The sequence below is a fragment of the Leucoraja erinacea genome, chromosome 6 (assembly GCF_028641065.1).
Source record: "Leucoraja erinacea ecotype New England chromosome 6, Leri_hhj_1, whole genome shotgun sequence".
Classification (NCBI taxonomy): Eukaryota; Metazoa; Chordata; class Chondrichthyes; order Rajiformes; family Rajidae; genus Leucoraja; species Leucoraja erinaceus.
In genome coordinates this window covers 16,948,859-17,020,947 of record NC_073382.1, presented here as the reverse complement: position 1 = coordinate 17,020,947, position 72,089 = coordinate 16,948,859, and positions in this window count along the sequence as shown.

Sequence of the window (72,089 nt, the reverse complement as noted above, 5' to 3'; positions counted from 1 at the left end):
AGAAAGCATTTGATGAGGTCCCACATAGGAGATTAGTGGGCAAAATTAGGGCACATGGTATTGGGGGTAGAGTGTTGACCTGGATAGAGAAGTGGTTGGCAGACAGGAAACAAAGAGTAGGGATTAACAGGTCCCTTTCAGAATGGCAGGCAGTGACTAGTGGGGTACCGCAAGGCTTGGTGCTGGGACCGCAGCTATTTACAATATACATCAATGATTTGGATGAAGGGATTCAAAGTAATATTAGCAAATTTGCAGATGACACAAAGCTGGGTGGCAGTGTGAACTGTGAGGAGGATGCTATGAGAATGTAGGGTGACTTGGACAGGTTGGGGGAGTGGGAAGATGCATGGCAGATGAAGTTCAATGTGGATAAATGTGAGGTTATCCACTTTGGTAGCAAAAACAGGAAGGCAGATTACTATCTAAATGGCGTCAAGTTGGGAAAAGGGGAAGTACAATGGGATCTGGGGTTCCTTGTACATCAGTCTATGAAAGTAAGCATGCAGGTACAGCAGGCAGTGACGAAAGCGAATGGCATGTTGGCCTTTATAACAAGAGGAATCGAATAAAGGAGCAAAGAGGTCCTTCTGCAGTCGTACAGACCTCTAGTGAGACCACACCTGGCGTGTTGTGTGCAGTTTTGGTCCCCTAATTTGAGGAAGAAAATTCTTGCTAATGAGGGAGTTAATTCCCGGGGTGGCGGGACTGTCATATGCTGAGACAATGGAGCAGCTGGGCTTGTACACTCTGGAGTTTAGAAGGATGAGAGGGTAACTCATTTAAACATATAAGATTGCTAAGGGTTTGGACATACTAGAGGCAGAAAACATGTTCCCGATGTTAGGGGAGTCCAGAACCAGGGGCCGCAGTTTAAGAATAAGAAGTAAGCCATTTAGAACGGAGACGAGGGGACACCTTTTCTCACAGAGAGTGGTGATTGTAGAATTCCCTGCCTCAGAGTGTGGTGGAGGCATGTTCTCTGGATGCTTCCAAGAGAGAGCTAGATAGGGCTCTTAAAAATAGCTGAGTCAGGTGATATGGGGAGAAGGCAGGAACGGGGTACTGATTGTGGATGATCAGCCATGATCACATTGAATGGCGGTGCTGGCTTGAAGGCCCAAATGGCCTACTCCTGCACCTATTGTCTATTGTCTATTGTCTAAAAGCATAATATCCCTTCACTCTGCCATGGCTGCTGACATTTACTCTCTGTCAAAATAGAAAGGCGAGTTATGTTCTGAATAACTGTTCCAATCTGGTTTGATGATAATCTAAACAGGAATGACATTGACATGGTTACAATCATAAAACATCTCTCACCTATACACATGTATTCTCTGATTGAAATGTACTTTAGACTGAGATTCACACCAATAGAATCTTTGCATTGTTTTATGTCTGAAACACTTACATTGATGCTTCATTGAATTTAAGTGGAACACAAATGTGTCCCCAAGGTAAAATAGAGTATATTTTCACTATTTCCTGGTATGTCAGGAAAGAAATAACATCTATCAATCCTAACGTCCAAGCCGGGAAAATGTTCATTGCTTTTTGAGGTTTCCATCTTTAATGATGTGCAACAGAACAAAGGAAGAATAATGATATCACAACTTTGTTTTTGACGATATTGTTTAAGAACATCAGTAACATCACAACAGTAGCACGGTTCCTGAACCATTTGTGAAATTTGATACTGAGCTAAAGAAAGTGATATTACGATTGATGCTTAGCTGAAGACTAAATGACAAGGACAGACTCGGATAGACGTGAGGTACAGGGAGGGAACATACAAAAAAGGTCTTCAGCAACTAAAGGGCCTTCACTGGAGAAATGAAGAACATTGGGAATAGGCCGAGGATTCTAGAACTGGGGGAGTGTAGAGGGGGTTGTAGGGATGCAGGCCATGAAATGATTTGAAAGCAAGGATGAGATATTTAAAATCAAAACATTGATTGATTGAAAGATACAGCATGTAAGCAGGTCCTTCAACCCACCAAGTTTGATGTTATTACACTTTCACATCCACTGTACATACTAGGGGCAAATTACAGATTCCAATAAAAATATAAACTAGCATGTCTTTTGGATGTGGGAGGATACCGGAACACCCGAAGGAAACCCTCGCGATCATAGGGAAAATGTGCAAACTACACACAGACAGCCCCTGAAGTCGGGATTGAACACGGGTCTCAGGTACTGTGAGGAAACAGCTCTATCAAATGCATTACAGTGCCACACGCAATGGGGCAAACGCAGGCAGGTTGGACTAGTATAGATGGGAGATAGACACAAAAAGCTTCAGTAACTCAGCGGGACAGGCAACATCTCTGGAGAGAAGGAATGGGTGACGTTTCGGGTCGAGAAGACCGGGAAAGAAATCAGAGCAATGATTGCTGGGATGATGGGTGAAAGGATATGGTTTGAGTTAGAATTCAGCCAGCTGAGTTGTGGATGGTCTAACATTACAAAGGATCGTATGTCAACCATAAACTCGACAAAATGTAATGAAAATATTTGTGTCAGCCTTTTTAAAAGGTATGGGGATCCTGTGGTGAAGATATTCTCTACAGTTGAGTTCAATTGTGTGTCCCAGGATTTAGACCCAGTAACGTTGAACCAACAGTAATATATTTCCATTAATTCACATATAGCTTTGAATGGTGTGTGAGATGAAAGATATGGCGTTGCCATGCTTATCCTTCCCGGTGGCAGTGTTGGTGGTGGTGAAAGGGTGTGGGGTGGTGGTGATGGTGGTTGGGAGGTGCTATATAGAAAGCTTGGTGTATTTGTATGAGGCATTCTTTAGGTTCTTTTCTAAAATCATCCCCACACCATGTTGCAATAGCATGCCAGTGACGAGGGGTGTGAATGCTCAGTAATGATGAATGGGGTGCCAATAGAAATGTTCCTTTGCCCTGGATGTTGCTAAGTTTCTCGAGTACTGTTCCAATTGTACACATCCAGACAAACGGCGATTAGCCCCCTAAAATGTATACATGCTCCTCAAGTACAGTTTTAGTAAAGATGCAGTGCACTTTCTTGGAATATTGCTTATAGCACAACCAACTTTGACACTGATGGAACTCTGCCTCTTTGATCATCTAGTTAGAATCACAAAGTCTTTGCAAGATAAAATGCAAAATGTCATGCATTTTTTTTAAACAGTGCCTTCAAAGCCAACTGGTTCAGAGAGAACATGAGTTTTATGCATTTTACACCACCATGGGGATTAATACTGAGCCTGCACATTAAAAAATCATTCGTTCCATTCAGGTCAAAAATTGGAGCTCTAGAGAGACAGATGATTTTATATAAGATCCTGAGGTCATAGCAGGAAATATATTGAGATGGTTCAACCAATGAAGTATCTCAAACAAGGGAATTTAGGTACAAGATTAGGGATGGGTCATTTGAAACCGAGGTGCATAGGATTAACTCTAGGAATGTGCTGAATTACTGCGATTCCCCACCCCAGAGGGATTATTGGGGGAGTTTTAAAGAGGAGGTAGATTTTTTTTTTTAAAAGCCCAGTAATTGAGGGCAATAGAGATTGGCAACAAAAACAGACGGTCTAGGCATATCAATTAAGGTGGGTATGAAAGTTGAATGGCTTCCTCCAAAGCCTATTTTGTAATGTTTTTGTATTCTTAAAAATGAAATTTTGATATTAAAAACATTTATTTTACTGGTACTATACAGAATGGGGACACATGAGCTCTGCATAAATGTACAGCATAGTCTTATCCTACAGTAGTGATGGAGAGTACCCTAACACAGAGAGTAACTGCCAGCTATAAGATGGTCTAAAGGAATATCCTGACTATTCCCCAACCTGTACCCAGTTCAATTCAGCCATCACATGTGTGTTGATATATAATAATAACAACCAACATCTTTTATAAACAGTCAACATACTAAGGCACTTTCAGCCCTTCACAGAGGACAAGACTCTTTTGTTCATCAGTGTCTAAACGTTAAAATGCTCACCCTTATTTTCACATTCTTCATTCAAACCTTGCAATTATTTTCGGATCTTTGGGCTCCCCTCATAGAAAATAGAAACATAGAAATTAGGTGCAGGAGTAGGCCATTCGGCCCTTCGATGCACCGCCATTTCACATCTGGCTGATTCTAATTGCTCTACCCTCTGATCCCCTTGGAGGGCCCTCTAACTCCCTCTTAAAGCATGAACTGGCCTCAACTACCCTCTGTGGAAGATTCACCACTCTCTGTGTGAAAAAAGTTCTCCTGTCATCTCGGTTTTTAACATCGGAAAATTCCTTCATGGCATGAGCCTTCCCTATGATGTGACCCCAGACTTCCCCACTGAACCTTCCTGCATCTCCTGTCCAACCCCCATTTCTATTCTTCAATCTCCTAAACAAGAGTATAAACCAAGTCTATCCAGTCTTTCTTCATCAAGAAACCAAAGATGGTGAACCATCTGCAACATGGCAATAATGGCATTGGAGTGAGCAATACTCCAGGTGTGGTCTCACCAAGACCCTATACAACTGGGAACCCCCAGCTATACTCAACTGCTATGAAAGCCAACATGCCACACTGCCTGCCACCAGTGACAATGACTGGTGTACCTCCCCATTCGCCATAATCGGCCACCGTTTAGATAATAATCTGCTTTCCCGTTTTTTTGGATACTCATCCTTCCATTTCACTCTCTTTCTAATTGTCATTGGTCAACGAATTAATTCCCTCAGTCTGATTCCTTTTTTTATCCCCTCAAAACCAAAGATGGGCATCTAACATGGGCATTGTGAGCAACTGGGGCCCCAGCACCAACTCCTGCGCCACCCCACCAGTGACAACCTCCCAATTCCATAAAGATCTGTTTATACTCAACTTCTGTTTTCTTGTCATTGTCAACGCTCAGTCTGATTCTTTTTTTATCCCCAAACCCGTGTGCTCTGATTTTGTTGAATTACCTCTTATGCACCTTGTTGAATGCCTCTGATAATCCAAGATATCTTTTCCAAGCAAAAAACAAACTGCTGGAGGCACTCTGTGGGTGAAGCAGCATCTGTGGAGTCAGAGAGATGGTCAACATTACAGGTCATGATCCTGTTTTAGGACCGAGAGTGTAGAGGAGAGATAGCCAGTATAAAGAAATGAGAGGGAGTGATGAGACAGGGGTTGGTAAGTGAACCCCTATATTAAACCAGGTGTAGTGGGGGATGATGGGCTAGGGGGGGGAGGGGGGTAGTTTAGAAACAAAGGCTGATGTGCCCTGTGGAAGACGAGGAGGGGGCTGACTAATTGTATTATTATTTTGCACAGTTAACTATATGAATATAAGGTTGTAGTGAGACCAGCCAGGTTGAGCGAAATATTCTTTATTAACAAAAACAAATGCTCGACACACCGTGTACTTAGTCTAGAAATAACTATTACAGCTCCTGTCGATTGGAGGAACGCTAATTACTGATTACTCTCAAAAGCCCGCGAACGAACCCCCCGCTCACGTGACAGTCCCGACCAATGACGAGGGTTCTGAATACAAAACCTCACGACAAGGTGATCCTTTGTACCTTGTGTTCATTTGATATTGTACATATTAATACTTTGGATACTTCAGCTCATAAACAACCACAATTTTTTTTTTAAGTTCTTAACCAAGAGGCTTGCTTGAATATTGATTCCTAATCTTTCCAATCTCTTAAACTGAATTTTGGCCAATTATTGTCCAACCTAACAAGGTTGACTTTTGGAGGTTACATTTGCAAAGTCAGAATTGTTTTCACAAAGTCCCAGAAATTGTTTTCCTTTAAATAATGTGAATGACTCGCCACTTTTAAAGTCCATTTTCAAACTAAGAACAATTGGCTGCACTTAGAGAATGCAAATTAATGTCATGGGAGTTGTTTTTGTGACTAGTCCAACAATGCTGACTTTGGTCTAACTAGTCAGATGTTACTGATCCAAGATCGGATATTCCATGCATAATCTAGCAGTTTGAACTAATGAAAGGGAATTTGAAAAGATAAGCCTAAAATGCTGTTAAGATTAGATGGTGTGTCATGCAAAAAGACCAGGGGGCATTGCAATAAAACCAGATTGAACTCAGTTGAAATTTGAAAAAATGCGACCACTTTATCAGCCTGAATCTAATTGAATCAGTGCCAAGATGATTTTTAATGAACATTTTAGGGCATTGATTGAAAGAGCAACCATGATAACGTTTGTTGGCGCCGTGCGTTCAATATATTCCAAATTATCAGTGAGATTGTAACCATCCAGATCCAGATCTTCTCTGCTTACCATGAAAGTTGAAAGCCAGAAGGGTTTGTACCAAAGATAGACACAAAATGCTAGAGTAACACAGTGGGTCAGGAAGCATCTCAGTAAAATATGGATAGGCGATGTTTTGGTTGGGGACCCTTCTTCAGGGTTTGCACCACAACTGCTAACTGAGAAGGTAGGCAAAATAACCTTGCCAATGGGAATTGGATAAAACCCATAACCCCTTATCCCCAAATACCCACTTCCTCCTCCACAAATAACGTTGATTTTACTTCGGAGTCACATGAGTGACTACGTAAAGAAGGCCGTCATCCCACTTGGTGCGTCATTACATTGACTCGCTTTGCGCAAACGAGCCGACTGGCGGCAGCATTCACGCTGTCCAGCGGTAAGTTTTAAACCAACAAGGTAAGTTTTTAAACTTACCTCTGGAATTGCTTTTGTTTTGCAGGAAACTCATTTTCAGAGTTTGCCTGCTGGATTGGGGCGAAGTCCGGACGGGCCGCGGGTAAACCTCTATGGACCGCGGGAAACCCGTCACGGAACAGAGGGAATCCCGGTCATGACCTCGGGGATACCCGGGAATGGAGCGGCACCACGGCACCCGCTACAGACCACGGCAGTCGCTACAGAGTAGGTATGTTGCAAAACCTACCTTAAGCGTCGCTGCAGATCTGTCCCAGCCCATGTGTGATTATGGCGCCGGTTAGAGGGGGGTGGGTTTAAAACACGATTTTCCCTAGGTTGGTCAAATCGAGCTTGTTCAGCCTCCCTCAGTTGCTGATGAAAAATCGTTTGAAGTTTCGCTCGCTGGAGCTATTTTTACATTTTACGGGTTTATTTAATTATTATAGTAAGTTAAAAATTAACCTCTAAACCCGCGACCGCCGACAATGGGTCGGATCTCATACAGGGGACAACGGAAGGTAGGTTGTTTATTTTTACATTAAAAAGCGCTTCTTAAGATCCCTTTATACAAAGTTTTATGTTGCGAGTAGGTAATTTGGGGCCCCATTAAATCCCGCAGTATTTTTCTGGGCATTTGGGGCACAAATCTACCGCAATGTGAACGTTCTAAACCAGCGCGTTCTATGGGATCCCACTCGAAAGCTGATTTAAATTACCATTAATTTACAGCAATTGAACGCTAAATTCCTTCCATTTGGCCTATAAATTAATGTAAATGAGATTTAAAAATCATGTTTTATTGTGAATTCTTTGTGAATGTTATTTGGACACTTAGGCTATTTAAAAATGTTAATCTTTTCTTAAGAAATGGATAGATGTTTAGATCTAGTAATTGAAGTTTGGAATTAGCTACAATTGGTTAACAAACTAATTATATGCTTTAATTTCAGGTCATCCAAGTAAGATTGCTTTATATTTGTTTCAGAATGCTTCAATCTATGATAACTGAAAATTTCATCCAGTTCTCTTAATTTTTAAGAATGTTATGGGCTTTTAACTGTCCATGATCACAGCTTTTTTGTTATGTCCATAGAAAATCAATAGGGAACAAGATGCTAATTTCCGAGTATGAAAATGGCCATAACCTTTTAAATACTTGAGATATGAAAGTGAATTAGGTGTCAAATTAAACTTCTTTGTATGCTTTATCTGATGGGATAAATTGCAGACTTGATTTTAAAAATCTCAAAATTTTGTAACATTGCTATACAGAGACCGCGGCAGCCACTAGAGACCGCGGGTCCCACTACAGAGACCGCGGGACTCGTTATAGAGACCGCGGCAGTGCGGGCGGTGGTCACGAATCGCTGGCAACTGAGCCAGCAGCGTCCGACAGATGCCACCTAGACAGCACCTAGACAGCCTTTAAAGGTTATCAAGAAAATTGTATCCCCCTCTCTGCGGAGGGGAGTGCAGGGAAGAGGCCCAAACATTTAAACATATGGGCCAGAAGTCCCTAGGCAAACCCATTTGGAGGGTTAGCCATTAAATTATATCTCCTCTCTGTGGAAAGGAATGCAGGGAAGAGGCCCAATCATTAAAACAAAACGGACCAGGAGTACCTAGGCAAACCCAATTGAAGGGTTAGCCACTATTTAATCTCTCGCTCTGAGGAAGGGAGCGCAAGGAGAAAGCCCGCAAACAAGTCGGGCCAGGAGGATTCTGGATGGAGAGGATAACTTCCTTCATGGGTAACGTGTTTAAACGTTCAAAACCCACATGGAGCACCTGATGGAGAGGTGCTCCACAATGATATACTCGAAAGGAAGGAGTTATCAGCCTGGGTATTATGGTGAACCTGCAGGCAGCGGCACCTGTTTCAGGGCTGCACAAATGTCTCCTGCTCTGAGGAGAGGAGCATCCATGGTCAGTTTCAGTCTGACCCAAAGCAAGAACCTCATTTAGGTCCGCTGGAGGGGCCATGTCAGCGCAGGTATCCTCAGGGGCCTGCGGCAGCACCTGTTTTCAGGGTTGCCTACAAATCTCACTCTCAGTGGAGGGGAGTGTGAGTGATCAGTAAGTAACTGATCTCGAATTTAAAGTATGAACATACTGAAGCACATGCATGTGGCCTCAAGAGCCAGCAGTTGGCAGAATACCCGCATGCTACAAGTGCCGGCAAGGGAACAACGCTATCAGGGTGACTTTGGAGAAACCAGCCGCAGAATCCTCTCTTCAGGTAAGACCAGGAAGCAAAAGCTGTCGGACCAATCAAGGTACCAACGACAAGCAAAACATCATCTGTAGGCGACAACACACCCCACACCTCCATAGGGGATAAGCGGTTCACTGAAGCCGGTGGTAGCTTGAAAGTTGGGCACGGAATTATGGCCAGAATTGTCTTACAAGACAGGCACAGTATGATGGGTTTTCAGACCAAGACCCAAGCAGAGGTCAGGAGAAACATGGAATCCACACTCCCTACCAGTCCTACTCCCAATCAAGGAGAGAAAAGGAACTCGCATCAGGAGCCTTTGGGCTTACCACAAGACCACCGGTAGCCATGGAGGTAGGTGGGTCTGGGTTTACCGAAACAAGAGATTGTGGACCAGTTACATGTTGGTAATTTTTACTCTTGTGTTTTTGTTCAAAATAACAATAACATGAGTTTCAGATCCGGTTTTAAAAAACAGATAATAACATGTGATTATTTTTACTGCACAACATACATAGGTTCCAAGCAGGCTTGGATTTCGGACCGGAGTTGTCTTTGAGGCAGGCCCAGTATTATGGGCAGGATTGACTTTCAGGACAGGTGACAGATGGAGGATGTCACTTCATCCAGGTTTAACTCATATGTGCAGTACAGACTTTCAGAATAGTAAATTTTTGTTACGGTCTAACAATTGTTTTATAGGAGCTATATGGCAAGCATCAATCTCAAAGATGCATGCTATGCAGTTTCAAATTCACTGGAATCGCCAGAGATATTTGAAATTTACCTGGATGGGGCTTTAATAACAGTTAAAGCATTGCAAAATAGGCTAACTACAATTCCCAGGTTTATCTACCAACTTTCCAAATGAAGCTTGGGCTGCTCAGAGCTCAAGAATATTAGTTATCATTTATCTGGAATATGTTAAATGCTAGGTTTTGCAAAAAAATTAACTGTTATAGGCTTAAACTATATTTGAAGAATCAGGGTCCCACCCATCCAGCTAAATTTAAGTTGATACCAATCAGAACCTGATTATTGGGACTAACATTTAACTATCAACTAACAAGGGATTCCGCCCTGGAGCAAGAGATGCAATTAACATGTAAAACCTTGTTGGTTATAAAGCAGCTTCTATTCATCAAGATATAGTTGACAATTTAGCAGCTGTGTATCAGCGGTACAAATTGGGTTTTGCATTACCTGAAGTTAAAACATGCAAAGAATAAACCTCTCTAGTACCATATAGGTCATTACAAATAAACCTATGTTATTCTCAGCTGAAGCTACCAAAATCATGATGGTGTCAGTATTCAGCATTGCTCCAGTATTTTTGATCGGGTATACTTAGTATTACAAATTAATACGTGCTCAAAGATGAGAAGTATGGTATGCCATCTCTAGTTATGGAGGCAGATGTGGGTTGCATAAATTACCAATTTTCAGTAATTGGTATCAACTACCTATAACTTGGTGCATTCTACGCGTTAAAGGTTATTGTAAGAATGTGCACAATCTGCATGCTCAACTCCAAGTCGATACACTATGGGGGTGGCATATATTAGTCATATGGGTACTATGAACTAATTTATTTTTAAACTACTATCTCATGTGAAATCTATGAAACACAGGATGGATGTTGGGCTACAAAGTATTTAATGTCATTTTGGCTCGATGGAACATTGAATATTGATATATTTACATACAGGCTTATTTACTAGCTGCAAAACATGTGGCATACAGTGGCAAAAGATACATTATCGCCACTTGGTGGAGGAATTATTGCATGTCTGTTTCTCCATTCTGCCTCATCAGTGGGGTTTTGCAATTTATCCAGCAAGACACCGCTTCAGGCCTCAATCTGCCTGACTGACATATGCAGCCAATATAAGGAATTATATAGAACCTATATGGGAATTCAAAGCATAAAACTTGCTGGTACAGTCTGTGACTCGGGAGACCAGCGTCTGCATGATACATCAAGTCATTGACTTGAAGACTCCGAGACGATTTCCTGCGCCGCGGGTTGTCAGACAAATTCGTGGAGTGCTCACTGCAGAATGCAGGATAGCACCAAAAAGAGGCAGGACATCTCCACTTCAGCAGGTGGGAAACAGTTCTAGCTGAATACACATGTTACATGCAATACAGCACAAATAACTGACGTCCTAGAGTTCATTTCTTACGAGTCTTTGACAATACTCAGTTTACAGTGCCATTAAACGGTGCAAACGTGCTTCTCATCATATTTGCTGCAGCAAGTGGAACCCACTCTGTCGGGCCTCACCCTCTGATATCCAGAATTATATGGGATATCTTAACACGAGTTCTCCCTGGCCCAGTCACATGGGAGTATGGGACAAAGAGTCATAGAGTGATACAGTGTGGAAACAGGCCCTTCGGCCCAACTTGCCCACACAATGTCCCAGCTCCACTAGTCCCATTTGCCTGCGCTTGGTCCATATCCCTCCAAACCTGTCCTATCCATGTACCTGTCTAACTGTTTCTTAAACAATGGGATTTGCCCAGCCTCAACAACCTCCTCTGGCCGCTTGTTCCATACACCCACCACCCTTTGTGTGAAAAAATTACCCCTTGGATTCCTATTAAATCTTTTCCCCCTCACGCTGAACCTATGTCCTCTGGTCCTCGATTGCCCTACTCTGAGCAAGACACTCTGTGCATCTACCCAATATATTCCTCTCGTGATTTTGTATATATGGTAGAGTGGTGGCACTGTGGTTACATTGCATGATCATTAATCTAGAATTAACACAAAAAATGTAATGTTAACATTACTTCAGCAGGGGGCTCAATATATATATATATATATTTCATAAGAAGTCGTTCTACCATCTTCAGGTGGTAAAACGGGAGTTTGGCGAATGGAGGAGTCAATACTAATATTTTAACACTCACTCCACCGGGGCTGCTACCACATCAGCTCATATGACTATGTACGTTGTTTTGGACCACATCCTAGCAACTGCAGGATGGTCAAATGAACATACTTTACCAATTTTTAATACAACCGTTGCCATATTGGGGGTATTTGCCAACTCCATTTTTTTACTTGTTAATAGTTTCCTCTGGATGTAAGGGATCGCTATTATTTTCATTGGATGATCAAGCATCAGCATAACAAACCAAGTAATGTCTGAATGCATGAATCTTTTTTCACTCATCCATGGTCACTTCAAGCAGTGTGTTACGCATGGATTCAATTCTGGCGTGAAATCACAGAGCTTTGAAATCTTCACTTAGTCACTCACGTGACTCCAAAGTAAAATAGTAAGATTAAACAAGAACTTACCAGTTTGAAGTTTGATCTTGATTTTATGAGGAGTTACGATGAGAGATTATGTGCCCACCGCTACCACCCTCATATTATCAAGGTCATATGGTAATTTCAGTTCTCAAAATCTTACTATGTTCATGGTCAACTACTTGTTTCTGTGATTCCACACCACTGCTTTGAAGTATGACGTGCCAAGTGGGATGACGGCCTTCTTCACGTAATCGCTCATCGTAACTCCTCATAAAATCAAGAAGAAACTTCAAACTGGTAAGTTCTCATTTAATCTTACTATTTCCCCCCATCCAGATTAGGCATTAAACCAGCTACCATCAACCACCCTGCACAATCCTAACCACACCCCACCTCTGCAGCACGTTACAGACTTTGTATTATAAAGCATGAAATACATACTTTAGCTTGCACTATTATAGTCTGGTTTACCTAGTATAACATGATTTATAACATCATTATTTGTTGTGTGGTTGCTCTTTAAGTGCCTGTAAAGCAGCAACAGGTTAAGAAGTTAATTGCTTGGTCCTGGTGCCTTTGATTATTAAATATGCTTGATAGTTGAGCTACCCTATCATAGGGACAAGGGGGAGTTATTCAGCCCCTCAAACCACTTCTGCTGTTAAATTAGGTCAACTGTAATCTAAATTCCATTGATCCACCACAGTTCTGTAACCTTTGCATGGGTTGAGTCCAGTCAACTCCTAACTGGTGATTCTTCAGGGAATGCCAGCTGTCTGTAGTTCTTGAATCAGCTCTTTCCAACTCCCATGTGTGGTCTCCAGAGCAGAAAATTGGAAACAACAGAAACACCAGCATATGTTGACCCCTGACCAGGCTTAGAGATTTGCCCAACAGCCGTGTACTGGAGAACTGGGAAAAGGGGCCAGATGGGCAATGTATCTGAAACTCATCCTCATGCCATTGGGTTCTGCCATAGAAGTCATGACCCCATTCCATCAGTGGTATGTTCAGATATGGGTTTGAATTTCAGTTCAGTTTAGTTTAGTTTAGTTTATAGATAGAGCAAGGAAACAGGCCCTTTGGCCCACCGAATTCGCTCTGACCAGTGATCCCTGCACACGAACACCATCCTACACACACTGGGGACAATTTACAATTTTACCAAGCCAATCAACTTACAAACCTGTATGTCTTTGGAGTGTGGGAGGAAATCGGAGCTCCCAGTTTCACTTTATTTTAATACTTTCAATAATTTTTTTAGACATTAGATTTTAGAGATACAGCAGAAAAAGCCCTTTTGTCCCACTGCACCCACCAGCGATCACCCCGTACACTAACACTATTCTACGCACAAGGGACAATTTTATAATTTGTTGTTAACCGAATCCCATTAATTTATAAACCTGTACATCTTTGGAGTGTAGGAGGAAACTAGTGCACCCGGAGAAAACCCATGCGGTCACAGGGAAAAAGTGCAAACTCTGCACAGACCGCACCCAGAGTCAAGATCAAACCCGGGTCTCTGGCAATGTAAGGCAGCAACTCTACCGCTGTGCCACTGTGCCATCCCTTTTATTTCAGTCATTTAAAAAATTTAATTGAATATCCTTGAATTATTTTTAAATGCCTCAATCAGAGACCCGTAAAATCGTTCAAAGAAGTTTAATATCAATTAACGATCAAAGGTCATTTGGTGCTTTGAGAGGACAGAGCCTCTACAATTCAGTACCTGAGGCCTATTTGCACTTGGTGTCCACTCTGCCACATGGGGTGCAGAAGGACAGCTCATCAAGTTTAAAAAGGGTAGATCCACTAGGATAGCAGTCATTGGCCATGATGGTTAGAGGGAGAAGGCAGGAGAATGGGGTTAAGAGGGGAAAAATGATCAGCCATCATTGAATGACTCGATGGGCTGAATGGCCTAATTAGAGTCTTAGAGTGATACAATGTGAAAACAGGCCATTCGGACCAACTTGCCCACACCGACCAACATGTCCCAGCTACACTAGTCCCACCTGCCTGCGTTTGGTTCATATCCCTCCAAACATGTCCTATCCATGTACCTATCTAACTGTTTCTTAAATGTTGGGATAGCCCCAGCCTCAACTACCTCCTCTGGCAACTTGTTCCATACGCCCACCACCCTTTGTGTGATGGGTTCTGGTTGTGTGATGGATTCTGCTCCTGGGTCTTATGGTCAGTGCTTGCTGAGCAGGTAGTGCTTGGTGCCTTGTAACCAATGACCCAGGTTCGGTCCTGACCTCCTGTGCTGGCCACACGATAGTTCTCCTTGTGTCTGCATGAGTGTTCTCCAGATGCCTTGGTTTCCTCCCACATCTCTAAGGTGCACTGGACGGTTAAGTGGCCATTGTAAATTGCCTCTAGGATAGGTGTGTGGTAGAAAGCAAGTGGGGTAATGAGACTGATAGGATAACTCCGATACCCTGCAAAGATCGATGTTATGAATGGCCGCTTTCTACCACCCCAGGAAATAGATCCAATAAAAATCTATCAATCACAACTTTGACCAAACATTCATTCACCAGGACCCACATCTCCTTGCACGACTCAAAATTGTATTTGATAACCCTCCTGTGAAATGCCTAGGGATGTTTTCTTCCATTAGAGGTGCCATATAAATGGAAGCTGTCAGTGTTGAGAAATTGCTTTGCTACCCTCTTGTGTGTTGTATACTTACACAAACAACAGGTCCACAATGCTATGAGTTATAACCTATCTTGTTCCATGCTATAGAACATACAATATATTATGCGTCGTAATTGAATAAATGAAAATCCTTTATGATAACATCTATTATGCAAGCATTAACTGTAATATCATTATAGATCGAGTGCCCTTCATCACCATTATATTAAAGTGTTCGGAAGATCAATTTATCCGATATTCCCTCAGCAATTCCTTTGGACCACAGGACCCGCACAAGGCTATAGTGATGTATGGGGAAGGAATACATCTCACAGTAATGATGTTGCAGCGCCCAGGGTAATTGAGTGGATTTATTTTTAAACTCTGACACATTGATGGTTAATAACTCAAACACCATTCACCCCTTAACTCTGCACACAGATCAAAGAGGAGGAATCATACATTTACTTCCTACCCCTCACCCATTTGCCTTCCCACCACTTCAAGACTTTCTTCATCAGGATTTGAGTTTGAGTTTGAGAAAAATTGAGTAAGAATTACTCAAGACTGACGTAGGAACCTCACTATTGGTGCTGTCTGTAGGGAGTTTGTATGTTCTCCCCGTGACCGCATGGGTTTTCTCCGAGATCTCCGTTATCCTCCAACACTCCAAAGACGTACCGGCTTGGAGGTTAATTGGCTTGATAGGATAGTGTTAATGTGTGGGGATTGATGGGCCGAAGGGCCTGTTTCCATGCTGTATCTCTAAGCTAAACTAAGATGGTACTCTGAAAAGGCTTTATTCCTCAGGTTCTTAGGATTTGGGTCATTGTGCTTAAAGAAAAAAACAAACTGTCAATAACAATTGCACTTTATTCCCTCATAAGCATTTAACAGGAGGTAAATGCAGTGAACGATACATTGACTTCATTTCACGCCCACTCTGTTCACTGGGGACCCATGATAAAGGCGACTCTGACATGGAAACATAGAAAATAGGTGCAGGAGAAGGCCATTCGGCCCTTCGAGCCTGCACCGCTGTTCAATATGATCATGGCTGATCATCCAACTCAGTATCCTCAGTAGCCTTCTCTCCATACCCCCTGATCCCTTTAGACACAAGGGCCACATCTAACTCCCTCTTAAGTATAGCCAATGAACTGGCCTCAACTACCTTCTGTGGCTGAGAATTCCACAGATTCACCACTCTCTGTGTGAAAAATGTTTTCCTCATCTCGGTCCTAAAAGATTTCCCCTTATCCTTAAACTGTGACCTCTTGTTCTGGACTTCCCCAACATCAGGAACAATCTTCCTGCATCTAGCCTGTCCAACCTCTTAAGAATTGTGTAAGTTTCTGTAAGAACCCCCTTCAATCTTCTAAATTCTAGCGAGTACAAGCCGAGTCTATCCAGTCTTACTTCATATGAATGTCCTGCCATCCCAGGAATCAGTCTGGTGAACCTTCTCTGTACTCCCTCTATGGCAAGAATGTACTTCCTTAGATTAGGAGACCAAAACTGTACACAATACTCCAGGTGTGATCTCACCAAGGCCCTGCATAACTGCAGTAGGGTCTCCCTGCTCCTATACTCAAATCCTTTTGTTATGAATGCTAACATACCATTCGTTTTCTTCACTGCCTGCCTGCTGCACCTGCATTCCTACTTTCAATGACTGGTGTACCATGACACCCAGGTCTCATTGCATCTCCCCTTTTTCTAATCGGCCACCATTCAGATAATAGTCTACTTTCCTGTTCTTGCCACCAAAGTGGACAACCTCACATTTATCCACATTATACTGCATCTGCCATGCATTTGCCCACTCACCCAACCTATCCAAGTCACCTTGCAGCCTCCTAGCATCCTCCTCACAGCTAACACTGCCCCCCAGCTTCGTGTCATCCGCAAACCAGGAGATGTTGCATTCAATTCCCTCATCCAAATCATTAATATATATTGTAAATAGCTGGGGACCCACCACTGAGCCTTGCGGTACCCCACTAGTCACTGTCTGCCATTCTGAAAAGGACCCATTTACTCCTACTCTTTGCTTCCTGTCGGCCAGCCAGTTCTCTATCCACATCAATACTGAACCCCCAATACATTGTGCTTTAAGTTTGTATACTAATCTCTTATGTGGGACCTAGTGGATACAAAACTAATCCCTTATACTATGAACCCTAAATATCACACCAATACGATTTCAGATCACTCCCCGCTAACTTTTGTTTTAAAATTAGAAGGAATGTCTACGAACAAATCGTTCTGGAGGTTTAACTCGCAAATTCTGAAAGACCCACAAGGGAGTATATATCTAAAAAAACAGATGGACCTATTTTTTGAGACAAACGATACACCAGATATATCGCCCACTTTACTATGGGAATCCTTCAAAGCATTCATTAGAGGAGTCATTATCTTGTATCAAGCTTTTCAAAACAAAAAGAATAAGAATGAACAAAGACAATTAGAAGAACAAATCAGACAACTAGATATAGATAATGCTAAAGATCCAACTATGGATAAACATAATAAAATTTGAATACTGAAATTTAAGCTAAATAAATTATTGTCAGAGAATGTTATAAGATTATTCCAAATTACAAAACAAATTCGAATTTGGGGATAAACCCCATAAACTTTTTACACGCCAACTGAAAAAACGAGAAAAAGCTCATGCAATTTTAAAGATTAAATGAGATAGAGGGGAATTATTAACACTACCTAATGATAAAAATAAAAGATTTGCTCAATTTTACAAGAATTTATACACATCGAAAATGCTAATAGACAATAATAAAGTTTCAGAATTTTTGGACAATTGTAACCTTCCAAAATTAGAACTGAAGGAACAAGAGGAACTGGGAGCACAAATTACATCTAAGGAAATAGAAGACACAATAAACACACTTAAGAATGGAAAAACACCAGGACCAGACGGATTCAGTAATGAATTTTATAAATGCTTTACAACATAGTTACACCATGTCTACAGAAAATGTATACATACGCTTTTAAAGAACAAATCTTACCTGAAACACTAGCAGAATCAATAATCACATTAATACTTAAAAAAGTTAAAGATATAGAAGAACCAGGCTCATATAGAGCTATTGCTTTGTTATATACGGATCAAAAATTAGCGAAAACACTAGCTAGAAGACTAGGTCAATATGTTAGTAAATTAATAAATGAGGATCAAACGGGATTTATACCTAAGAAACATTCATTTAATAACCTGAGACGTCTGCTTAATGCACTCTCACAAACCTCAAGAACAAGAGTTATCTATCATTCCATTGGACGCAGAAAAAGCGTTTGATCAAGTAGAATGGGATTATATGATTAAAGTATTGCAAAAATTTCAAATGGAAGAGAACTTCATAGCATGGATAAAATTATTATATAACAAACCCACGGCTAGACTATTAACTAATAATATACTATCTACGAAATTCCAATTATCAAGGGACAATAGACAAGGATGTTCATTATCACCGCTGTTATTTGCTCTGGTAATTGAACCTTTAGCTGAAAAAATCAGAACGTACCCGGATATTTACGGTTATAATACAAAATACTCAAATAACAAAATATCCTTATACGCAGACGATGTACTACTGTATATCACAAAACCCCAAATCAGTATACCAAACATATTAAATCTAATTGAGGATTTTGGATCTTTCTCAGGATACAGAATAAACTGGAACAAAAGTGAAATTATGTTGATAAAACTGAAAGACTCAACACATCTCTTGGAATTCCCCTTTAAAATAGCCACAGAAAAATTTAAATATTTAGGAATTGAAATCACTAGAAATTATCACGCTATGTTTAATGCCAATTATAGCCCCTTACTTAAGAAACTAGATAATCTAATCAAATTCTGGAAAACGCTCCCGATGTCTTTAATAGGTCGAATAAATGCTATAAAAATGATCTTTTTACCACAAATCCAATATATTTATTTCAATCAATACCTATATATCTTCCACAAAAGTTTTTCAAAAAACTAGACTCAGACATTACAAATTTTATATGGCATTATAAATCCCACGGAATACAAAGAGCACACCTTAGTAAACCAAAAGAGATGGGTGGTCTAGCGCTCCCTAACTTTATGTACTATAATTGGGCTGTAAATATTAAAAATATGATTCACCTGCTGGACAATTCTGCCCAACAGGTGGACTGGATTGTAATGGAGAGAGAGGACTGCTCTCCGTGTAATATTGGAGCAACTCTTCTCTCACCAATGAATCTGAATAACAAAAATTATAATAAAAATCCAATGATACATAGCACAATTAGAACTTGGAAACAAATAAAACAGAATCTAAAATTAAGAAATCTATCTCTTTTAATGCCAATAGTCAATAACCCATCGTTTAAACCTTCAATTATAGACAAATCATTTACACAATGGGAAAGAATGGGAATCAAAACGCTCGGAGACTTGTATGAATTAGGAAAATTATTATAATTTCAACAATTACAACTGAAATATAATTTGAAAAATAATCAATATTTTAAATATCTTCAAATCCGTGACTATCTGAAAAAATACACAAAAGACTATCATAACATGCCCCCAGACTTATTGGATGAAGCCATGAAGACAAAGGCTGAATCAGCAAATCTAATATCATACTTATACAACATTATTTTAAATATAGAAATACCTACAACCGATGGTATTAGAAGAGACTGGGAACAAGAACTAGCTATAAAAATTTCAAAAGAGAGCTGGGATAAACACTTACTATATGTGCATAAATGCTCGATCAACGTACGACATACTCTAATTCAATTTAAAACATTACATAGACTATATTATTCAAAAACTAAAATAAATAAACTTTTCCCCAATGTCTCACCCATTTGTGATAAATGTCAGTCACAAGAAGCTACCATAGCGCACTCTTTTGTTTTTTGTATAAAAATCCAAAAATTCTGGAACAAAATATTTGAAATCTTCACAAAATTAATTAAAATAAAACTTGTACCAAAAGCAGAAAGGATAATTTTTGGAATATCGGAAGGTAACCATATAACCATATAACAATTACAGCACGGAAACAGGCCATCTCGGCCCTAAAATTCCGTGCCGAACAATTTTTTTTTTTTTTTTTTCCCCTTAGTCCCACCTGCCTGCACTCATACCATAACCCTCCATTCCCTTCTCATCCATATGCCTATCCAATTTATTTTTAAATGAAAAGGCAACCCCGAATTAAACGTGTTTCAAAAGAACTTACTTAATTACGGGCTAATAATGGGGAAAAAAGCTTATACTCAAATTTTGGAAAAATGCTCCAATACCAACAATAAAAATGTGGATTTCAAACATGTTCGAAACACTACACCTGGAAGAGATGAGACTCCTCCTAGCAGGCAAAGCAGACCACTTCCAAAAGACGTGGTCTGCATTTATGGAACTATTACAAGCATAAGGTGCAATAGTAATTTAAAATATAAATGGTACCAGGATCTGGTAACGGGGGGTATAAAATAAAAAATAAAAAATAAAAACACGGTTGGTATATCCTTTTTTGCGGAGTTTTGTGTTATAATAGAGCGATTGTTTTCCCTTTTTTTTCTTTTCTTTCTAGGGTCTATTTTCTTTCTTGACTTCCTCCTCTAACTTCTTCCCTAAGGGGCTTTCTTTCCCCAACACTTTCCTGCACCTTCACGATTCTTGCTCACTTTCCTTACTTCTTTTATTTCTACCTTTTTTTAAAGCTCGAAAAACGAAGTGGTACAACAAATGTAATAAGATATATCTGATGTGTATTACTGTAATTTCCTGTACTTCTAATAAAAATAAAATATTAAAAAAAAAAAAAAAAATACTGAACCCCCAATGCCGTGAGCTTTAAGTTTGTATACTAATTTCCTATGTGGGACCTTGTCGAAAGCCTTCTGAAAGTCCAGATATAACACATCCACTGGTTCTCCCTTAACCACTCTACTAGTTACATCCTCGAAAGATTCATCAGACATGATTTACCTTTCATAAATCCATCCTGACTTTGTCCAATGATTTCATCACTTTCCAAAAGTGCTGCTATCCCATCTTTAATAACTAACTCTAGCATTTCCCCCACTACCGATGTTAGACTAACTGGTCTGTAATTCGCAGTTTTCTCTCTCCCTCCCTTTTTAAAAAGTGGGGTTAGGACATGACGCTCCTACGGTCCTGGCACCAGTCATGATTCCCTGTCCTCGGTGAAGTCCAACTACAGAAAGTGCCCCACCTTGTTATAACACATATGTACGTGCAGATCATGCTAAGGTCTATTCAGGTAAACCGTCATGACCTCTTCTTCTTGGCCAGTTCCTTGTCATGTTGTGTCTCAAAGGGTGGTCCTCCATTTGCAAGCAAAGTGTACACGCAACATGTGGCCTACAGTCAGCTTAATCAAGTTTTCATTAATAATGCAGCCAGTGGCAGGGTGCTGGGAAAAACTAACTTGTCAGACCATGACATTTCAAGGAATCGTTTTCTAATTCTATGCCTAAAATGAACCCTTTCACTGCAAATGCTTGGAAACTTAAGTCTGCCTTGATGAATGCTACTTAAACACAAGGTGAGTGTGTCCATATGGCTTTGTCCATGGGGGAATGTTGCCGACCGGCCCTCTCCACACTGCAGGAGTACTGAGGGATGCACTGAAGCTTGGCGCAGCCAAAGGCCATGGGTCTGTTGGAGATGGCCACAGTCTAGGGTTCTTCTGCTGCTGGACATTGGGGGTCAGGGTGTGATGGAGGCACCCCTCTAATTTGGAAGCGATATCACTTCCAATGGCAGGGTGCTGGGTATAATGATATTTCTGTGAACACTACCAAATCCGATGATAATGAATGAAAATGTCGGAATAATTTTTGCACAGTTATTGTTTTGTATACGTTTTTTATTATGAATAAAGTTTATGTTGATTTTTAAAATAACCTCACTGTACAATGTTGGTGATTACATTTTAATTGCACCTTTCACAGCTTCAAGACATCGCAAAGGCTTTACAGCTTTAAAGAGTTGTCCTTTTTGTATCATTGGTACAACAGCAATTACGTTTCTGCACAAGAACCTCCTACAAGTCGGCAATACTTGAGATATTGCTTGAAGAATGGATATCGGCAGCAACATCTCAGCATCAACCCTCCCATTTGTGAGTTAATACCAGAGATACTTACTTTAGATTGAAAAGCCTCAGTTTATCATCTCAGACAAAGGACATCTCCTCTAACAGAGCTGCATTTCTTCAGTATATCACTAAAATGTAATCTTAAGTCTTTGTGTTTTTAGCCTCTCAAATAGGATAGATAAAGTCAGAGACATACAGTATGGGCCACTGACCACACAGAGCATCATGCACCTATTTACACCAATTCTAACTTTATTCTCCCCGCAGTCCCATCAGCTCCCCCCAGAACCTACCACTCACCTACAGAAGTGGGACAATTTCCAGTCACCAATTAACCAACCAACCCACACACCAATCTTTGGGTAATGGGACGAAACCAGAGTACTGGAAGGAATCCCAAGCAATCACAGGGAAAACATGCAAAGTTCATGTCAAAGCCATAGGAGGTCAAGATTGAACCTGGAGTGCTGAAGTATCTCTATTGGCTGCACTGCTGTGCCAATGCAAATCATAAAAGATATTATACTCCTTACTAATTGTTAAACAGAATTAATTCAAGACCCATTTATTTGGGAAAATTTACCTGAACTTTTAGAGGCATAAAAACATATTGCACTGAAACAGATCCTTCAACCCAACTGCCCATGCCGCCCTAGGTACCCCATCTAAGCTAATCCCATTTACTCGTGTTTGGCCCTTAGTTTTCTAAATCTTTCCTTTTCATGTACCTGTCCAAGTACCTTTTATTGTCAATATTGATCCAGGCTCCATTACTTCCACTAGCAACTTATTCTACATACTCACCACCCTCTGTGTGGAAAAGGTAGCTCCTCATGTTCCTGTTTTCTTTCCACTTTCATCTTAAAGTTATGTCCACTAGTTCTTGATTCTCTACTCTGGGATAAAGGCTCTGTGGCATTCACACTCTGTGGCATGCCCTCATTATTTTATACACCTCTTTAAGATCACCCCTTAGCCACCTGTAGCCAATAGAATAAAACCCTAGTGTGTCCAACTTCTCCGTATAGCTCAGCCCATTGAATTCTGGCAATATCTCATAAATCTTCTCTGCATACAGCATTATGGCACCTTCCCTATAGCAGGATGAACAAAAGTGAAGAGAGCCAAGACAAGAGTCAAGAGTCAATTTAATTGTCATTTGGACCCCTGGAGGTCCAAACGAAATGCCGTTTCTGCAGCCATACATTACACACAAATAGACCCCAGACACAACATAATTACATTTAACATAAACATCCATAACATCCTACCGGAACACATTACTTCTAGTTTGTCCAAACCAATGATGTGTACAAATGTTCATCTAGCATCTATTCTCAGTCCCCTGACGTCTGATGGACATTGTGCCGAAAGCTTTCTTCACCATCGTATCTACCTGTGATACCGCTTTCAGGGAACCATGCACTTGTAATCCTGGATCTTCCTGCTCTACACATTCCCCAGGACCCTACTATTCACAGTGAAGGATCTCCCTTGGTTTGACCTCCTAAAATGCAACACCTCATACTTAACTGACTTAAACTCTATTAGACATTCCTTGGCCACTTGCCCAGTTAGTTAAGAATTCGCTGTAATTAAATTACTAAGCTTGCAAATTATACCTTGTACATTCTCATCCAAATGGTTGATTCAGATGACAAACAGCATTAGGCCCAGCAACGATCCCGAGGCTCATCACTAAGTGGTTAAGGCCACCATGGTCACTCTCGAAATGGCTATATTTGTAAGGAAACAGGAAATGTGTTCTTTAATGGAACAGAGAGCTATCGAAACACATCATGTGGATGTAATCTACAACTCGTTCCCTGGAAGCATTCATTTGATGTAGGATCTTTTCTCACTATCTGCATAATTCATTGACTGAAAGTTAAGTTCATGTTGTAGCTACATTTTTCTGAGATGCAGGAGAGCAGGGATATTTGGATTAAATTCAAAATTTGGATTGAATTGGCATGATCCAATCTTGTCAAAAGCCAATTTAAGACTACATATTCCCTAATCACTCAAATTATAAATTTATAGAAGCATAAGCACAAAAGGCATTTCATTCCATCATGCGATGGTCTCTTTTAAGAGGTTAGACAAACTTGGTTTGTTTTCTCTGAAGTTTGGGAGGGATGAGGGCAGACCTGATGAAAGTAAATGAAATGATGAGATGCACAGATCGGGTAGTCAGTCAGAACCTTCTTCCCAGGGTGGAAAATTTAAAAAAGCTATGAGGCATAGCTTTAAGGGGAAAATGACAAAGTTTAAAAGAGGTTTTACAGGCAGAGAGTTGTGGGTGCCTTCAATGCGCTGCAAATCTGATGGGGTCAAATACTCTGGGGGCATTTAGAGACTTTTAGATAGGCAGGAAATGTAGGAATATTATGTGCAAGCAGAGGACGTTAGTTTACCTCAACATCATGTTCCACATGGTCATTGGGAACCGAAGGGTCATTTCCCGTGCTGTATCCATTCTACGTTGTATGTTCTATGCCTGTGCCAGCTCTTTGATAAATACATGCAACTTTCTGTTTTCTCCCAATGCACTTCTATTTTTAATTTTAGTTAACATCTGTCTACTTGCCATGACCCCCCCCCCCCCCCCCCTCCCTGTGATTATACTGACAATCTTTTCTCTTTCCTCACCTGAATTATGAATTTACAACTTTTGCCTCTATGTATGCTGTTTGACCTGCTAAGTTTTTCCAGATTTCTGCTTCTGTTCTAGATTCCAGCATTTGCTGTCTCTGTTGGCCTCATTGCGTCCAGCCAGTCCTGTAAAGTTTGTGTTAAATTATTCAGATAGTTGTGAAAGTGTGAGGATGTGGTACAATTGAACCATTGGTTGTCATGGTGAAGGGACTGTGTTGAGGTGATGGTCCCATGGTAGGGATTTTACAAAGGGCTTTAATCCTAAATCAGGACCATTCTGAATATTTGAACATCCATATCTGGTCTTATTTCCATTACTCCCCCTTCCCTGGTTATGATTCAAATCATATTTTAATTAATTGCAAAATTGCACAGCTCTCTAGTTATTTAATTAATTGCATTGAACAGATGCCAAGTCATTTTATTCCAGAGAGATCCTTTTCAGTTGGGTTTGGCAGTCCACTGTTTTCTTCACAATTAACAGCACTGAGCAGTAATGTTGCAGTGATTTTGCAGAGAGGCAGATTGGTGCAGAGTTCGTACAACTCACAATTATAATCCAATTCACTACTAAGTCCCAATTTGCAGATGCACAAAGTTTATTGAAAGGCAGGTGCCTTATAATTTGTGATGGCATTGTTCCAATTGTGTGCCAGAATCAGTAATCAACAAAAAAAAATTCTGAGGCCTCAGAATTGAACTAATCTATCAATGATTAATTGTGTTTCTTGGCAATAGATTAGTTTAAGTTTAGTTGCCTAGAAATGTTCTCTATTCAGCACCAATAAATGTTTGTGTACAATTGCATGAACATGTTATTCCATTTGGAAATGCATTTTGAAGAGAGATTACAATGCCACCATATAGAGGATTTAGTACTAGTTGTGGGGAAATAGTCTAGGGAAAAATCTCCTCATCCACCATCCCACTTAAAACCATGATAAATTATGTTTACTGCACTTCCAATCACATGCCTTATCTTTCACTTTGCATAATATCTAGCTAGTTTGATCACTTAATGTATATGATGCAAGATGCTGGAGTAACTCAACGGGTCAGGCAGCATCTCTGGAGAGCATGGAGAGGCAATGTTTTGGATCGGGACCCTTCTTTAGTCTGAAGGAGGGTCCCAACCCAAAACACCGGCTATCCATGTCCTTCAAAGATGCTGCCTGATTCACTGTGTTACTCCAACACTTTGCGCTCTATGCAAGTGTTCCAACATCTTCAGTTCCTTGTGTTTTGGTCACTTAATGAACAGGTTTGTACTGCTTAGTTTTGAACTTCAGTGCAACTATTTTTTTGAGAACACAAGAAAACTGGAGGTGGATTGGCCCAAGACTGCCCCACCATTCAATAAGATCATGGCTTATGTAACCTGACCTCAATCCCTCAATCTCAATCCCAGTTCCACATATTGCTCAATTCCTCAATCTTTCAAATATATATTTATCTCCACCTTAACTATTGCTAATGATCCAGCCTCCAACACATTCAGGAGCAGTGAATTCCAGTGATTTACCACCCTTTGAGAGAAGAAATGTATATTATTGTTAATGACTCTCCCACTAGTGATAATATTGTAACCTTTAAACTTGCCAAGTTCCCTTAAGGTTTTAGGTACACAAAAATGCTGGATAAACTCAGCGGGTGCAGCAGCATCTATGGAGCAAAGGAAATAGGCAACGTTTCGGGCCGAAACCCTTCTTCAGACTGATGGGGGGAGGCGGGGAGAAGAAAGGAAAAAGGAGGAGGAGGAGGCGGAGGGATGGGAGGAGACAGCCCGAGGACTGAGGAAGGGGAGGAGACAGCAAGGGTTAACAAAATTGGGAGAATTCAATGCTCATGCCCGCAGGACATGTTTAAGATTCCCTTAAGATTGTATTTGTTTGAAAAACCTCACACCACCTTGTTCTAAGCTCCAAGGAACTCTTGATAGGCCAAACCTCTCAATAAGCCTGGCTAATCACACTTTGGAAATTTAAATAAACAAAATCAACAAGTCCCCTTCTATTAATTTTCCCTGTCACATCCTCAGGGAATTGAAGCAAATGTGTCAGACACAATTGCCTAACATAAAACAAATGTTGACTAGGTTTTGTTTGCCTAAATGATTAGTTGGTTCCTCTTTATTAATGTTCGCATTTGCCAGTCGATGTTAAGCTTAAAAAAGAGTCCCAACATAAAATATCATCTGCCCATTACCACCACAGATAGTCATAGTGTCATACTGATACAATATTCTACTGTAATTTATGATAACCATTTTTGCTATCTACAATCCCATCCACTTTAGTATCATCTGCAAATTTCCTAATTACGCCATCTACATCCAAATCATTTATATAAACTACATACAGTAATGGGCCCAACACTGATCCCTGGGGCACACCAATAGTTACAGGCCTCCAGTTTGAAAAACAATCTTCCACCATCCCCCTCTGCTTTCTTCCATGAAGCCAATTCTCTATCCCTCTGGATCCCATGCCATCCAAACTTCCAGCGCAGCCAACTGTGCAGTCCATTATCAAAAATAACAGCAGGATCTTGATCAGCTGGGGAAATAGACTGACGATAGTTAACGACGTTTAATGCAGATAAGTGCGAGTTGTTTCATTTTGGGAAGACAAACCATGGCAGAACCTTTACAGTGAATGGTAGGGCCTACGAAGTGAGATAGAATAGGGGAATCTAGGAGTCCAGCTACATAGTTCCCTGAAGGTGGCATCGCATATAAATAAGGTCTTAGAGAAGGCATTTGCCTTCATCAGTCAGGGTATAAAGTATACAGTTTCTGTATGTTAGAATTGTATAAAACTTTGGTGAGGCCGCATTTAACTATCGTGTTCAGTTTTGTGCACCCTGCTATGGAAAGGATGCTATTAAGCTGGAAAGAGTGCAGAGAATAGTAAGATTAAACGAGAACTTACCAGTTTGAAGTTTGATCGTTATTTTATGAGGAGTAATGTTGAGGGATTACGTGAAGAACCCCGCCAGGACGCATGCATGTCATTCTTCAAAGCAGCGGTGTGAAATCACAGATAACTGTAATGACAAAACATAGTAAGATTAGAGAAGAGATACCAGTTGAGTATATGATCAAGGGTGGGAGCGGAGGGCACGTGTTCCCTCAACGTTACTCCTCATAAAATAACAATCAAACTTAAAACTGGTAAGTTCTCGTTTAATCTTACTATTTTACTTCGGAGTCACGTGAGTGACTACGTGAAGATTTTAAAGTTCTGTGATTTCATGCCGTGGAAACGAGTCCATGCATCACATCTGCCTTGATTATGGGGAGAATAGTGCTAACATCATTAGACATCAATACGATATTGAAAACCCAACGATAAATATATTAACACCAAATTATAGCCCCTATTTATGGGGTAAATTATATTACAGAACTTAAAATTGTTTCTGCAAATGTTCCAGGTTCAATGACTGGTTTGTTATAAAATCATTGGAAGGTTTTCTCCGTTGACCATCCTGCTGTCTTGAGGATTTGGTCCATAGGAACATCCAACTTCATAGCTGCCGATGTAGCGGCAGCCCTGGTGGAGTGAGATTTAAAAATGCTAGTGTCTACTCCAGCCTTTATTATGACCTGTTTTAGCCATCTAGAGATGGTCTGGACTGTCACTGTTTTGAGTGGCTGTTTGTAGCTGATTAAAAGTGACAATTCTTTCCCTCTGATGATCTTAGTATACTCCATATATAATAGTAAGTGTGTTAATATACACAGACGATCATCTGTCGGGTAGGCCCTGAATGCTGTTTTTAGGCCTGCTGACCCCTGTCTGTTTTGTTTGACTAATTCATTGATGTGAAAAGTTAAATTCCCAGATGAAATAGTCATGTTGTCCAGCCTTAGTTTCTGAAGTGACTGGACCCTATGTGTCGTGACCAAGGCCATCAGCATGACTGTTTTCATAGTCAGTTTCTGTTGACAGAGCACTTCTGGCGCAGTTGATGGCACTATGACTGAGCCTCTCATCGTAATGGAGGCTTGCCAGGAATTCCAGAACAGACTGGATGTTCATAGACTTGTGGGTGATCTTTCCTTTGTTACTGGATGGACCAGTAAATTAGGTCTATGATGGATGGTGATGCATGGTTCTAATACCATGTCTTGTATCACCGGGAACCATGGTTGAGTAGGCCAATCGGGTACTATCAAAATACCAGACGCAAAATCTTGCTGTATTTCCCTTAATACCCGACTGATGAGGCAGAAAGGAGGCAGAAATGCATCTGTTGCCGCTGCTCCAGGTTCTGGTTCCCATGAAACATAATTTGATAACTGGTGATTGATCTTGGATGCGAAAAGATCGATATCTGGTGTTCCATACGGTGCTGTAATTTCAGCAAATACATTTTTATCCAACATCCATTCAGTGTTTTCATTGAATTTGCGTGACCTGGTGTCTGCCACTAAATTTAGTTTACCTGGTAAGTAGGTAGCTGATATCCAAATATCTCTCTAGATACACTATTGCCAAATTGTGTTGGCCAGATTGTCACAAGATGTCGATTTGTTACCACCCATATGGTTGATATATGCTACCACGGTGGTGTTGTCAATTTGTAGTCTAACATGCTGGTGATATAACCCAGAACAATATGACTTAAGGCCATGGAATGCACTTAACATTTCCAGGTAGTTTATGCCCAGTGTTTGTAATAATGATGCCTCCTGTGCATTCCATCTCCCTCCACAGCTGGAGATGGAATTGGTAGCACCCCAACCAAGTGCACTGGCATCAGTTTGTAGTACCATAGACGGGTTGCTGATAATTATTGGATTGGAACAATACCTGATGTTATGTTCCCACCATTTTAGTTCCATTATGGCCTCTGTTGGTAGCTTCATTGGTCTGTCAAAATGGCCACCATTAATTTTGAGTGCTCTTATTTTTGCTCTCTGTAAATTTAGATAGTGTAAAGGTCCGAATTGTGTGGCTGGAAATGCAGCCACTATCTTCCCAATTATTCTAGCTACCAGTCTAATGGATGGTTTGGTGATGTCAATGATTTTGCTACAAGCCTCTATTAAGGCTGTAACCTTTTCTTTCGGCAAAGTCACTGACATGAGAACTGAGTTAATGGTGAACCCCACATAATCCATTTTTGTTGAAGGCGTTAATTTAAACTTAACTGGATGGATGATAAACCCCAGTTTTTCAAACAATTGTTTTGTGGCTGTTACTGCTTGTTTAGCCAATTCCAAAGTTTTTCCAACAATAAGTATGTCATCTAGATATGCCATTACCATGTGTTTTTGTTTCCGCAGTAACGCTAGGGCTGGTTTAAAAATTTTTGTGAACAGCCTGGGGGCTGATGTTAGACCATTAGGTAGTGCCCTGTATTGCCAAAACTGACCCATCCTGTTGAATTTTAAATAACAACTGTGGTCACCTCTTGTGGGTACTGTATAGTAAGCATCTTTTAAACCGATGCTTGCCATGTAGTAGCCGTCGGAAATCAATTGCTTAGCAGTAACAAAGGTTTCCTTCTTGAAATGAATATATTGTACAAAGGTATTCAAAGTAGTCAAATCGATGATGATGCGGCAACCACCATCTTTCTTGTTTTTTATAAAGATGTTGGACACGAATTCCTGTGATTCGTTTTGGGTTTTCTCAATTACTCCTTTTTTATATAGCCGCTGTAGTTCAGCATGTGCTTAAGATTTTTCTATGCCTGTGAGCACAAACATCCGGTTCGGTACATGCTGAACTGGAGGGTTATGTTTTTGTATAAATTCTATGCTATAACCCTGGATACTGATTAGAATATGAGTGTCGGTAGTTAACTTATTCCATGCATCCAAATAATATCGCAATCTCCCACCAACTTCCATCCTCCCTTTAATTCTTAAGGAACCAGACCCACCGACCTCCATGGTTACCAGTGGTAGGTGTGTTACTTCTTCAGCATCCTCCGTGGACGTTGAGGCGCCGTTGTCTGGGTCTGTAGTTGGGTTGGTGTTGAGGGCTTGCGCATTTTCCAGGAAGGTCGGTCTGGGCCATGGCCTAAAAAAGACCGATGTTGGGTGTTCCTGGTTTTTGCGCTTTCTCCAGTTTGTCTTGGCCGACTGGTGGGTGCGTAGGGGTGATGTTTTTGGCCGTAGTAGCTTTTGGATGCTGCTTTTATGAACCCCAGGGTTTTCGCCACTTCGTCAAGTCCTTTGACTTGTTTTGATAAATCCCCTCCAAATAGTAGTGGCTTGGAGGTTCCAGGTTTGCAGAGGCCTGCAAATTTGGGGTCTAAAGCCGGTTGGATAGCACTTTTCCTAATATTGTTTAACTCGTATTGTGAGTTGCAGAATAAAGCCAGTGCATCTTGGTGGTCTAGGGTCATGTTTTGCTCATTCACATTTCTGCTGTTAGGACTTTTAGGACTTTCTGTATTTTTAAGTACTTGGTTCTAATTGATGCCTCGACATGTTTCCAGATGCACTGGTTGACACTGGGAACATTTAGCGACTTGCAATTCCCTGGTGGTAAGTGTCGTGCCGTGGTGTCCAATAATTCCTGTCCCTGTAGTTGGTTAAAAGACATGTAGTCAATGCTTGCCGCTATTCTCGGCTCCAGGTTTAGGCCAGTTTGGTCGGGTTGGATAAACTGGGGCACCATATCCAACATGTTTTCTTTCACCCCAGGCATACTAGGGTTGATCACTCCCCTCTTCAGGGTCAGCCCAGAATTGACCCTCCGTGCTCCCCTCTGATGAGGGAGAAACACTGTGCAGCCCCACAAGAGGTACTGCTGTGGGGTATACTAACTGCCCACTGTGGCTAGCCTCCATCTCCTGCCACTTTGGAGTATTTCCTCCAGCAGCCGCTCCAACCGGCCCCAATGCTCACGGGCACTGGCCGCTCGTGGCTGTTCCTGATCCTGCAGCCGCTCCAACCGGCTCCAATGCGCATGGGCACAGGCCACTCGCAGCTGCTACTGAAGCCGCTCCAACTGGCCCCAATGCTCACGGGCACTGGCCGCTCACGGCTATTCAGAGTCGGACTCATCGGAGTCAACGACTCTGTTAGTTTTTTGCCGGTGGCCGGTGCGGCAGCGAAGTCAGGCACAGCTGTTCCCATTTCGGGAGATTGGCGTACCGTTGGCTGCTGCTGCCGGCTGCCCGCAACTCCGCGGTTCTCCCCCGCCCGCTTTTTCGCAGCCTTCGTGGATCTGGTCCATGTCTCTACCTGTAAGGTAAGTGGAAGGAACGCAGAGTCTCCTTACCTGCTGTTCCCGGCTTTCAAATTCTGCCGCTAAGGGGAACGTCGTTCCCTCTGCTGTGACTCGTTGCAATGCGTGTAGCGATATGACACGCATGCGTCCTGGCGGGGTTCTTCACGTAGTCACTCACGTGACTCCGAAGTAAAATAGTTATGAGGATGTTGCCAAGACTTGAGGTACTTGAGCTATAGGGAAAGGCTTTATTCCTTGGAGCACAGGAGGCTGAAGGGTGACCTTATTGAGCTGTATAATATCATGAGGGGAATAAATAGGATGAATATACAGACTTTTACCGGTTAGTGGAGTGAAGAACCAGAGGACATAAGTTTAAGGTGAGAGGGAAAATATAGGAACTAGACTAAATGCAGACACGTTGGGTCTGCTCCTCCAACGCAATATTCCACCACTCATCCATTCCCCCAATGCAACCCGTCCCCCAATGCAATATTCCACCACTCACCCATAGCCCCTAACTGTGCAGGTGCGGCTCATTTCCCCTAATCCCCCAGCACGCCTTCCACTCATCTTTATCCTCCCTCTTCTTTTCCCTCTTCTCCTCCCCTTCCCTAATCCCACCCTCACCTCCTCCTCCCTCTGCTTTCCCTTACCCTCAATCACTTCCTCCCTCCTTCCATAACTCATCTCTCCTCCCTACGCCCCTCCTCTCCCTCAATCCCCCTCCTCTCCCTCAATCCCCCCAACGTCCCTCCTCACCTCCCCAGGACCTCGAGGTTTCAGCCGCCAGCCTAAGAGCCAGCCTCAGTCCCAGGCATCGTATCGTCAGCAACCAGGCCGATACGATGTTGGCGCCCGCAGATGCAGCCCCACCCGCTCTCCACCCAGTGGAGGGTTAAACGCCTGTCCCACTTTGGCGATTTTTTACGCGACTACAGGTGACTAGGCTGTCGCCACATGGTCACCGGGGTGTCGCCTGTATGGTCGTGAGTCGTCTCCTCAGTTGCCCAAAGAGTCGTAGCGTCTCTTTCTGGTCGCCGCTGGATTTTCAACATGTTGAAACATTTTCGGAGATAGTCAGCAACAGTGGGTTGGACGCCAATGAGAATCGCTTGACTTCTCCTGACGTAGGTACTGTCATAGTTGTCGCCAGGTTAACGTAGGATGTCGCCGGTGATGACTTCGGGTTTTTTTTGTGTTAAAGTAATGATTCTATTTCATGTCGGGGGGGGCGTGGGGGAGGTAGTGGGTGGGGGGGGGGGGGGGGTTGTGGGGGCGGGGGGTGTTATGGGGGTGGGTGGGGTTGGGGGGGCAGGTGCGGTTATGGGCGGGAGATATGTATGTTTGGGCTGAAGGGTGTGTGTGTGCAGCCGGGGTAGTGTGTGTGTGTGTGTGTGTGTGTGGGGGGGGGGTGTGTGTTGGCAGGAGGGCTTGTGGGGGGGGGTAGTTGTGGGGGGTAGAGGGGTGTGTGAGCAGTTTGGGAGGGGGAGTGAGCTCGGAGAAAAGAGGTGGAAGAGCCACGGGGAGAGTGGTGCATCATGGGGGAGGGGGGAGGGGCCAGCAAAGGGGACCAGAGGGGGACCAGAGCGGTAGTGGCTGGAATTGGTGGTGTGATGGGGACACAGCGGGTGCTGGTCGCTGGTCGTTCTTCCCCACCAGGATCAGAGTCTCCAATTTTCGTTTGACGACATCGACGATTTCTGACTCCTGGCTGGGCTGGGTCTCCGACTCTGGGCTGGGCTGGGTCTCCGACTCTGGGCTGGGTCGGGTCTCCAAAGCTGGGCTGCATGGGGCGGGGCTGCTTCAGTTCCGTCCGAAAATTGTGTCCGGTCGGAAACCTCCGCCGGCCATCCTCAGCTCCAGTAAAGGCACGATGGTGCAGGAAGGGGCAGCCCTTCCCGGGGAGTGAGAGGGGAAAAGACTAATTCACGCGGTGTGACTGACAGGAGAAGAGATGGATCTGCACACGCGCGGTTTTTAAGATTTTTAAGCCTCGCTAACTTTTACGACATGCAACTGATTGGAACGAAATTTGATACACTAACAGCACAGGAGAACGGTGAGTAAACTGGCGATCGTAACGCTATCGCAAACCGTTTTTGCACAAGTAGAAAGACCGCCAAACTGGAAGATAACAAGATCAGAGTTTTAGTTATGTATAGGTATAGAAAAAGATATAGATGTGAGGGCAATCTTTTCACTCTGGTGGGTCTATTTAATGAGCTCCCAGAAATGATAGTGAGGCACTTTTACATTTAAAGGACAGTTGACAGGTATATGGATAGGAAAGGTTTAGAGGGATATGGGCAAATAGGACAAGCTTAGATGGGGCATCTTGATCGGCATGAGTGAGTTGGGCCGAAGGACCTGCTTCCAGTTGTAGACTCTATGAATCTATACTGCCTGATGCGCTGAGTTATTTACGATCAACAATTTCAAATCTTCTCGATTGATTCCAGAATTCCAGAGTTCGGAAGTTTCCCACCTTCTGCATCCCTCCATCTTTGTATAAGGAAGCCTTCTTCACATTTTATGGGCCTATAGACTACTCTCATCCCCGTCTTCATTCTCATGCTATTTTAACCCAGACCCTTAACATTCTATATACTGTAGATATATATAGCATGGAAACAGATTCTTCAGCCTGACTCATCCATGCCGACCAAGATATTTACCTGTGCTAGGACCCCAGCTATTTACAATATATATTAATGATCTGGATGAGGGAATTGAAGGCAATATCTCCAAGTTTGCGGATGACACTAAGCTGGGGGGCAGTGTTAGCTGTGAGGAGGATGCTAGGAGACTGCAAGGTGACTTGGATAGGCTGGGTGAGTGTGCAAATGTTTGGCAGATGCAGTATAATGTGGATAAATGTGAGGTTATCCATTTTGGTGCCAAAAACGGGAAAGCAGACTATTATCTAAATGGTGGCCGATTGGGAAAGGGGGAGATGCAGCGAGACCTGGGTGTCATGGTACACCAGTCATTGAAGGTAGGCATGCAGGTGCAGCAGGCAGTAAAGAAAGCGAATGGTATGTTAGCTTTCATTGCAAAAGGATTTGAGTATAGGAGCAGGGAGGTTCTACTGCAGTTGTACAGGGTCTTGGTGAGACCACACCTGGAGTATTGTGTACAGTTTTGGTCTCCAAATCTGAGGAAGTACATTATTGCCATAGAGGGAGTGCAGAAAAGGTTCACCAGACTGATTCCTGGGATGTCAGGACTGTCTTATGAAGAAAGACTGGATAGACTTGGTTTATACTCTCTAGAATTTAGGAGATTGAGAGGGGATCTTATAGAAACTTACAACATTCTTAAGGGGTTGGACAGGCTAGATGCAGGAAGATTGTTCCCGATGTTGGGGAAGTCCAGGACAAGGGGTCACAGCTTAAGTATAAGGGGGAAATCCTTTAAAACCGAGATGAGAAGAACTTTTTTCACACAGAGAGTGGTGAATCTCTGGAACTCTCTGCCACAGAGGATAGTTGAGGCCAGTTCATTGGCTATATTTAAGAGGGAGTAATGTGGCCCTTGTGGCTAAGGGGATCAGGGGGTATGGAGAGAAGGCAGGTACGGGATACTGAGTTGGATGATCAGCCATGATCATATTGAATGGCAGTGCAGGCTCGAAGGGCCGAATGGCCTACTCCTGCACCTAATTTCTATTCTATGTTTCTATGTTTCTAGTTCTATTTGCATGAAATAAGCCTGTTTCCCTCTAAATCTTCACCATCACAAATGTCTAAATGTATTTTAAACACTGTAATTGTATCTTCCTCTACAGTTTCCTCTGGCAGCATTCATGCTTCTAATACAGTTCCTGGATCAAATTCATATGTTATGATTGGTGCTGTAAACTCATCCGTCTTATTGCAAATGTCATATGCCTGTTTTACACTCTGCAGTGTTCTATATTCTAACTTCTACTTTTTGCCAATTTCCAAAATCGGGAGATATCACCATTCTGGTTCCGTTTTTCAATTTTACCCATACTCCTCAAAATCCCTCAGCAAACCTCCTTCCTATTGCTACCTATGTAGTCAGTGGATCATGTCAATTGGATCCTCACCCTCCCATTCCAGGTTTTTCTCCAGAATAGATCAGATGTCTTTAAACATAACACCATAACACCATACAGCTTTCGGGACTCTCGGTCTCACATTTTTGAATTCTTATGCTCTAAAGAGTAAATTCAAGAGTTCATGTCATAGGAGGAGAATTAGGCCATTCGGCCCTTCGAGTCTACCCTGCCATTCAATCATGGCTGATCTATCTTTCACTCAACCTCATTCTCCTGCCTTCTCTCCATATCCTTTGACACCCTTACTAATCAAGAACCGGTCATTCTCCAGTTTAAAAATACCCACTGACTTGGACTCAATAGACATCTGAGGCAACAAATTCCACAGATTCACCACCCTCCTCCTCATCTCCTTTCTAAAGGTATGTCCTTTAATCCTGAGGTTGTGCCCTCTGGATCATGACTCTCCCACTAGTGGAAACATTCTCTCCACATCAATTGTAAGCATAAGTATACCTATTGTACTCTACAATTATCCCACCCCACTCAGCATAGAACTTTTGTCTGAGAAATAAGGTAACTTCCAAAACAAAATAGAGTGGATGCTAGAAATAAGAAATAAAGGCAGAAATATACTTGTTGCACATCAGGAAGCACTCATGATTAGAGAAAGAAGTGGATGGCTTTTCATCAGCCGACTCACCACCTTTTAATGTGGACAACACCTATCATGAATAAGAACATATAAGCTTGAACTGTAACACCTATCACAGATTGTATTCTAATCACAGACAATACCAAGAACAGTAACCTTTATTGCAAATATTAACTCATGCAATGAACATTTGTCTTACCATGGGCAGCACCCATTATTGTTGACAGTACTCATTTACATGGACAGTATGTGTAGGAAAGAACTGCATATGCTGGTTTAAATCGAAGGTCGACACAAAATGCTGGAGTAACTTAGCGGGACAGGCAATCTCTGGAGAGAAGGATTGAGTGACGTTTCGGGTCGAGACAGTCTGAAGAAGGGTCTCGACCCAAAACGTCACCCATTCCTTCCCTCCAGAGATGCTGCCTGTCCCACTGAGTTACTCCAGCATTTTGTGTCTACCATGGACAGGTCCCTTTTACCATGAACAGCATTGGTAACATGCACGGCGTCTTGTACCACAGACTGTCTCCCATACTATGGACAATATCTGTTATCACGGACAGTCTTTCTTACCATGCGCAGTATCTGTTATCACGGATAACATATTTTACATTATGAGAATATTCTGTACCCACATTAAAACAAAATACAAATAGAAAATATCAAACATCCATTTACCCTGCAGTATCCTGAAAGTCACAAGAGAGTTTCTGGTCATGGGGCAGACGGGGTCTACTTTAACACACGCAAGCCCAAGATGGGTTATTTACACCTACCTAAATAAACATGGCTCATCTGAAAGTCACCCAAGTTTGACATAATCCTTGCTGCATTTGTCAGAAGATTACAAACAGCAGTGCTTTATTTATTGTCAAACCTAAATGCCTATGTTTTCTTCAGATTGCTGCTAAGATCTCTATTTGACGCAATGAAGTTATTTTCAGATCAGTTGTAAAGAGCATAGCACAATTTGATGATCACTGTAAGAATTCAAACCACTTTCATGCTTTAGTCAACACAAGAACTTTGAAAAGTGAAGCTTTCAACTTGTTAATGCTTTTTGAAAACGGCTCCACATATTTTGTAAAATTGCTTTAAAATTGCTCATCTCTGTTATTGCAGCAGGTGAATCCATTGGTATAAAGGGGCTGTCCCACTGCGGCAACCTAATTCGCGAGTTAAATAGACTGTCTTCGACCTTCAAGCTCGAGGGTACTCGCCTGGAAAACCTCGAGCTGGATCGACCGTCAGCGCTGAAACCGCGAGCTGGATCGACCGACTGCACACACGCACACACAAACACATCGCAAAGGCGGGGCCCAGCGAAAGCGGGGGAGCGCTGTCTGAAATTCACACCCGCGATGAAGAGGAAGGTAAAAAGACATTTGCACAGTTTACGGTAAGTCCTTTAGAGAGCGGGGAGGGTGGGGGGGGGGGAGGAGAGAGGGGGAAAGAAGGGGAGGGAAGGGGAGAGAAGGGGAGAAGGGGAGAGAAGGGGGAGAGAAGGGGAGAGAAGGGGAGAGAAGGGGGGGAGATGGGGGAGAGAAGGGGAGAGAAGGGGAGAGAAGGGGAGAGAAGGGGAGAGAAGGGGAGAGAAGGGGGAGAGAAGGGGAGAGAAGGGGAGAGAAGGGGAGAGAAGAGAAGGGGAGAGAAGGGGAGAGAAAGGGAGAGAAAGGGAGAGATGGGGGAGAAGGAAGTCTTAGACTGTGGGACCCGTTGGGTCCCATGTTCACATGGGAGGGCTGGTCCCCCAACGCAATATACCACCTCTCCACCAATTCCAATATTGGTGGCCAGTGGAGGGGTGGGAGGGGGCGCACTTTCTGGAGCGCTAGTATTGGTGTTGTGGGCTGAAGGGACTGGTTTCCAGAGGGCTAGTATGGACATTGTGGGCCAAATGGATTCTTGCGGTGGCAGCTCAGTCACTCAAGCCTGATGTGCTGGCAGCTCACTCACGGCTGGTGGGCTGGCAGTTGACTCACGGCTGAAATTCTATTTCAAGCAGGGTGCAAGGCCACCAAATTCAAATGCAGTTTCCTACCATTTCAAGCAGGGTGCAAGGCCACCAAATTCAAGTACAGTTTCATACCACTTCAAGCAGGGTGCAAAGACACCAAATTCAAATGCAGTTTCATACCACTTCAAGCAGGGTGGAAGGCCACCACATTCAAATGCTGTTTCATACCATTTCAAGCAGGGTGAAACCACCATAAAAACCATACAAAACACCACATAAACACCACACTCACAGTTCAGTAGACATTCAGTGTGTTCAGTTGATTCACAGCTCAGACAGTCGTGACCTCTCCTTCCCCCATCTTGCAGAGCCTGAGCCACACCCATACTTCCGGGTTTTATAGTCCCTTCCCCTCCCACCGGAAGGGGCATGGCCTTCATGGCGTGATTGACAAGAGAGAGATTCTGAATGAATGTATGAATGAATGAATGAATGATTGAATGCATGATGAATGAATGAATGAATGAATGTATGTATACGTTTATTGTCATTGCACAATACTGTGCAACAAAATTCCATTACATCTCCTCCGGTTAAAAAATACAAACACGACAACCATTGACACATATGTACACTTATTAGTAAAAATAATAAATAAAAAAGTATCACCTCCCAGAGGGTAACAGAGTGAAAAGGTGGTTGGCAGGGTGGGATGTGTCCTGCTTGATGTTTGTGGCCCGGCGCAAGCATCGGGCCCTGTATATGTCATCCAGGGAGGGCAGTTGAGCGTTTGTAATGCTCTGTGCAGTTTTTATAACTCTCTGCAGCGCCCTCCTCTCAGCCACAGTGCAGCTAGCAAACCACACCAGGATGCCATAGGAGAGGATACTTTCCACGGCGCATCGGTAGAAGGACAGCAGCAGCGGCTGTGAGACGTTTGCTCTCCGCAGAGACCTCAGGAAATACAACCGCTGATGTGACTTCTTCATGAGAGTGACGGTGTTCATTTGCCATTTGAGGTCCTGGGAGATGTTTATTCCCAGGAACTTAAAGCCAGTGACTCTCTCAACATTTTTTAAACACTAATAACACTTTTATTTTTCATTGCTGGGAAGAATCCTCTGCACCTGATGAGCGGAGGGGGACTGAGTAAGATGGCCAAAAATCACAGCCGTAAGTGGTAGCGTTTTATCTAAAATCAATATACAGTGCAAACAGGAAGTCTGTCAAGTTTAGACTTTTAATCGTGCTTTAGTTCAAACCAACCACTTGCTGTGCTTCAGTTCAAACCAACCATTTGCTGTGCTTAAGTTCAAACCAACCAACACCAGCCATTTGCTTCGCTTTAGTTCAAACCAACCACATTTTCATTTTCAAACCATAATAAGGGCAATCAAGGTCAGTAAAACCACACTCAGTTTAGTAGAAATGTGTTCAGTGTTATTCACAGCTCAGACTGAGAGACGTGATCCTCTCGCTTTTCCTATCTTGCAGAGACTGACTGAGGCACTTAACACTGCCGGGTTTTATAGTTCCTCTGGAAGGGGCGTGGCCTTCAGGAGAAAGAATCTCAACATTTTTTAAACAATAATAACTCTTTTATTTTTCATCGATGGGAAAAATCCTCTTGTCCTGCGCAGTGGAGGGGGACTCTGAGTAAGATGGCCAAAAATCACAGCCGTAAGTGGCAGCGTTTTTCTTCTAAAATCAAGGAAGTGGTCAAGATCAGACTTTTAGTAATATAGATAATAAAGTTTAGCAGGCATTTAACCTACCGGTCGGTTTTCCTTGGTCCTGGAAACTCCAATGAGCCAATCGAAATGTCCGGTCAGCGAAGGAGGTTGCCTAAGGCTGCCCTCGACTGCCTGTAATTAAATAGCGACCCCACTCCACTGCACTGAGTTAAAAAGAACCATGCCGACCAAATTTTACTCCCGGAAAATGTTTCAACATGCTGAAAAAATTTCCGCGACCTAGCTGAGACCGCGAGTATGCGGGAACTTCCCTCGAGCATGAAGGAGAGTTCCAGTGACCTCATAATACCTCGTAGGACCACATGTCGACCATGCTGCGAGTTTGAGTCGAGGGCAAACTCATCTAAACTCGCAGATTAGGTTGCCGCAGTGGGACAGCCAACTTAATGCTTGTGTTTATACGGGAATCTGTTAAATAAAGTTAAACCCATCTGCTCACCAGTATAGTACGCACCAGCTGAGATATTTGTTGAATAACTAAAGCTAAAAACAACATATGATTCATAAGGACATTACTCTCTTTAGATAGTCAAAAGTACTGACGTGTTCGTGCCTGAATACTAAAGATACCCATTGCCAGCTGTTACACAGGCAACTGGGGACATCTACTTGGTCAAGAACCTTGGCCAGAGTCTCCAAGTTAACCTTGTACACTTGGTGATTGCATCAGGGAGCCTGAATCAAATATTCCTGTCGTTGATCATGCTTTCCTATGGACAGACAATAGCATTATCAGTGAGAGATATATGTGGATAACTGTAAAACTGCACTTTGTCCCTTTTAGAGAAAAATACTTTGAAAGACAGTCACAGATAGCAGTGTCCTGACCTTTGGCAGATTACTGTCACTCACTAACCTCTAGTGCATTAATTTGCCAAGAGCATTAAAAATAACATCCTTCATGTCAGAGACTAAATCATTTAGGTTCAAAGCAAAGGACTGGAGGGAATATCAGAACTGTCTTAGTCTTTGGTGTACTAATTGTGGTGGAGCAGACTGACTCATAGGCAACTTTAGCCGCAGATGGTATCATGGCACCTGAAATAACCACGGCTTAATTTATTCAATTGTTCTAAATCTCTCTACATCACTGTCTCGATCTCTTGTTTCCCTTTCCTCTGACTCTAGTCTGAAGAAGGGTCTTGACCCAAAACGTCACCCATTCCTTCTCTCCAGAGATTGTTACCTGTCCCACTAAGTTACTTGTGTTACTGCATTTTGTGTCTATCTTCGGTTTAAACCAGCAACTGGAGTTCCTTCCCACACGCTTCATCCAGCAATGGATTGTAGTATGAGGAAGTATGATAAGGCTGGGACAAAGCCAGGCAAGAGATGTTACTTGCCACCACTTCTCTTCCAGCTTTCTCCTCCCTGCTACTATCAGTTTGAAGAAGTATCCCAATCTAAACCGTCCCCTATCTGTGTTCTCCAGAGATGCTTCCTAACCCGCTGAGGTACTCCAGTATCTTGTGTCATAATTTTTCATAATTAGTTCACCCCTTTTAAAATACTCTTTTTTTGACCGGTACAATATTGCATTTCTGGTAACATTGGCATGTTGTTTTTCTCTCCTCTCCTCTACATCCCTTTACATTATAGGATCCCACAATTCTATGCAGTGCTCCTAGTATGATATGATATGATACAATATAACTTTATCTATCCCAGGAGCAAAATTGGTCTGCCAACAGTCATAAAACACATCAAGATACATGAAACATGAAATTAAAGTGACGCGCGGAAAGGATTGGGGATATGCAAAGATTGGGGAGGTGGGGGGAGGGGGAGTCAGTCCACTCCACGACAGAAGGGGAAGGTGTTATAGGTTTGATAGCACCAGGAATGAAGTATCTCCTGTGGCGTTCTGTACTGCATCTTGGTGGAGCATCCTCCCCACAAGACCACTTCCCATGAATCCAACTCCACACCTCCGGACTAGGGTGAGCCTGAGTGCGATCCAACTGTAGTTCAATAAAAGTTTAGCATAACTATTAGAAGTAAGCCACTGTAGTAGAAGTAAATTCATAAGTTTATTTAAGTGTGCATTATTGATTTAGGACATTATTCACATAGTAGGTAAAGCTCCTGGTTTTGTTGTTTCGGCCAGACTCCAACTCTTAATTCCTCTAAGCTCACATTTCCTTACAATGTGCAGTTCCTGTGCCAGATGTCCTTGAAGTGGCAATTTGAGTTGATGCTTGAACAGCTGTCTGTTGAATGGAGGATAACATGAGATTGTGTTAAGTCTCCTTCATCCTCACTCTTCAAACTAAAGCAAATAACTATTCCCCACGGATTTTGATAGCAAGATAGTGGACTCCAAATCCTATGTAAACATAGACTCAAATTAAATCTTGTGTAAACTTTTGTCATGCTCAATTATGGGTGGAATATTTAATGCAAGCACTCCATAATCATAGATTCTGTATATGGCCTGGGATTTCAATTTTTATAAGCATATGCTTTCAGTTAAAAAATATGAACAGAAATGCTGGAGATATTATGTAAGCAGCATCTGAGGGACGAGAAGAGTCTAATCTTTTAGATTGGTGACTAATTCTAATTAAATATTATAGAGCTAAAATATTAACTTGTTTGTTTATCCTCACGCTAACCTGCTGCATTTTTATTTCAAATTTCAGATTTACATTCTTTTTCTGGTGGATAATTTGTTGATCGAATAATTAACAAGCATTTAATAGCTACAAATTTGTAGTTACAGTGAGCTTTCCGAGAGAGGGGGGGAAGAGAGGGGTGGGGAGAGAAAGAGAGAGAAAGAGAAAGAGAAAGAGAAAGAGAGATAGAGAGAGAGAGAGAGGGAGAGGGAGAGGGAGAGGGAGAGGGAGAGGGAGAGGGAGAGGAGAGGGAGAGGGAGAGGGAGGAGGAGAGGGAGGGAGAGGGAGAGGGAGAGGGAGAGGGAGAGGGAGAGGGAGAGGGAGAGGGAGAGGGAGAGGGGGAGGGAGAGGGAGAGGGAGAGGGACTTTCTCAGCTTTGAAGCAACCTTTCAAGGTTCTTGTTGATGGAAGAGGGTTAGAGGCAGTGAGATTTCAAAGTTTGACAACTTTGGACTGCTGAAACTTTCCTTGGTTAAAGGATTTCTCCATTTAGTGAGGAATTCCCGAGTTCTTCTGGACCGCCGTGGGAGAGGCTGTGGCTGGCGGATTGACAAAAGTGCCTGGAGATCGAGGGGTGAGAATGACATTTCTAGCACCGAATCTCTGCCCCCATACTGTTTTGCACAGAGCAGCTGCCTGGTCTTAATGAGAAGAAGGTACTTTTTGCTTCCGGAAGTTTCCAGAAACTCGGAAAGGTTTTAAAGAGCCTCCCAAAAGCTGCTCTCGGCTGTGGAGTTGAGCATGGGGACATTCCTTGCTCGGCTGGAGAGAACTGCTTCTGCTGCTTATCTGGACTGTGACTGTCTCCGAGATTGTTTTTGACCTGAGTTGCTGGTGTCCCTGGTGCTGGTTTATGCCACTGTCAAGATGGCGGAGGGGCCTCGGGCTCGGAGTTATGCAGTTGTGACTTTGGCTGCGGTTTCGGGGCTATTTGGGGATGAGCCTTATGTTGACTTGGATGGCAGGTATATACGGGATCTCGGTCCAAACCGGGTTCCTGTGGAGCAGGGGTGCAATAGTGCAGGGCATGCATGACCTTTTCAAGAGGGATGTTATTGCCTCTTCTGAGCTTGCAAGAGGTGGTGGTGGTGGGGTGGTGGGGTGGTGGGAGAGGGCAGGAGCCTGGGCTTTCACAGGACAGCTCGTTGCTGACAGCGGTATCGGGACTCTCCCTCGGCATTGATCCTGGGGGTGATGTCATGCCGGAGGTGGGGGGGAGAGTGATGGGGCCGGCTTGTGCAGTGGGGTGAGTGAGCTTTCAGTGAGCTGTAGACCTTCGAACTCTGACAATGACCTTGAACTCAGTACAGGGGAGGATGCTGCTCCAGGTGTAAGTGGGTTGGCGGAGTGCCCGGACTCTAGGGCTGTGTCTCGATCAGTCATTATCTGTGAGATTCGGGACTTTCTAAAAATAAACAGGAGTGCTAGGACTAGAATTGAAGCAGTGCGGAGGCGGTGGACAGATCTGCCGGGATTTATTACGACTCTTGATATTATCCTTGGCAGCAAAGACAGTGATCTTCCTGAGTCTGAGAAGCATCAGTTTGGGGACTTTTTGAAGTTCCTCAGAGAGAAAGTATCCGAGTCCACGAGGAGTGTGAGGAACACATTCTAGTGTGTTTGCACATTCATAGTTGCTACTTTAAATTTTAATGGTAGTAAAGGGGGCCTTCGTAGAATTCATCATCTATCAGTCCTCAAGGGGAAATATGCAGTGAAGTTTCTGCAAAAGACCATACTGTTGTTAGTGATGAACCCACCTGGCAACTGGAGTGGGAAGGGGGAGGGTCTACATGAGCCACCTCAGAATGAATTTGAGTGGGGTGGCTTTTCCGTTGGCCTGAGATCCTGAAGGTGCAGGAAGTTGTGCCAGGCTGTTTGCTCTATCTGGCCGTGAGCCTGGATGGCATACTGTTACATTTCATTAACATGTACGCCCCCAGCACCAGCACGATGCAGGCCTGCCTACTTCAGGAGGTGACTGCTCTGTTGAGCACTATTGATAGCGGAGAGTGTGTCTTCCTTGGGGGGGGATTTCATTTGCACATTTGAGGTGCGAGATCGCTCTGGTACTCAGTGTGCCCCTGCTGTAGCGAAGAAGCTGAGAGGTTTGATTGATTCCTTTGAGCTCGTTGATTCATGGTGGAACCTCCACCCCGATTCCATTGCTTTTTCGCGGAGGGGGGTGGGTCCCCGCATTGATGGCATGTACATCTCCGGTGCGTATGTCTCCCGTGTCTCAGCGGCCACAATGCGGCTGGTGCCGTGCTCGGACTGTCTGGTGCGAGTGGACTATAGCGCGCACACGGGCTGGGTCCGCGCGCACACGGAGGCATCCGGGAGTCATTCAGTCGATTTTGGGTGAAGTGGAGAGAGAAGCAGAGGAGCTTCTCTGCCCTTAGGCAGTAATGGGATGTGGGGAAAGCTCACATCAGTCTCATTTGTAAGGAATACACGTGGGGTTGACCGGAAGGTGGGACTCAGCGGTCGAGAGGCTCGAGAGGGTGCTACTCGACGCAGAGTCTCGCCTGGGTCGGATTGGTGACCTCCTGTGAATGGGGAGAGTTTCAGGAGAAGAAGGAAGCATTAAGGAACCTGCTGCCTGAACGGTCTCGAGGCGCTTACGTGAGGTCGCAGGTCCAGGTGTTGCATGATCTGGATCATGCTTCACCTTTCTTTTTCTCTCTGGAGGAAGGGCGGAGAGCCCGCAAACAGCTAGTAGAGCTGCTCGCGGATGATGGCTCCTCTGTCACAGATCCAGAGAGGATCGGTGCTTTAGTCCGGCCCTTTTATAGGTCCCTGTTCTCCGCAGATGGATTCAGCAGGGAGGCTCAGCGGGTCCTGTGGGAGGGTCTACCGACTGTAGATATGGAGGCATTCGATCTTCTTGAAAACCCCTTATCATTGGAGGAGTTGACTCGTGCCCTGCACCAGCTCAGGAGGGGCAAGTCCCCTGGGGTGGATACGTTGATGGTAGAATTTGTTAGAGCCTTCTGGGATATCCTGGGTGATGATTACATGAAGGTACTGGGGGAAAGCCTGGGGACCGGGTAGATGCTCCTCTCGTGGCGTAAGGCAGTCATTGTCTTGCTGCCTAAGAAGAGCGAACTCCGCCTGTTGAAGAATTGGCGCCCGGTCTCTCTCCTCTGTACAGACTATAAGGTTTTTGCACGGGCGATGGAAAATCGCCTGGGCTCCGTGCTGTCTCAACTGATTCACCCTGACCAGTCCTATACAGTCCCTGGCCGGTCCATTCAGGATAACATCCACCTGGAGAGAGATGGAGAGATCTGCAAAAGATTGTGAACACTGCCCAGTCCATCACCAGCTCTGACCTCCCCACCATCGAAGGGATTTAAGGGCTTGTCCCACTTGGGCACTATTTTTGCGCCATTTACACAACATCATTTGTGGTGCCCGTGGTGATGTAGGCAGTGACGCGCGGTAGCGCACGGCGCCCCAGGATTTTGGGATTCTCAAAATCCTCGCCCGCTACCTGCATGATGCGCAAATGACGCCCAAGTGGGACAGGCCCTTTACCGGAGTTGCTGCCTCAAAAAGGTAGCCGGCATAATCAGAGACTCACACCACCCTGGCCACACACTCATTTCACTGCTGCCATCGGGAAGAAAGTACAGGAGCCTGATGACAATACTGACAAATACACACAATATAGATCATACACATATATACATATATATATATATACATATATATATATATATATATATATATATATATATAGTGTATGATCTATATTGTGTATTTGTCAGTATTTGTATATATACACACTGAACTTTTTTTTCTCTATCGTTTATTATATTGTTTACAGTATACTATGTTTACATATTCTGTTGTGCTGCTGCAAATAAGAATGTCATTGTCCTCTATGATTCTATGACTCTAAAACAAAGCTTGCTATAATACTCGACATTTACAAAATGACTTTTTATGAGATATCTTTGGACAATGAACAGTTAATAACCAAAGAGACTGTAGCAAAGGTGTTCAGATAGTCATTATGATCAATCTGTCCATTTGATCTTCATTTTGCAATGATTAATCAAGCTGAAATAAAATACATTAAATACCTTTACTTCTCATCCACAATGGACGTTTTTCTCTCATCATTTTCTAAAGATATTCCTTCTCATTTTAATCACATCGGATTCTGTTGCCATTTGTAATACATGTATCTAAAAACTCATTGATCAATGTCTTCAACACACAAAATGTAATTCCATTTTCGGTTCATTCATGTGCTTAGAGGTGAAACAAGATTTAAGATACATTGGAGGTTAGGGAGAGGAGAAGAGGGCAGAACAGAGTAAAGATTAACAAAAGGTGTGATGGAGGAAAGAGAAGGCATTAATGAATAATAAAAGTTGATCAGTAAAAGATGCATGCAGCAGAAAACAGTTAATATCTGGTCATTATCAGAAAAGAAGAAAAATAAACCATGAATTTTTGAATTGAAAGAAGAAACTGATTATCTGACACTTATCTTAAGTGCTACATCCACGAGACTTTAGTGTGCCTGCATCAAAGCTGTTCCTTAAGTTCAAAGTGAGTTTCATTAGAATGGCATAGAAGATCAAAGAGATTCATAAAGGGAGTGGACTCAACAATTAATGTACATCATTTTCAGAATGTTCACAGAAATATCTCTATATACTGTGAAGCTAAAAGAGTCTCTTATTTTTGTAGTTATGTTCATACCAAACATTGGAAGACCCACTGCTTTCTTACGGAACCCCGATCGACAAAATGTTCATACCAACAATGACAATGGATGACATTTCCCGCTATTTTTGAATGAAAGTAACATCAATGTAGGAAGATAGACCCAAAAAGCTGGAGTGACTCAGCAGGACAGGCAGCATCTCTGGAGAGAAGGAATGGGTGACGTTTCGGGTCTAGACCCTTCTTCAGACTGTAAGAATCTAAGATTTTACTTCGGAGTCACGTGAGTGACTACGTGAAAAACCCCGCCAGGATGCATGCGTGTCATATCGCTACACGCATTGCAACGAGTCACAGCAGGGGGAACGACGTTCCCCTAGCGGCAAAATTTGAAAGCCGGGAACAGCAGGAAAGAAGTCTCTGCGTTCCAGAATTTGAAAGTCGGGAACAGTAGGTAAGAGACTCTGCGTTCCTTCCACTTACCTTTTAGGTGGAGACATGGACCGGATCCATGAAGGCTGCGGGAAAGCTGGCGGGGGAGAACCACGGAGTTGCGGGCAGCCGGCAGCAGCAGCAAACGGCACGCTGATCTCCCGTAATGGGAACAGCTGTGCCCGACTTCACTCCCGACTTCGCTCCCGCGCCGGCCCCGGCCAGTCGGGAGAGGTAAGCATACACAGAGTCGTTGACTCCAAGGAGTCCGACTCTGACTAGCAGCGAGCAGCCAGTGCCCGTGCGCACTGTGGGCCGGTTGGAGCGGCTGGGAGTGGGGATCCAAGCAGCCACGAGCGACCAGTGCCCGTGTGCATGGGGGTCGGTTGGAGCGGCTGCAGGAGGTACCAAGCAGCCATGAGCGGCCAGTGCCCGAGAGCACGGGAGCCGGTTGGAGCGGCTGCAGGAGAAACAAAGCAGCCGTGAGCGACCAGTGCTCGTGTGCATGGATGCTGGTTGGAGCGGCTGCAGCAGAAACTAAGCAGCCGCGAGCGGCCAGTGCCCGAGAGCACGGGAGCCGGTTGGAGCGGCTGCAGGATGGGGCAACAGCAGCCGTGAGTGGCCTATGCCCGAGAGCATAAGAGCCAGTTGGAACGGCTGCTGGAGGAAATACCCCAAAGTGGCAGGAGATGGAGGCTAGCCACAGTGGACAGATAGTAAGCCCCACAGCAGTACCTCTTGTAGGGCTGCACAGTGTTTCTCAGTCATCAAAGGGGAACACCGAGAGTCAATCCTTGGAGTGGCTGCAGGAACTGGAGCAGGAGCAGCCTCAGGAGGAACGGCTTCAGGAGCAGCCACGATGGCCAGTGACCATGTTGTGCATTGGAGCTGGTTGGGTGCCCGAGAGCATCGGGGCCAGCTGGAGCGGCTGTTGGAGCAGGTAAGTGGCAACTCCATGAGATGGAGACTAGTCACAGAGAGGCAGCTAGTAAGTCCTACAACAGTACCTCTTGTAGGGCTGCACAGTGTTCTCCCTCATCAGAGGGGAGTATAGGGGGTCAATTTTGGGCAGGACATACCCCTAGTACACATAGTGTGCAGAAAACCTATTGGAAGACACTTACCATCTGGGAACTGCAAAACCTGAATGTTCCCAGTATCAACCTAAACATGGTAGGGCAGGGAATTGAAATGAAAGAAAGTTCTAGTCCTAACAGCAGGACAGGATCAGCCGCAATACACAAAAGACATGACACTAGATCACCAGGATGCACTGGCCTTATATGCTAACCTGGAACCTCCCAACCTCCAATATTAAAATTTGGAGGCATCTTATCTTAACAGGGAAAGAACTTCACATAGAGGGAACTGGGGCACATTAAGGAACGTCTTAAAATCTACTTCCTGGGAATTGCGCTAACCCTCATCACAGACACCAGCACCTCAACGACCACGGAGGATGCCGAAATAGTAATTTCCAAGTTTGCGGATAACACGAAGCTGGGGAGCAGTGTTAGCTGTGAGGGGGATGTTAGGAGGCTGCAAGGTGACTTGGATAGGCTGGGTGAGTGGGCAAATGCATGGCAGATGCAGTATAATGTGGATAAATGTGAGGTTATCCACTTTGGTGGTAAAAACAGGAAAGCTGACTATTATCTAAATGGTGGCCGATTAGGAAAAGGGGAGATGTAACGTGTCATGGTACACCAGTCATTGAAGGTAGGCATGCAAGTGCAGCAGGCAGTAAAGAAAGCGAATAGTATGTTGGCATTCATAGCAAAAGGATTTGAGTATAGGAGCAGGGAGGTTCTGCTGCAGTTGTACAGGGTCTTGGTGAGACCACACTTGGAGTATTGCGTACAGTTTTGGTCTCCAAATCTGAGGAAGGACATTATTGCCATAGAGGGAGTGCAGAGAAGGTTCACCAGACTGATTCCTGGGATGTCAGGACTTTCTTATGAAGAAAGACTGGATAGATTCAGATTGTACTCGCTAGAATTTAGGAGATTGAGGGGGGATCTTATAGAAACTTACAAAATTCTTAAGGGATTGAACAGGCTAGATGCAGGAAGATTGTTCCCGATGTTGGGGAAGTCCAGGACAAGGGGTCACAGCTTAAGGATAGAGGGGAAATCCTTTAGAACCGAGATGAGAAAAACATTTTTCACACAGAGAGTGGTGAATCTCTGGAACTCTCTGCCACAGAAGGTAGTTGAGGCCAGTTCATTGGCTATATTTAAGAGTGTGTTAGATGTGGCCCTTGTGGCTAGAGGGATCAGGGGGTATGGAGAGAAGGCAGGTACAGGATACCGAGTTGGATAATCAGCCATGATCATATTGAATGGCGGTGCAGGCTCGAAGGGCCGAATAGCCTACTCCTGCACCTATTTTCTATGTTTCTATATTTCTAAGCTGCCTCAGCAAGGCCAGCAGCATAACCAAGGACGGGTTGCACCCTGCCCACTTCCTCTTCTCCCACATTGGGCAAAAGGTATAGAAGTGTGAAAAACGCACACCGCCAGATTCAGGAACAGTTTCTTCCCAGCTGTTAACAACTGAATCATCTTACCACAACTAGAGAGCAGTCCTGAACTATTAACTACATAATTGGTGACCCTCAGACTATCTTTGATTGGACTTTGCTGGCTTTACCTTTCACTAAACATTATTCCCTTATCATGTACAATGATATACATGGCTTGATTGTAATCATGTATTGTCTGAACCACAGACTGGTTAGCATGCATCAAAAGCTTTTCACTGTACCTCGGTACACGTGAAAATAAACTAAACTGAACTGATCTGTTTTCCGCCCCCTCTGCAGTGCAGTAAGTGTTGGAAAGGCATGAATTAATATTACAAGGATCATACTACAGAGAATGTAGAACAATGCAGCACAGGAACCTCACTCCATAATGTCTGTGCTAAACATGATGTCACATTAAACTAATCTCCTCTGCCTGCATGCGATTCATATCACTCAATTCCATGCATATCCATATCTAAAAGCTTCTTGAATACCACTATTGTATAAGCTTCCATCATCCCGGGCAGTACGTTCCAGATACCTATTAGCCTCGAGTATAGGTTGCCTCCCCAATCTTGTTTTTAAACCTATTATAGCGAGCCACGCATTGTGAATCAAAAGTCATCTTTATTAAGTAATACAGTCAACACCACACGCATCTGGTGAGGGTTCTCCCAGAGTTCTGACTAACTACCAGGGCACACCCTTCAACCCCGTGATGTCTTCCCGCCAAACACAGTCACATGACCCTGCCAGTCCTAGTGCCGAGGGTTTGCTCAGTAAGTGGTTTAACCACCAGGTGGCGCCACACTATGCCCTCTAGTCCTTTCATCCTGAATTTTCATCTGGCATTTTCATCCTGGGGAAAAGGTTCTTGACTGTTCATAATGTTATATACTACCTCAGGTCTCCACTCAACCTCCAAAATTTCAGAGAAAACAAACCAAGTTTGTCCAACCTCTCTGGATAAGTAATACCCTCTAATCCATGCAGTATTTTGGTAAACTAAGGCACTTTTAACATCTCACTTTAAGGACTTGACTAGAATTTCACAGCCATCATTTCTGTAACATATGCAATAAAGTGCACTGCTTGGCAAATTTCAGAAACCACTTGCCTACAGATTCATTGTTCTGCACGTCCTACTAATTTCAACTCTGAACTATTCATTAGATGCTATAGCAAATTAAATTAGTTTTAGGTTTTTCCACTATTGATTGGCATGTGTTTACTTCACTAATGGATGCATGCATTCGATTGAAAAGCTGGCATCTTTAAAGTTCATTTTCAAATGACATAAAATCATTCATCAATAGAATGTTGACACAAGGAACTGCAGATGCTGGTTTACAAAAAAGACCCAAAGTGCTGCACATTGTTGATGGATTAGTCATAATTATAGTGCAAGAGGGGTTTACTTTCTGATGGAAAAGGGTATCAATCAGAAATGGTGTACAATCAAGTTTAGAAGAATGAGCTGAGCTATCTGTCAAATCCTGGCAGGACATGATTAGTTTAGTTTAGAGATACAGCATGGAAACAGGTCCTTCGGCCCACCGAGTCCGCGATGACCAGCGATCCCCACACATTAACACTATCCTACTCACCCTATAAGGGCAATTGACACATACTCCAAGCCAATTAATCTACATACCTGTACGTCTTTGGAGTATGGATGGAAACCAAAGATCTCGGTGAAAACCCATGCGGTCACGGGGAGAGTTTACAAGCAACGTACAGACAGCACCCTTAGTCAGGATCGAACCCAGGTCTGGGGCGCTGCAAGCTCTGTAAGGCAGCAACTCTACCGCTGTGCCACCGTGGCTGCCCACGGTTAATGGATTGGATATGGGAAGAATTTTCCCCTAGTTGGAGTATTTAGAGAAATGGTCTCATGCTATCAGAATACAGGTGTAGAGATAAGGAGAAGTTTCTTTGCTCAAGAGGTGGTGAATCAGTGGCATTTACTACCCATAATGAAGTGTGTTAAACTGCCGTGAGCACTGAGACCAACAGGGACAATGACATTCTTACTTGTCCCTGGTGGTCGGAAAAGAGGGAGATCTACAATCATTATAGGCAGCATGAAGTAAATGAGGTGCTTGAGGAGTATGAGGAATGTAAAAAGAATCTTAAGAAAGAAATTAGAAAAGCTAAAATAAGACATGAGGTTGCTTTGGCAAGTAAGGTGAAAGTCAATCCAAAGGGTTTCTACAGCTATATTAATAGCAAAAGGATAACGGGGGATAAAATTGATCCATTGGAGAGACAGAGTGGACAGCTATCTGCAGAGCCAAAAGAGATGGGGGAGATATTGAACAATTTATTTTCTTCGGTATTCACCAAGGAGAAGGATATTGAATTATGTGAGGTAAGGGAAACTAGTAGAGTAGCTATGGATACTATGAGTTTCAAAGTAAAAGAAGTATTGACACTTTTGAAAAATATAAAAGTGGATAAGTCTCCAGATCCTGACAGGATATTCCCCAGGACATTGAGGGAAGTTAGTATAGAAATAGCCGGGGCTATGACAGAAATATTTCAAATGTCATTAGAAACGGGAATAGTCCCGGAGGATTGGTGTACTGCGCATGTTGTTCCATTGTTTAAAAAGGGTTCTAAGAGTAAACCTAGCAATTATAGGCCTGTTAGTTTGACTTCAGTGGTGGGCAAATTAATGGAAAAGATACTTAGAGATAATATATATAAGCATCTGGATTAACAGGGTCTGATTAGGAACAGTCAGCATGGATTTGTGCCTGGAAGGTCATGTTTGACTAATCTTCTTGTATTTTTTGAAGAGGTTACTAGGGAAATTGACGAGGGTAAAGCAGTGGATATTGTCTATATGGACTTTAGTAAAGCCTTTGACAAGGTTCCTCATGGAAGGTTGGTTAAGAAGGTTCAACTGTTGGGTATAAATGCAGGAGTAGCAAGATGGATTCAACAGTGGCTGAATGGGAGAAGCCAGAGGGTAATGGTGGATGGTTGTTTGTTGGGTTGGAGGCAGGTGACTAGTGGGGTGCCTCAGGGATCGGTGTTGGGTCCTTTGTTGTTTGTCATGTACATCAATGATCTGGATGAAGATGTGGTAAATTGGATTAGTAAGTATGCAGATGATACCAAGATAGGGGGTGTTGTGGATAATGAAGAGGATTTCCAAAGTCTACAGGGTGATTTAGGCCATTTGGAAGAATGGGCTTAAAGATGGCAGATGGAGTTTAATGCTGATAAATGTGAGGTGCTACACCTTGGCAGGACAAATCAAAATAGGACGTACATGGTAAATGGTGGGGAATTGAAGAATACAGATGAACAGAGGGATCTGGGAATAACCGTGCATAGTTCCTTGAAGGTGGAATCTCATATAGATAGGGTGGTAAAGAAAGCTTTTGGTATGCTAGTCTTTATAAATCAGAGCATTGAGTATAGAAACTGGGATGTAATGTTAAAATTGTACAAGGCATTGGTGAGACCAAATCTGGAGTATGGTGTACAATTTTGGTCGCCCAATTATAGGAAGGATGTCAACAAAATAGAGAGAGTACAGAGGAGATTTACTAGAATGTTGCCTGTGTTTCAACAACTAAGTTACAGAGAAAGGTTGAATAAGTTAGGTCTTTATTCTCTGGAGCGCAGAAAGTTAAGGGGGGACTTGACAGAGGTCTTTAAAATGATGAGAGGGATAGACAGAGTTGATGTGGATCAGCTTTTCCCTTTGAGAATAGGGAAGATTCAAACAAGAGGACATGACTTCAAAATTAAGGGACAGAAGTTTAGGGGTAACATGAGGGGGAACTTCTTTACTCAGAGAGTGGTAGCGGTGTGGAATGAGCTTCCAGTGGAAGTGGTGGAGGCAGGTTCTTTGGTATCATTTAAAAATAAATTGGATAGGCATATGGATGAGAAGGGAATGGAGGGTTATGGTATGAGTGCAGGCAGGTGGGACTAAGGGAAAAAAATGTTCGGCACAGACTTGTAGGACCGAGATGGCCTGTTTCCGTGCTGTAATTGTTATATGGTTATATGGTAATACGGTTACTTGCTGCAGGTTTACAAGCACATTAAATGCAACACATAAAGATTAAATAAATGATCAATTATATATAAACTAAACCATATTAATGCAGGCCAAAGTACATAGTACAACATTATTGTAAACCCCAATCTAGTTTGGTGCTGAGGTAGGGTTGTGATTAAAGTTCTGCAGGGTGGTTCAAGAGTAATGGTTCCACATATTACCTGCCAGGCATATTTATGCCTCTCCTCTCTTCCAACTTTCCCTAACCCCCCCACAATCAGTCTGAACAAGGGTCTTTACCCAAAACGTCATTTACCTCTGCTCTCCTTAGATGCTGCCTGACCTGCTGATTTATTCCAGCACTTTGTTTTTTCTTCATGTTTTCGTGTTAGCCAGGCTCCCAATCGCATTGGCCATCTCCAATGATTTATCAATCAGCAAGGAAAGAATATTGGTTTAAGCTAACTTTTTGTATCATTGTAAAGAGCATCAAATCACAACTTGAGCATTTCCACAAAGTTGCAGCTAAAACCGGCACAACCACACTTTAAACGCATAATAATTTGCATTGAAATGTTTATGTGGGAGAATTACGATGTGCACATATAAATCTGTTTGTTTTTAGAATTATGATTCATTGAAAAGTAATTACAGCTTGGTAAAATTACAAAACTTCACCAACCATATAAACTATCTCGGGTAGCCCTTAATACAGGAGGCTTTGGATGGGTGCTGAAGAGGTTCACCAGAATGCTCTCTGGATTAGAGGGACTTAGCTATAAGAAAGGCTAGAAAAGTTTGGACTGGTTTGTCCAGAGTGTCTGAGGTTCACGGGAAACCTGCCGGAAGTACATACAATTATGGGAGGCATAGATAGTGTAGACACTCAAAACCTTTATAACAGGGTGCAAATGCCAAACTCTAAGGACATAGCTTTAAGATCAAGGGGGAATGTTTAAAGGAAATGTTTTGTACACAAGACTGGTGGGTGCCTGGAACACACAGCCAGGTGTGTTGATGGAAGCAGATGCATTAGTGGTGTTTAAGGTGCTTTCATATAGACATTTGGATGTGTATGGAATAGAGGAATATGTTTCACGTACAGACAGAAGAGATTACTTTTACTTGGCATCATGTTCAGCACAGACATTGTGGGCTGAAGGGCCTTGTTCCTGTACTGTATTGTTCTATGTTTTATGTTCTAAAAAGGTAAGCCCTACACATCCCCAATCCTACTTCAGCAACGGAACACCATGGACCACGTCTTGCACTACCATGGACTTGTTCTGCAGTAATGTCTTGTTTTTGCACAGATTATTTATACTATTTATAATTTATGCATAATTTATGTTTTTACGCTTTGTCTGAGTCCACGTGCCTGCGATGCTGCTGCAAGCAACATCTTCATTATACCTGTACAATGTACATAGTGCATATGGCAATAAATTCAACTTGACTTGGACTTGAAGCTTTTTGGCCTATTTTAGTTTCTAAATACCTGAAGTATCAATTCAAACAAATTTCATTTGATTGCAGGGGAGAAATCTACTTATACAACCCAGATTCCACGATAAATTATATACCTGCAGAAATCCCATTTTTGCTGCCAATTTCATGGAATAATGATAATGGTTTTGTCATCATTACAGCCATGTCAGGCCTGTAGTTATCTTGGAAATGGATCTAAACTCTCACTTCAGCCTGGCTGAGTGACCCAAGTCTGCATTCTTCTGAGATTACTGCAACTCCCAAGAAAGCACTCTCCTCAGAAACCAATGCAGAAACCAACCCAATAAAGTTAATGTCAAAAATGTAATGCAATAAAAATAAGTTCCTTTTCTTGCAATATTGCATCTGGTAATAAATAGTGTCTCCTGTCTGATGAACTCCCATCTCTTTAAATCCCAGTGTACAATCACCAACTAAGTTACTTAAGTCATTTATTGTTTAATACTCTCCTCATGTTATTGCTCAGAGCAATTTTATGGCAGTTCAATGCTTCTTAGTAAAATTGTGAAGGGTTAAAACGAATCTCATATCCAGGCGAGAAGGGCAACTGGATTGCCTAGCTGACATCAAGAGATATTATTTCAGTCAGGAGGCAAATCAGTGAGGTTTCAGTTATAATTTTAACGATCTGTCCCAAAGCAGACATTAATCTTCATTAACCTTTGCCTCTGACATAAAATCAAAGCATCCCTAACCACTATTCTGAAGGAAGACTCTTAAATCTGGCACTGGATTTCATCTGGACAGGAAATAAAGCTAAAGAAACTGAAGCATTTACAAAAACAAGATGAAATGTGGATGACTGAGGAGATTTATTTATATGTAAACATCAATTGGTCAAATACAATTTGAAGCAAATAAGGAACTGCTGGGGGAACTCAGCAGGTCGAGCATCATGTGTGTGGGGGGGAAAGGAAAGGTTGACATTTCAGGTCGAGTCCCTGCATCAAGATTCATTCTTTGAAACCAAGCCTATAGACAATAGACAATAGGTGCAGGAGTAGGCCATTCGGCCCTTCGAGTCAGCATCGCCATTCAATGAGATCATGGCTGATCATCCCCAATCAGTGCCCCGTTCCTGCCTTCTCCCCATATCCCATATAACAATTACAGCACGGAAACAGGCCATCTCGGCCCTACAAGTCCATGCCGAACAATTTTTTTTCCCCTTAGTCCCACCTGCCTGCACTCGTACCATAACCCTCCATTCCCTTTTCATCCATATGCCTATCCAATTTATTTTTAAATGATACCAATGAACCTGCCTCCACCACTTCCACTGGGAGCTCATTCCACACCACCACCACTCTCTGCGTAAAGAAGGTCCCCCTCATATTACCCCTAAACTTCTGTCCCTTAATTCTGAAGTCATGTCCTCTTGTTTGAATCTTCCCTATTCTCAAAGGGAAAAGCTTGTCCACATCAACTCTGTCTATCTGACTCCGCTATCTTTAAGAGCCCTATCTAGCTCTCTCTTGAAAGCATCCAGAGAACCTGCCTCCACCTCCCTCTGAGGCAGGGAATTTCACAGACTCACCACTCTCTGTGAGAAAAAGTGTTTCCTCGTCTCCGTTCTAAATGGCTTACCCCTTATTCCTAATCTGTGGCCCTGGTTCTGGACTCCCCCAACATCGGGAACATGTTTCTTGCCTCTAGCGTGTCCAAACCCTTAACAATCTTATATGTTCCAATAAGATCCCCTCTCATCCTAAACTGCAGAATGTACAAGCCCAGCTGCTCCATTCTCTCAGCATGTGACAGTCCCGCCATCCCGGGAATTAACCATGTAAACCTACGCTGCACTCTCTCAATAGCAAGAATGTCCTTTCTCAAATTAGGGGACCAAAACAGCACACAATATTCCAGGTGTGGTCTCACTAGGGCTCTGTACAACTGCAGAAGGACCTCTTTGTTCCTATACTCGACTCCTCTTGTTATAAAGGCCAACATGCCATTCATTTTCTTCACTGCCTGCTGTACCTGCATGTTTACTTTCATAGACTGATGAACAAGGACCCATGGATCCCATTGTACTTCCCTTTTTCCCAACTTGACCCCATTTAGATAGTAATCTTGCTTCCTGTTTTTTTTATACCAAAGTGGATAACCTCACATTTATCCACATTAAACTTCATCTGCCCATGCCCATCTGCCCACTCCCCCAACCTGTCTGCCCACTGCCCCAACCTGTCCAGGTCACCCTACATTCTCATAGCATCCTCCTCACAGTTCTCACTGCCACCAAGTTTTGTGTCATCTGCTAATGTTACTTTGAATCCCTTCATCCAAATCATTGATGTATATTATAAATAGCTGCGGTCCCAGCACCGAGCCTTGCAGTACCCCACTAGTCACTGCCTGCCATTCTGAAAGGGACGTGCTGTTTGGTAATTTAATTGACTATTATAAGCAGCCACTGGTGTGGGTGAATGGTAGAATCTAGGGGATGTTGTTGGGAATGTGGAGATTAGTGTAGGATTAGTCTAAATAGGCGATTGAGGGTCAACATTAACCAAAAGGTCTGTTTCCATTTCTGTACCTTTTCATGACTCACTGCTGGGATCAAGGAAAGAGCATTCACATCGCGGCTCTGTTTTCACCAATCTTCCCACCACCATGCACAAGAAGCACAAGACAGACACCACTGTATGGAGATGCCGAGAATCTCTGGCTGAACAACTTCTAATCTCATGTGTGGACTCGATAAGAAGAAGGTGACTCACTCCTGGGCCAAACATACATATTAATTGATTATTTGATGTTTAAATTATCATTGTTGGAGTACTTACACAGCAGTGGAAATTCTCATTATTTTGAGCTGGTTTCATCAAGGAAACTAGTACATAAGATCGGGGAGTTTAAAGTCATTTGTTTAAAGTCATTCTCATTGATAAATTGGTCACTCTCGGCCTCCCCACTCTCACATGTGCCTGGATAAAAGATTTCCTCACCAACCGGCCCCAGACTGTGAGACTCGGCCCCCACCTCTCCTCCACTCGCAGGTTGAGTACCGGCTCCCCACAGGGCTGTGTGCTAAGCCCCCTCTTATACTGTCTCTACACCTACGACTGTAGTCCGGCCCACAACAACAACCGCATCGTCAAATTTGCTGACGACACTACTGTAGTCGGACTTATTTCAAAGGGAGACGAGGCAGCCTACAGAGAGGAAGTCCTGAAGTTGACAACCTGGTGCTCAGAAAACAATCTGGCTCTGAACACCAGGAAAACAAAAGAGCTCATTGTCGACTTCAGGAGGCACAGCACCGACTTAGTCCCCCTACACATCAACGGCGAGTGTGTGGAGAGGGTCAACACCTTCCGGTTTCTCGGCGTCCTTATCTCTGCTGATATCTCCTGGACAGACAACACGACAACGGTCATCAAGAAGGCTCAGCAGCGGCTGCACTTCCTGAGGGTCCTCAGGAAGCACAACCTGGACTCTAACCTGCTGCTGACCTTCTACCGCTCGTCCATCGAGAGCCTGCTGACATACTGCATTACAGCATGGTACGGCAGCTGCACCATGGCAGACAGGGAGAGGCTTCAGAGGGTAACTAGGACAGCACAGAAGATCATTGGCTGCCCTCTCCCCTCCCTGATGGATATTTACACCTCCCGCTGCCTTAGCAGGGCAAAGAATATCATCAAGGACAGCTCCCATCCTGCGTTTGGACTGTTCGACCTGCTGCCCTCTGGAAGGCGCTATAGGTGCATCAAATCTAGAACAAATAGACTCAGGAATAGTTGTTTCTGAAAGTCATAACTACTCTTAATTCACACATGCACTGACTTCACAGCCCAACACCCGGACTTCCATCTACTATATCCACGTACTGAAATTTGGAACTGTAATGTGTATTGTAACTGTAATTTTTAACATTTTTTTAAAAACATTTTTAATATTTAATATAATCTTTAAACATCTCCTTCACCATTTTGCCTTTATAGATATGTATATAGCGCCGCAGAATTGTGCACCTATCCTCCCCCCCCTCCCTTTGTTTTTGTTTTCTGTTTCTTGTTTTTTGTACTAAATTATATGTATGCACTGAGTACGAGCTGCTTTTAATCTCATTGTACATGTATAGTGACAATAAATGGCATATCTATCATATCTATCTATCTATCTATCTATCTATCTATCTATCTATCTATCTATCTATCTATATCTATTTAAACTGTTGATTTCCTGCCACCTTTGATGTTGGTTTAAAAGTCATTTTGCCCATGTTTATCCCACCCATGTTCCAAATCAAAATAACAAGAGATCCTGGGAGGTTATTTTAAATATTCATTTTTGTTTCATGAAACAGTTGGCACTTCTTTAAAGATTCAGACATTAAAGGTATTTATCTTACTAACGAACCAACTTACACATGGTTCAGCACAATTAATTACAGTATCTCAAATCAGTTAAGTTGCAGGTGGGAATCAAACACAATCATGTTTTTTAGATATGCCACATTCTAATTGGAACAATCAACCTGCTCAGCTCCTGATTCTCAAAAGCATCAACAATTATTTTTAGTTTAGTTTAGATTATAAATACAGAGTGGAAACAGGGACCTCAGCCCATTGAGTCCTCACCAACCAGCGATCCCAGCACACTATCCTACACATACTAGGGACAATTTACAATTTTACCGAACCAATTAGCCTACAAACCTGTATGTCTTTGGAGCGTGGGACGAAACAGGAGCACCCGGAGAAAACCCACGCATTTTGCAGGGAGAATGTACAAACTCCATGTAGACAGCACCCGTACTCAGAATCAAACCTGGGTCTCTGGTGCTGTAAGGTAGTAACTCTACCATTGTGCTACCATGCTTATTATTCCTTAGTGCAAATTTAAATCAGAAAACAGCCATATGCCCATGATAGACTGGGCAGTGATCACCACTGTAATCTTCTTTGCTCTTGAGCGTTAAAGTTGGTGAACCAGGCCATGATGTAACCAATGGGGTGGGAGATTGCAACCTTCACGTGGTCCGCCCTGTTTCAACGAATGCAATCAACCTGGTGTGCACAATCAAATAAGATCAAATAGAGCAAGTTGTCCTACAACTTTAGGCTGTGCACACCATATGCACGAAGAAGAAGAAGATGAAACCACTCAATATCGCACAAGAGAGTATTCATTGACATATCGAATCAATCTTCAATTTACTATATTCAAGACAGACATTGACAGATTTTTAGATATGAATGGAATCCAAGGACATATAGATAAGTACCGCTGAGGTAAAAGATTTGCAATGATCAAGTGTTAGGGTATGAGAATATGAATACCCGAGACCCACTGAGTTACTGCAGCACTTTGTGTCATTTTGTACAAGAACAAGTGTGTTTCCCGTGGATTTCTCTCGTAAGAAAGACCCACGGATACTCACGAGACTGCAGATGCCGGAATCTTGAGCAAACAAAATCTGCTGGAGGAACTCAATGAGTCAGGCAGCATCTATGGAGGGGAATGGGCAGACAACATTTCAAATCAGAATCCTTCGTCAGATGGATGGAAGAGGCAAGAGATAACTGGTAGAAAGAGGCGAGGGAAAAGGGTGAAGCAAGAGCTGGTAAGTGATAGGTGGAGAGGAAAAAGGGTCTCGACCCAAAACCTATTCCCTTTTTCCAGAGATGCCGTCTGGCCCGCTGAGTGACTCCAGCTATATGTGTCTAGCTTAAGTTTCAGGTGGATACAGGTAAGGAAGAATTGATTGAAAGGCTGCAGATGAGCAAACAACAGACGCACAAGAGGTGCCTTCATTGATGCGGGTGACTTCAATCACTCCAACCTGAAGATACTCCCCAAAGAACATGATCCTCCCACTAGAGTAGAAAAGAAACTGGACAAAGTCTACACCAACATGGCTGAAGCTTACAAAGAATGGTCAGTCTGATCACGTCTCATTGTTCCTGCTCCCTAAAGCCCCACGCATCAGACGGGTTAAACCAACTGTGAGGACAGGGATGGTCAGAGGAGAGAGATGGAAACTGACTGGAAGGGAGGCCACCCTTAGGGTGCATTGGAGAAGAGGAATCCCTCAAAAATGGGGAGCCCAGCCATGCAGGGAGGGGCTGAAAGCACAGGACACCGCTTTCAGGTCAGGCGATGCTCAGATGTTCATCCAGGGTGAAGAGGGGCATCAGGAAGGCCAAGCACTGCCATAAGCTCAGGATTGAGGAGCAGACTACCCCCGACGCATGTGGCAAGGCATCCAGGCCATCACGGACTACAGACCCTCCAACATCACCCCCCACATCCAGCGAGGTTCCTTGAGGAGCTAATCACTTCTATGGCCGCTTCGAAGGGACAACTAGAGACAGCCATCAAGGCTGTGCTACCTGCCGATCACCAACCCCTCCAGGCCTATACGTGGCACTGAGTAGCATAAGCACGTAACTGCTGTTGGCCCTGCGGTGCGTGCTAATATGACAGACATCTGGACTGACATCTTCACACTTAAAGCAGTTGTCCCCACTTGCCTTAAAGCCACCTCCATGTGCCAGTGCCAAAACACTCCAGTGCTGCAAGCCTCAACGACTGCCGCCCAGTTGCACTTACCCCCATCATCACCAAGTGCTTCGAGAGGCTGGTCCTGGCACACCTCAAGAGCTGCCTAACCCCCCACACGGGATCTCTATCAGTTTGCCTACCGCAAGAACAGGAGTAAATGCCATCTCAACGGCACTTCACAACCTCCTCAGAGACACTTATGTAAGAATGCTGTTCATCGATTACAGCTCAGCATTCACACCATTATTCCATCAAAACTGATAACTCGGTAACCTGGGCATCGACCCCTCCCTCTGCAACTGGATACTGGAAACAGACTCCAGTCTGTGAGGTTAGACAAGCACAATCAAAATCCGCAAAGCCTCCTCCTCTCATCACCTATGACTGCACACCTGTACATGGTACTAACACATCATCAAGTATGCAGATGATACAACGGTTTGCCTCATCAAATGTAGCTGGCCACAGGGGGGGAAGCACTTAGCAGCATTGTTTAACCTGGCCCTTGATAAGACCAAGGAGCTCATTGTAGACATCCACACAAACGTGTTTCTAGCTTAAATGACTGGTTACTCTGATCAAGAAGGCTCATCACTCTTCCCTTCTCCTGATCCTGGTGCTTCACCGGGCATGCACCAATGAGACTGCATCACAGTATGGTAACAGACTGCTCTGTCTCCGACCGGAAGGCATTGCAGAGGGTGGTGAAAATTGCCTTTGTAATCTAGCAGCGCTGTCTGCGGACAGCAGCACTCTCGGAAATGGACTAAGCCATCCGGGAGGCGCTGACTGCAGTTCCAGAAATCGTGAATCATTCGCCTAAAGTGCCAAGCGGGTTTCTATGTGTGGCAATGCATGCAGTGGAGTATATATTGAATCTGAATCGCTGAATCAATCTTCAATTTACTATATTCAAGAGACATTGACTGATAAATCTCATATAGATAAGTACCGTTGATAAAAGATTTGCCATGATAGTGTTGCTATGGAATATGAACGACCCACTGAGTTACTGCAGCACTTTGTGTCATTTTGTACAAGAACAAGTGTGTTTATTTCTCTCGTAAGAAAGACCCACGGATACTCACGAGACTGCAGATGCCGGAATCTTGAGCAAACAAAATCTGCTGGAGGAACTCAATGAGTCAGGCAGCATCTATGGAGGGGAATGGGCAGACAACATTTCAAATCAGAATCCTTCGTCAGATGGATGGAAGAGGCAAGAGATAACTGGTAGAAAGAGGTGAGGGAAAAGGGTGAAGCAAGAGCTGGTAAGTGATAGGTGGAGAGGAAAAAGGGTCTCGACCCGAAACCTATTCCCTTTTTCCAGAGATGTCGTCTGGCCCGCTGAGTGACTCCAGCTATATGTGTCTATCTTAAGTTTCAGGTGGATACAGGTAAGGAAGAATTGATTGGCAGATGAGTCAAGAGGATGAGAGATGGGTGGATAAATAACAAGGCTGAAGATGATAAATGAAAAAGACAAAGGGATGTGAAGGTGGAGAATGCAATGTAAAGCCAGAGGGAGGGATGGTGAGGAGATGGAAACGGGAAGTAGGGTGCATTGGAGAAGAGGAATAAAAATGGGGAGCCCAATGCAGGGAGGGGTGTAGTGAACAGATGGAGTAGGTGGAAGAGGGGAAACAAGATAATTGCATAAGCCAGGCATAAATATCATCAGCTCAGTTGGTGCTAATATTGATTTAATCTACAATAATACTATATGAGAGGTAGCATAGGAACCAAACTGCCTGTAGCGGTGCTAAGATAACAACAAAAACCTCACAAATATCCTCAAGATTGTCACAGGCATGGGTCAAGTCCAATAACTTATTTCACATTATTGCTAACTCCAAATCAAAAATCCGAAACTCACAATGTCACGGCTTAAACTTTAAATGTAAACACGGGGGAAAAGGCATAACAATAAAATTGCTTGATAAAGGGCAAATAGACATTACAATTTCATATAAAGACTGTAACAACTCTTCCCTTTTGAGCTCATGATGCAAAGAATGGAACAGAATTGTTTAAATTGCCTTTGTAATCTAGCACTTGACAGCAGCACTCTCAGAAATTGAAGCCATGACTGATTTCCAGAAATAGAATCATTCGCCTAAAGTGCCAAGCGGGTCTTCATGTGTGGCAATCATACAGTGGAGTATATATTGGCAATCGCTATTGGTACAAGTCTGTTAACTCTCACTCGTGTTGATCATTTATTGCTGCTGGAATATACGCAAGCCTTGTTCTTTCCTTGCACGAGAGGTGATTGCATAAGCCATGAATTATCAAACGCCGTACAAATCACATCAAACCTATAAATAACATTTTGTTCTATTGAAACTGAGTGGATTCGACTGCTTTCTCTTAATTGTTACTGTACGGAAAATGTCATGTGTTGTCGGCTACGCTTTAAACCACTTAATTAACGGAGTCAGGTGCGTGTATAATGAGCGGATGATTTGATCCGCTTACATAAATCTTTGAAGGTGGCAAGACAAGCTGATAAAGCTGTTAAAAAAAAGTGAACAGGAGCCCTTATAAATAGAGATACAGGATACAAAGGCAACTAAGTGATGTTTAATCATTACAAATTACTGGCTGAGTTCCAGCTGGAGTTTTGAAAGCAGTTCTAATCCTCTACTTTTCCATCATGGGGTGCCTTACGATTAGCAGCCTCGCCAACAGTCTGTCTGTCTTTTTGTATTTTTTTGTTATTTTTAGTGTGTTTTAAAAGTTTGGGTAAATGTTCTCTGGTTTGTTTTATGTGGGGAGAGGGGGGGGTGGGTTAGCAGGAATCTTTTTTTTCCAATCTCTTACCTTGCCTGGGATCGCTCCAACTGCGGCCTGCAGACTTTACCATCAAGGGCTCGCAGTCTCGGGAGAAACCATGGATGTTGGCAGCATTTAATCTAGTTTAGAAATTTAAGTTACTTTCGCCACTGGCTAAATCCTCCGTTCTTCCTCAGATGACATTGCAAATCTTTAACTTCCACCTGAGAGCACTCATCATGTGTGCCAGAGCAGCCCTGTCTTAGTACCTCAGGAATATTTTGTGCTCGGGTTCCTGGGGTGGATCCATAGGTGAGAAACCCAGTGAGCCATAGATGACAGCAGAATGTATTTGAATGGTCCAGGGATGAGGAAAGTTGATACCTAATGCCGCACAATAAAAACATTTCTGTAGATTAATCTAATCTTGTTGCTTCCAGTGCCTCGAGATATTAACAACTCTCTAAATGCCCCCCCCCCCCCCCAGAAAGCTTCTTAATTCAAGTTATTTCTGCTCCGTACAGTCGTAGCTGGTGCTGACAGCTCTCTCAACATGTAACTACAAACAAGTAAGAAAATTGTTTTTCTCATCTTTACCCAACTTTACTCATGCTTGAAGTCAGAGTGGCAACTTAGTTTGAATGACAGAAGCAAATGCATGTCAACCAACACCAAGGTGTTCCTATTAATAGCCTTCTGGTGTACTCTGTAAACAAATATTTTAGCAGATTCACTCTGTGAGTTCCCATCTGTTCTTGTCATCTGTCAATGGTCATTGCCTCGTTAGCTCATTCTCAGTAGAGACAATTGAGACAGCCAAGTTTGTGAGCTGTGACTCTTGCTGGAGATGCAGCTGGCATTATTTCCAAACCTGGCAATACGAGAGAACGTTTCCAGACTTATCCATTCCAATGCGTTGAAGGTGAGAACACAGGGGTCCCCGTCCACTTTGTAGTTAGTAATCTGCTTCAGCTGAGGCTGTACGTCAGTCCCACGTGAAGAGAAAAAAAATAACTTTGTGGGAAATGATACAAACAGGATGAAGGGGCGAAGTGAGCAAATCAGAATCGGGTGTTCGTAGGAATGTCACATGAAACTCAGGAGAACAGGCATAAAGAGCTATTGAGTGAAAGAGAGATTTGACATGGAAACAGGCCATGATATATCCCCCCCCCTCCCCCAGATTTCACCACTAGGGGTAATTTGTAATGGTCAATTAAGCTTCCAACCTGCACATCCTTGGAATGTTTCCACCAGGCACCAGAAAACCCTAGGGATAGAACATGCAAATACCAGATATCAGGACTAAATCCAGGTCCCCAGTGCCTATTATGCCACCCAATTCAACCAGGCTCTTTGCAGTCAGCTAATTCAAGATCATCCCCAAATGTAGCTGCTCTTCCATCAGAGGCTGTGTCTTTATTGCCTGGCCTCTGGAATTCCTCCTCCTCTCCTGTACCTCTCCATTTCACTACATCTCTTTCCCCTTTTAAGATGATTCTCATAGTTTCCCTCTCTGACCAAGCTTTTGGTCACTTGCTCTAATATATTTTACGGTCAGCATTGGTTTTCATTTGAGAATGATTAAGTGAAACACTCTGCGATGTGTTGGTGCATGATAGGTGCCAACACTGTTGTTGCTGTTGATGTTTGAAGCATCTCCAGCACAAATGCTCATATAATCAATGGGAAGGCCTGTATCAGAAACAAAAGACCTGCAAACCTCAGGGAGAATCTCTAGAAGCAGAGTCAATGATTCAGTTGAGTAAACTTTCATCGAAGCGTTGCTATACAAATGCTTTCCTATTCCAAACTTTAATCATTTAAAAAATAGGCAACAAGACTAAAATTGGATTTCAAATCTACCATCTGCTCCAGTTAAAACATCAAATTGAGGACTCAGTCCAGACCATCACACAAAGCAATCTCCCTCCCATTAACCCCATTTATACCTCATGCTCCTTGGCAAGGCCAGCAGTATAATCAAGGATGAGTCGCACCCTGTCCACTCCCTCGTCTACCCTCTCCCATCAGGCAAAAGGCATAGAAGTGCGAACACACCCACCTCCAGATTCAGGGACAGTTTCTTCCCAGCTGTTCCCAGATGATCAGGCATCTGCATCCACTACAACTAGGGAGCAATGCTGAACTACTATCTACCTCATTGGTGACCCTCAGACTATCTTTGATCGAACTTTAGTGGCTTTACCTGGCACTGAGCGTTATTACCTTATCATGTATCTATACACTGTAAATTACTCGATTGTAATCATGTGTTATCTTTCCGTTGACTGGATAGCACACAACAAAAGCTTTGTACAATTCAAGATTCAAAATTCAAGAGAGTTTATTGTCATGTGTCCCCGATAGGACAATGAAATTCTTGCTTTGCTTCAGTACAACAGAACGTAGTAGGCATTGACTACAAAACAGATCAGTGTGTCCATATACCATTATATAAATATATACACACACATGAATAAATAAGCTGATGAAGTGCAAATAACAGATAATGGGCTATTAATGCCGAGCCGAGTTTAATAGACTGATGGCTGTGAGGAAGTAGCTATTCCTGAACCTGGTCGTCGCAGTCTTCAGGCTCCTGTACCTTCCACCTGAAGGCAGCAGGGAGATTGACATTGCAATGAAGTTCATTGTCTGAATGAGTCAAATTCGTGGGTCAAACTTATGAACATTAAGTTTCCAAAGTTGGCACAGTGACTCACCTGATATTGCTTCACAATACCAGAGACCTGGGTTCAATCCTGACCTCAGGTGCTGTCTTTGTGGAATTTTTGCAATCACCCTGTGACCACGTGAGTTTCCTCCAGGTGCTCCAGTTTCCTCCCACATCCCAAAGACATGTGGGTTTGCAGGTTAATCAGCCTCAATAAATTGCCCCTCATGTGCAGGGAGTGGATGAGAAAATGGGATAACATAACATTATTGTGAATGGGTAATCAATGGCCAGTGTGGGCTCAGCAAGTCAAAGGGCCTGTATAAATGCTGCTCCTCTAAAACTAACAATTACAAGGGTACTCCACCACTTGCATCTTTCCAGCCTGAAAAGGATCCATTTATTCCAACTCGTTGCACTCTATGTGATGCTGGCTTTCAATTCTTGTCAGCACACTTCCTCCAATACACTGGCTTTTTAATTGATGCACCAGCCTCTCATGTGCCACCTTGTCGATAACCTGTTGTTGATTCCAACTATACTCGTTGCAACCTGCCCTCCCACCAATTTTGGTGTTAACTCCGAACTGGGATGTTTTACACTCTATCCGCTCATCCAGATCTATAATGTAAACTGTGTAATAGAGTGAGACTTCACTTGAGTTAGTACACACACGGCAATGCTTCAAATGACCATCAGGTTACTGAGAGCAAATCTAGGAAGGTTATTCAAATGTACAGTCAAATAGTCATGTCAGGTGCGTTTGTATGTTGCATTACTTAGGCCTTTAGTTTAGAGATATAATGCAGAAACAGGCCCTTCAGCCCACTGGGTCCACGCCGACCAGCAATCCATATAACCATATAACAATTACAGCATGGAAACAGGCCATCTCGGCCCTACACGTCCGTGCCGAACAACTTTTTTCCCTTAGTCCCACCTGCCTGCACTCATACCATAACCCTCCATTCCTTTCTCATCCATATGCCTATCCAATTTATTTTTAAATGATACCAACGAACCTGCCTCCACCACTTCCACTGGAAGCTCATTCCACACAGCTACCACACACTGAGTAAAGATGTTCCCCCTCATGTTACCCCTAAACTTCTGTCCCTTAATTCAGAAGTCATGTCCTCTTGTTTGAATCTTCTCTATTCTCAAAGGGAAAAGCTGATCCACATCAACTCTGTCTATCCCTCTCATCATTTTAAAGACCTCTATCAAGTCCCCCCTTAACCTTCTGCGCTCCAGAGAATAAAGACCTAACTTATTCAACCTTTCTCTGTAACTTAGTTGTTGAAACCCAGGAAACATTCTAGTAAATCTCCTCTGTACTCTCTCTATTTTGTTGACATCCTTCCTATAATTGGGCGACCAAAATTGTACACGATACTCCAGATTTGGTCTCACCAATGCCTTGTACAATTTTAACATTACATCCCAGCTTCTATACTCAATGATCTGATTTATAAAGGCTAGCATACCAAAAGCTTTCTTTACCACCCTATCTATATGAGATTCCACCTTCAAGGAACTATGCACGGTTATTCCCAGATCCCTCTGTTCAACTGTATTCTTCAATTCCCTACCATCCCCACATATTAACACTATCGTACACACACTAAGGACAATTTTTGCATTTACCAAGCCAATTTACCTCCATACCTGTACGTCTTTGGAGAGTGGGAGGAAACCAAAGATATCGGGGAAAACTCACGCAGTCACAGGGAGAACGTTCAAACTCTGGTTCGTAGTCGGGATCTCCAACACTGCAAGTGCTGTAAGGCAGCAACTCGACTGCTACACTGCCTTATTTATTTTTCTGATTGACATTCTTTATAACATCAGTGTCATCCAGTTGTCACATGTGATAATATCCAAGCTCTTTACACTTACCTGAAGGTCACGTGTATTTCAGGGTAACCCCATCTGCCAGTCCACACATCTAATAAAAGTGATCAAAAATGGCATTGCAATACGAGAATGGAAAATGGCAAAAAAGGGTATTTCATCTCTCACTTCAATTATTTCACATCCCAAAACCTCTGGCTTTCTCAGTGTCACTGACATCATCTACCACAGTTAGCAGCCTTTTCTAGCTGTCTGTGGTTCCAATCTATTTCCCTGTGTCACTCGATGAATTTTACATGAGCTATCCTTTGAGAGGATCTCTAGTGAAGTAATGGGCTCACCAAATATTTCTCCACGGTTGGCGTCTTTTGATGTAGCTTTACCCACATTCTGAGCATCCCAAAGGTCAATGTATTAACGTCTACTTTGTTCATAAGGTCATCCTGAAGGGTCAACTTCCTGAAAGACAATCAGCAAGAAGAAATAAAGCGATATTGTTTATATTTATCTCTCAATTAGAAATATATTAAAAATTAAGTGCAGCTTAAAGTTGCCCAGTCAGACAAATCAACAACCTCAAATAAAAACAGGTGTCAGAAAATCTCAATAGGTCGGGCAGCATCTGTGGAAACAGAACCAGAGTTAATCTGAACTGTTTCTCCCTCCATAAAAGCTGCCTGTCAATTCTGAGTATTTTCAACATTTTCTGTTTCTTTTACAGATTTTCAGCATCCATTACATTTTTTTTAATTTTCAGATTGAAACAATTCCTTTATTGATTAATAGAGATGGACATTACAGGGAAAAAAAAGCCCTGTGACCCATTGAGTCCATGCTATCAAAGACCTACAAAGACTCTAGATTCTACCACACAACTACACGCAAGAAGCAATTTACAGATGCCAATTATCCTATTATCCCCCACATCTTTAGGATGTGGCAGGAAAACGGACAATACCTCAGGCAAAATGTGCAAACTCTTCACAGACAGCACCAGAATTGAACTTGGGATGCTGAAGTTAATAGGGAGCAGCCATACAAGCTGTGATATCCTCTACATGTGCGAAGGGGAAGAGGTGATCTTTTTCAAATATACAGATCCTGAAAGGGCTTGATAGGGTGAAGATGGATAGGATATTCCCCCTGGATATTTCAAGAGTTCAAGTGCTTATTTAGCATATGCACAAGATATGAACTGGAACAATAAAGAAGGGTCTCCACCCAAAATGTATCCTATTCCTTTTCTCCAGACAAGTTTTTCTGAGCAAACCAGACCATGAATAGTGAAAGAGAGTAAAGTATGTAGAGCAAATAAGTGGATCAGTGTCGAGGTAGGGTTGTGGTTCAGGTTTTGCAGGATGGCTCAAGATGGTGTTGGGAGAAAGCGGTTATTGATCCTGGAGGTAACGGTTCCCAGGCTCCTGTACTTCCTACCAATGGTGGCAGCGAGATGACTGTGTGCCCAGGTCTTTGATGATATTAGCTGCCTTCTTGAGGCAACTCTTCCTGTAGATTCCATGGAGATGAGGGGATATTTCTTCTCTCAGATTGTCATACATCTTTGCAGCATATCGATGCCAGAGAGCTGTGGGGGTTGTGTTGTTGAATAAATGATCTCACAATTACAGATTAATCACCTCCTGCCACATCCATGGAATGACCTTCACTTCCCATTCTGAACTCATCAACCACCTGAGAGCCAACAAAACTGGTGTGAAGGTAAGTTTCCGCATTTCCATGGACCTGCCTAGGAGAAGCTGTAAATATATATATATGTAAATATATATATGTAAATGTAAATATATATATATATAAATATGTATATATATATATATGGCTGAGTTAGATGGAAATTTGGGCTACAGAGGAATTATAAGATCTGGCAGGAGTGATTACCAGTGATCAAATTATTATCAAAGGTAAAGTCTTCCCAAAGTGCCATGTGCTCCATAATTTAATTATTTTTTATAAATGTTGTTTGTTCTATTTAAAAAGCTCCATTGATCTAATCTCCATAATCATATGAAACAGAGAATTCTATGGATTCAACATCAACATCTACAGAGCCAGACAAAGTAATCCGGTGGTCCAACCTGCAAGGGTTAAATCTCTCTGCAAGTCCTGTGTCTTTTTCATGTTGAATTCTGGTTGATTATTTTCACTAGTGTTTTCCCTGAAACTTTGCCTCGCCTTGACAGTCCTCCCATGAGCAAAATCCAGTAGAAATAAATAGGAATGAGAGCCCACTGATCTGTCCAACTCGCTGCTGGAGACCTAG